Here is a 60,948-nt window from a genome sequence, read left to right as displayed (position 1 = left end):
GAGCTCTCGCTGCCTGCGCTCAAGCCAGCTCTGACCCGAATTGTGTGGCCTGGGACCAGGCTGCTGAGACCCTTGCCCTTGCCGGAGCCGTGCCGGTGCCCGGCCACGTCCCTGCCGATCCGGAACCCAGTCCGCTGACTCGGCAGCCCGGCTTGACCACAGCCCTGCCTCATCGCTGCGACTCGCCGGGCGAACCACGGCACTGCTGGCAGAGCCTGGCTGCTGCCACCGGCCCAGCTCTGCGCCCCTGCCCAGGCAGCGCGGGGCCACCGCCCGGCCACCGCCCTGCCCGTTTTGCTGCGGGAAGGAAGACCACAAGACGTCGCCATCCTGCTAGGGTACTAGCCTGATATTTAGAGAGCTCGGAGCAACTCCAGAGTCTCACCGATCTAACAGATCAATCCCACTGCTTCCCGCTCTCCCAGTCCCAGCCACCAAAGAAGAAAGGTTGAGGAAATCGAAGCTCAGGATCTGCGCAGAAAGGGACATCGGTTAAATGAGACCAGAAAAGGGATACGTTACCATCCATGTGTAGCTCCCAGGATTACTTCAGCGTGGCAGGTTTATATTTAGAATGATTTCAGGCATCAAGGGAATCAACTGAGGACAAAGACTGATCAACTGAGCCCTCCAGTCTTTAAATAAACTTTCATAGAGCATTTTTCAAATCTGAAATAGATGATTCCTCTCAGAAAAATATATATATATATTTTTAATGTAACACTTGTCTGAATATATGGTCTGTATGCTTTTGTTCTCTACACTTCCTCCCAGTTCATGGGATTTTTATATTTACAAGTCACTAGATTCAGGGAACGGAATAGAGATAATTTATACAATCCACGTTCACAAATATATTCAGACACCCTGCAGGAAAGGCACCAAACTTTATCAATCCAGATGAACAATTAAAGAAAAAAAAAAATAGTTGTGTAGAACACAAAAGTTTGTAATAATAATTTGTTCATTTATTTAGAATAACATTTTAATTCTTATGAAATACAAGAGCTATGCCTACAATTCAGCATTATCTAATAAAGCATATTTTTGATTTATGAATAATAATCTGTAAAAGTGAAAAGAATGACATTTAGCTGGGCACTTTTGCTTACAAGTAATTCCAAGTAACAGGTTTGCATTTACTGCATTACAGCAGAACCTCGACAGCCTGCTCCGTGATTGTGTTTTGTGGGACCGGGTGCTAACGCACAGTGCTGGGAGAAGAAAGCCCCTGACTGACAAACATGATGACCGGATAAATTGGCAGGGAAGTGGAAGGGGAGGGGTAACGTAATAAGCATGTTGTTATATTAATTACTAGTGATAAATTGGCAACTCCTCTCCCCTTGTTTTAAGAGGTATAGATGATTTTAGAATGACAAGTCCAGATATACATTTAAGCTTCAATCCTGCAACTGTCTGTATGCAAGTGCCAAGAGGTCTTCGCCTACAGTAAGCTGCAGGACCAGAAGCTCAACTAACGCTATGCTCGTATTTTCTTGCTTCACAGTGCAGAATATGTTAATACAAATACCATTTTAGAAGACATAACAAGGGTTCTTAACGTCGGTCCTTTAAAAACACAACCCACGTGCGTTAGTATATGAAAAACACAATGCACAGAGAGCAGTGCCTTTTCCACTTTTGTGTAGCACATTTAGGCAGTTGCATTTTCAGGCTTCTCAATCACGCATCTTCAAGTGACTTGATGCAGACTTATGGCTTAAGAGGCTTTTCCATCATCTGCAGCCCAAGCCGTCCAACCATCAGTAAACTGTTGAACACAATAGTAGTTATAAAAAAAAAAGGGGAGGGAGGAGAGGCAAAAATGCCATAAAGAACAAGACGGAAGAAAACACTGACATGATTTCACTCGGCTGAACTCCACTGTAAGATTTCATTTTTCACAGAACTTACCACATAACATTTGTAAAACAGTATAATCTGCAAATAAGTTAAATAAAATGCCTATTCAAAAATACAGACAAGAACAAAAGAGAGGTGACTACCTGGCACCAGCAATTATCCCAGGCATTGCCTTTCTGGAGTTGTAAAATCTCATTCCCATAACAGCAGACAGGGTTCCAGACGCCACTGTTGAAAAGAAGCCCGGTCAGATCTATTTGAAACAGAAACACCGGCGCAGCACCGCAAGGCTTGGACATTTCGCAGTGCCAACCAAACAGGCCCGTGTCGACAGACGGGAACGCCTCCCTCCTCTCCGCAAGGAAGCTTATGCAAACATTTTATTTTTTGTTAAACAGCAGAGCTGTTGCAAGCTTCTCTGCAGCTTTGGTAAGCGTGCTCCACTGCGCAGTAGAAGTGAGCAGATCTCATTAGGGTTGAGACCACTGTCTAATCATCCACAGCCTCCAATGCTCTGGGCAGATCACTAACTCTCCCTCAGTTTCTCCTTACTTGCAGAATTACTATTATTTCCTTGAATACAGATAGGCTCAAAACTGCCAGAAAGCCGAAACGGTGACAAAGTTCACTATGTGGGAGGCAAATATTATTACAGTTCCCGTTTCTCTGTGACATTCTGCACTGGAAGGTGGCACTAAATACTACAACTAGAAATAAAACAACCCCACCTGAAAATATGAATTAGCAAACGGAAAGCAATCTAAGGGATCAAACTGAAAGAGCGACTAACATTTTAAACATTACTCCAAATTATTTAAGTCCGGAAAAAAAAATCCCACCAATATTCACGTAAAAGTTATGGGGCTGTTGTTTCTTCGAAGAAGAAAGGCAGGCGCAGGTGGTGTATACCTTTCTCCAAGGCTTCAAGTTTGTTTGCATCAGACAGGGCAAAAGGTATTCTGAAGATACTCTGTCAAGGCTCTTTTTCCAGCTTTCTACCCTCGACGTACTGTGACCAACCTAAAGCTCAGCGGGAGCCACAACTGCACATCGCAGCAGGGCTGAGGAGGAACGGATGAATGAAGAGTTGTACTAGACTGGGACGCAACACCGCTTTCAGGAGGTCCACCTGAAAGCACTACATGCACCACATCAGGATATAAGGAAGCTGCTCATTTTTCTGTCACTACACTGCCTAGAAACTCGTGCTGGAGATGCATAGCGGCTCCCACGGCACGCCAGAGCGGAAGAGAAAGTTCACAAGTGGAAACTTTGCTTCTTATTGAGCTGTGGTTTACATTTCATTCCTTACTGACGTGGCAGTTTGGTCCTCTGCAGTATCTACCAGGGGCTTCATAAAGCCTTTCAGCACATTACGTGACCAAGTCCTGTTGGTTTTAAGTAATCTTATATCACTGTAATGCTATAGTATCCTAACAGTAATAATCCTATGGTGTAGCTAGAAGGAACTAGAAGGAACCTCAAGAGGTCATCTAGGCTAACCTAGTGCCCAAAGGCAAGATCAATCCCTGTCAGATACTGGTCGAACCACTTATTTATAAGTCCTGCAGTGATGGAAGTCCCTGAGGTTCACCGGATCTCTTCCAGTGCCTCATAACACTTTCTGCTGTCTTTTTATCCTTCTCCTTCACCTGAAGGGTTAACTGCAAGCTAAGCCCACAACTTCTTGTCCCATCTACCATAAGCAAGGAGAACAGGTCATTCCCTCCTTTCTTTTATACACTTCAGACTGTTCCTTCCACAGCATACGATGCATTAAAACATACACTGCTCTTCTTCGGAGATGCCTGTGCAAACCAATACTCCATAAAGCCATATACTGCTTGTCACAGTGCTTTCACTATTGCTCAAATGCCTATTCCGTGACCATAGACTAAAAACACTGCTTCACAACCAAACACTTTTCATGTACGTTTCCTGTGCCGACGCTGGTTTAACAGGGTATCTATCTCGTCTGGCGGAGGAGACAGGTATTTCTCACCAACTCTGGCTTCCAGAAGGGCAACCGAGGTCTTAGAACCAGGTACCGTGCTGTTGCACAAATACCTCCTGGCTACGGGCAGGAGGCCCTGCCACCGCTTACAACATTTGTATAAATAAAAGGGCGCAGATAGGCTGAAACGCGCTAGAAAAAAGGTTACTATTCCCACTGCTACCGGTAATGCTTAGTACTTGGGTGCTGAGCAAACTTACCGAGGGAAAGCCACACATTCTTTGGATCTTTGGACTGCTGGTAGGCACCCAGCCCTGCTAAGCCACCGAAGAGAAGACCGGCTGCTAGAGAAGGGACGCTGCCTTGAGTAAAATGAAAGGAAAAGCAGTTAGTGAGAGAACACACAGAAAGCAAGCCTGGAAACCAAACAAAAGCGCTTGCAAGTTCACATTCACCACCCAAAAAAAACAAAAAACAAACAAAAAAAAAACCGCAAACCCAGTCCAAACCAAGGAGACGATACTGGAGTGGCGGTTTTTTATCAGAGAGACACTTGCAGTCCTCAGCCGAGCACGGTCTCCCTGCAACAGGGATTTCGCCGGCCGTGGCGGGGCGGCTGCCCGCCGCGGAGCGGGCCCTTGCGCCCGAGCTCCCCGCCGCGCCGGCTGAGGCGGCGGCTCCCCGCCAGCGCCCGGGCCGGGCCGCGCCGCAGCCCCGAGGCCGGCCCGGCAGCGGCACAGCGCTCCCTCCCGCAGCGCTCCGACTCCCGCCGCCGCCCCGGGGCCGGGGCCGGGGCCGGGGCCGGGCGGAGCGGAGGGCTGCCTGCCTGCCTGCCTGCCTGCGGGCAGGACCGGGACACCCCCGCCGCCGCCGGCACCTACCTGCCTTGGCGTAGCCGACGACGCCGCCCGCCGCCACCAGCGCGGCGTAGCCGAAGCCCAGCCAGTCGTACTCCATCTGCGGGCAGCGCAGGCCGCGGGCAGCCCCCGGCCTGGCCTCGCCCCGCCGCCCCCCGCTCCGACCTTGGGCCGCCCTCCCCGCGGCGGCACCGCCTCTCCCGCAGGCCCCGCCCGCCCGCCCGCCGTGACGGGCACCCGGGGGGCGGCCGCTCGCCGCCGGCCGGGGCCGGGGCCGGGGCCGGGGCCGGGTGGGAGGCCTGCGGCGCGGCCCGACCTGCGGTTGCGCGGGAGTAAAGAGCGCTCACCCGTTACCCGGCTTCGGGACATTAATTTAATTTACTGCCAATTAATAACGGAGGAGGAAAGTGAGAAATAAACCAAAAGCACCTCCTCCCCTTCTTCCCAGGCTGAGCATCACTCGGGCTCCCCGGGGCAGGGGGAATGGGGGCAGCGGTCAGGCCGTAACGCCTCGCCTCGGCGGCTCCTTCCTCCTCACGCTCGTCCCCTGCTCCAGCCTGGGTCCCTCCCACGGGGCGCAGGCCTTCATGGACAGGCTGCTCCAGCCTGGGTCCCCCGCGGGGCCACAGGTCCTGCCAGCAAACCTGCTCCAGCCTGGGCTCCTCTCTCCACGGGCTGCATGTCCACCTGCTCCAGCATGAGGTCCTCCGTGGGCTGCAGGTGGAGATCTGCTCCCCCGTGCTCCCCCGTGGGCTGCAGGGGGACAACCTGCTTCACCATGGTCTTCTCCAGGGGCTGCAGGGGAATCTCTGCCCCAGTGCCTGGAGCACCTCCTCCCCTTCTGCTCTGACCTGGGTGTCTGCAGGGCCGTTTCTCTCACATTTGCTCACTCCTCTCTCACAGCTGCTGCTGCACTGCGTTTTTTTCCTTTCTTAAATATGTTATGCCAGGGGCACCACCACCATCGCTGATGGGCTCAGCTTTGGCCAGCAGCGGGTCCGTCTTGGAGCTGGCTGGAGCTGGCTCTGCCCAACATGAGGGCAGCTCCTGGTGTCTTCTCACAGAAGCCCCCCGCTGCCACAACCTTGCCCCGTAAGCCCAATACGGATGTCAAAAGAAGGCATCTGGATTCCCCGGAAACTCTGCTGATGACAGCGTGCACGTGCTCAGCGACGGCAGTGACGTGCTACAGGGCACCATCTCCGGCACCACGTGAGCAGCCACCCCGGCACTGCGGTGGGCACAGTCCCAGCTCCCAAGGGAGGGTGCAGCTCTCCCGGTCTGGGGCTGCAGAGGTGCCTGGGACTGGTCGGCTGGAAAGCAGCTTTGCAGGAAAGGGCTTGGGCATCCCAGGGTGTCACAAGAAGTCGCCCATGAGGCAACAACATGCCCTTGCAGGAAAAAGGTAGTCGGCACCCTGGGCTGCATTAGACAGGCCGACGGAGGTGATCCTTCGCCTCTGCTCTGTGGTGAGGCACAGCTGGGTGCTGGGTCCGGTTCTAGGCTCCCCGGTGCAAGGCAGACATGGACATACTGAAGCAGGTCCAGCAAAGGGCTATGACGATGATTAAGGGCTTGGAGCATCTTTCATACAAAAAGTGGCTGAGAGAGCTGGGACTGTTTAGCCTGGAGGAGAGGAGGCTCGAGGCATCTTATCAATGCATGTAAATATCTGATGGGGAAGAATAAAGCAGATGGAGCCAGTGTTCCAGTGATACCCAGTGACAGGACAAGGAGCAATGGGCCTAAGTTGAAATACAGGAAATTTCATTTAAACATAAGTAAAATAATTTTCATTATGGAGGTGGCCAAACACTGGAAGAGGCACTCAGGCAGGCTGCAAATTCTCCATCCGTGGAGATATTCAACACCCAACTGAACACAGACCTGAGCAAGTTGACCGTGCTTTGAGAAAGCGGGGTTGGACTCGGTGGTCTCCAGAGGTCCCTTCCAACCTCAGCAGGTCCGTGATTCTGCATGACACAAACTCCATGAGATTGGTGCAAGTTTCCCAGCTGATCTCTGCCTCCTTCCTTCCCAGCTGTGCTTTGAGAACTGAGCACTGAGGTTTGTGCTCGTGATGAGATCTTTTATGTATTTTACAGAAAGGAAATATCATGAGGCCCACTTGACACAAGAAGCAAATTACCTTCTGACCCCCGGCAGAGCTTGTTCATTAATGTGTACCCAAAGGTCTACCAAACTTGGCAAGTTTCAAGGCCTGCCTGTAGGACAACACAAAGGACCTGTCGATCATGCTTTCTGCTTTGTGGTTTGTTTTTTTTTTTTTCCCCAACTGCACTACTGATGGTAGCTATGCTTGGGCCTGGATATCTTTGCAAGGAAAAAAAAACGGAAGATCTGAAGCTTGCACGCTGCACACTATGGTCAGACCAATTCCTTCACAAGGCAATGAACTTTCCTCCACACTTGCTTCCATAAAAGACCCCGAAGAAGATGCGTGCAGGCTGCACCTTTGTTCTGTTGTATATGAATGGTTAAGGGACTAGCACAAACATATTTCAACCAAAAGAAAGTTAATACAGTCGTCAGGCTTTCACTACACAAACAAAACAAAATTAAAAAGGGCCACCTATTGCAGTTTTATGAGCTCTATGGCAAACCAGCAGTTTGCCCCAGGTTATCTGAAAAAGAAGGCTGACGCTGAATGAATGACACCAAAACAGTATTTTTATCTCTTATGTCTTTATATCTGCCACGTATTATTATTTTTAGCTCTTCACATTCTCAGGTCATTCTCTTATGTGCTGTGTTTTCCTTTTCCTATCAGATCAGATAGTAAGGTTTACCTATTAACTTACTTGATGCCATTGTTTTGCCTTGGGTGCCTATTTCCAGGCCTGTTTCTGGTGCCTATTTCCAGCCTTTTCAGGTGCCCCTCCCAAAAATGACATTCACACACCAGCCAGTTGTTTGTCATTCCGACCAGTGAGTCTTCATGCTCGCATAGCAAACCACCATGGTGCCACCTTACAATTTCTGCTGGCAGTCACCAGCCATGAGCCAGCAGGATGGGCTAGGCAAAGAGCTTTTCTTGGATGGTCCTCTGTTAGCAGAAGTCTAAATCATCCCTGGCTCTAGCATGGGGGAGGAAGGAGATGGCAAGCAAAACTGTAGCTACAGGGTGGGTGGCACTGTGAATATGGAGCAATGAACATCCATTAAGAATGGATTTGCAAAGGGTCAGCGAAAGTGCCTCTCAGGTGCAGAGTAATGCCAGTAAAACTTTTTTTAAACCTTACATCAAGATGTTATGTTCCTTAGATATTGGTATGTTAACAGGCTGGTTCCTGGTGGAAGCTGGGGACATTATTGTATTCCTTCACATCACGGCATAACGCTGCGGCTTGACCTCTGAGTCTTTGTGCTAACAGGCAGATATTGGCACTGACCTCCGTGATGTTTGCAGCACCTGCAGCTTCTACTTAATGTGTTGTTTGGTGTTGCTGATGTCACTGCTGACTTCACAGCTCACAGAAGTCAGGTCTACCAGAGTCTGTGATGCTTTAACTGCATTAGAAGCCAGCAACTGACTCCGAAGCCAGTGAGAAGACAGTCCTACCGGCTACTTGAGTTTTATGCCTCCTGTGGCTATGCGATGATTTATTCATGTGCACCAAAGCTTCGGTCTTGCAGTTGTGGGTGCCAAAATGATGGGTTTGTGGTAGCTGTGGTGCCCACAAATTAAGTGAGACAAGGCTTGCAGGACAAGGCAGTGTACGGTAATGGAAGAGTGGAATATTGCAAGGGAGCAAACCAAACCAGACCACAAGCCCATTAAAGTGTGCTTGGCTTTTGCGCTGTTCTGTAACTTCAGTGTCACCTCTCCTTCCCTTTATACCATTTCTGTTAGGCATTGGGGGGGGGGGGGGGGATGGGGGGGGGGTGGGGATGTCCAATATTGGACCCATATTAATTGGCTACTATATGACCTCTAAGGTGATGCCTAATAGTGGTGGTAAAACTGAAAACACGAATACATCCACATTACTTTCTTGCCTTATGTGAAGTTAAAAGGATACCTTGGTAAACCTCTCTTTTTTTCTATTTCCCTTTGTTTTTTCTTTTTTTCTTTTTTGTCACTAGGCTCAACTTGAGCAGCTGCCTGGCTCCTAGTCCTGGGATCATCTCTGCCACCCCTTCTTTTGGGCTGGCATAAGTACTGCTTGGCCTCTTGGTTGAGGCCTGGGGAATTGATACAGCTGGGACACGGACAAACCTAGCAGGAGAGGGAACAGGAGGGCTGGGAGCCTGCTGGTTTAGGCTGGCTTTTGCAGCACTGCTGCCAGACATCAAGCCACGAGCTAAGCCTAAGATTTGCCCTCCCTTCACTTCAAAAAATCCTGCTCATGGACCTGCTGCCAGGGAATTTAGTTCAGGCTTCTAGACCTGCAGCATTTGCTCAGGTGCTCGGTTTGCAATAGCAGGCTCAAGCCCAGCTGGGAACACGGTGAAGCACAGCACTGCATCTTGCTGTTCTTGGACCTGCGCTCGCAACTGTGCTCCCGGGGACTCTTTCACAATTCCTGCAGCCTGGCATGGGCTGCTGGACATTTTTGGCTGCTGTGCACACCTCTGATGTTGCAGGCGCAGACAGAACATACGTATTCCTTCTGGTGGGGGATTTTCGGAGGTATTTGGGTGTGTTCACCTGAAAGGGAAATAGCATGAAACCTGCAAGTTATTCACAATGGGGAACAGCAGACCTGTGGCCACGCACGTTGTGTAAGCCTGAAACTGCAGCTCCTGCTGATGTCGGCTGGCTCTGGGGAATGCATGGTGACAGGGTCTCCGTCTGCAGCAGCTCTGCTCATCACCCCACGCTGAGCGCTGGCTGCACCGGCTCAGCCTGTTCTGCAGCCCTTTCTGCTGACTTGGGTCAGGGCCTGGGAGCTAACTAGTGTCTCAGCTCACGTATTAACCTCACGGTGCTGCTCTGTGGGGTGGAAAACGAGCACCTGACGATGCCTGCTGGACCTGAAGAAATAGCGTGTCTTAGGAAGAGGAAAGCTTGGAAAGAAACTCTCAACTCCCACATCCAACGGATACTTTAAAACCCTGTTCCACTTAATTTGAGACTTAGCAAGCACCAGCCCTGTCAGTTCATACGTCCTGTTGCAAGCCCAACTACTACGCTGTAGAGCCGCATAGCAGAGTACTCCATGTCTTGCATGAGTACATACTTGCATTAATAGACCAGTTAAACAAACCCCGACAATGAGTCCAAGATTTGTCCTAGGCTAAGACAACAGCAAACAAGGGGTGAAGCAACGTGACCTCTCTTCCCTACTACTGACAGAAGGTGCAATGCTAGCTCCTCCAAATGTCCTCTGCTCCCTACCTCACGTATGGAGTAACAACAGAGGAATGCATGCTGCTCCTCTCGCTCATTTTTAGTGTATTGATGAACATCTGAGATGCTAGGGAATGAAGGAAAAATGTTGCAGTATCTAGAACAGGCACAGAAGTTTGCAGGGTCTTGTAGCTGCTCGTACAGCATCGTATCATATGTAAAAAAGTCCTTAATGTTAGGAAGGAGGAAAAGGGTCTGGTGATTTTCATTCATAGGCATAAATCCTAACCTGTGATCCCGAAGTGATGACAGCCTGTGCAGATGTACGTGTCGTGACCTCAGAGCTTTGTCCAGTGGGGTCCTGAGCCCCTCCAAGGATGGAGACTGCACAGCCTCTCTGTGCAGCCTGTTCCCGTGCTCCTTCCACTGTCCCCAGAGTGAAAAGTCTGCAGTTGCACACACCTTAAATCTTACAGTGATATTTTGGCTCCTTGGGCAAGGCGTATAACAGTCTTTGGGAGCTCAATAAGAGGAAAGGCATCCCGTGGGTTGTCTAAGCAAGTCAAACTGACTTCAGTGGAAAGCCTGACCTGCCTGGAAATCCCGTTAGAGAGAGTAAGTTCTTTACCTGCCCCGTCCCGGTCAGCTTCTGAGCGAGCGACTGAACAGAACTGAAAACTTCGCTCCGCTGTTCATACTGATTCAGAAAAGCAGCTACAAGCTGCACTGGGAAAGAGTTTACTTTTTTTCCCTCCCTTGCCATAATTGTAGAAAACAAGGAGGTACAGACATGGGTTACTCAGAGAGCCAGCTCCCTCTACAGAGGTGCACGGCAGTTGCTGCACTGTTGTTACTGTTGTGCACAGGAGTCTAACCTTCCTGAACATCCTTCCTACCAGCCACCTCCTCCAGTTTTGCAGCTCCCCATGTCTTTTACTGCTATTCCAAAGTACTGCTAACACTGTTAGGTCACATATTGGTTCAGATGCGTTTCTTGAGCTTGGCCACCAGAAGTTGTTCTGTTCCGTCTTTTCTTTCCACGTCACCTCGCAAACGGTGATTAACTGTAATGTTCTTTCTTTAAAAAAAAAGAAGAGGCGGCTGATGAGGCAGGTGTTGTGCCCCAGAATCAGGCACACAATGAAAACAAATTAATTGACTTCCAGAAAAACGTAACATGGAGTAGCATTCATGAAAAAAAACAACCTTCTAAATCATGACTGGACAGAAAACTAAGTCTCTCAACAGACTAACCAGCTGTGATGTTTTTTCTGGGTTCTTACTTAAACGTGTAATATCACCCAGTCTTAAAATACCTATATTTGTTCAGGCTCAGAGTACAATACCCTTTTATACACATAGTTTCAAACTGCCAAGCTTACTGCTTCTACTGCTGGTATTTTGCCATTTGCCTGCAGAGTCTGAACAATGAAAAGTAATCTTATTTGTACTCTGTACTACTTTAAATAGTCACATAAAATGGTGAGAATGCCTTTATTTTATTTGGGACCTTTCAATCTGGGGAACATTCAGCTTGGTAAAACAAAGAGGGGACTGGTTCCAGGCATCTCAAGTTGTACACCCTAAAACTCCCTCTTTAAAAGAATGAGTCTCTCTGAAATACTTCTCTCTGCAGCTGCCACCATGGCAGCAAGTTTGCAAAGCCCTCTTCTTCTCCCCTCCCCAAAAATCTGAACAAGATTTCCATCAAAATTCTGCTCTGGAGGTAAATTCTTGGCGCCTTTCTGCAGGGATCTGCGTTATTAGGTGTTGGCAGCTCTAAATGCAGAATAAGCTGACTGAGGCAGATCCTGCCTGTTCAGAACCTTCCCTGGGGGTTACCAGCCGTGCTTCAGGACATCTAAATATGATGTGTTGTCATTCCTGAACTGCTGCAGTTTGCAATCCAGTTTTTTAAACGACCCTGAAATTAGCGATGGTTTAATAAAGTTGGTGGTAAATTGCTGTTATTCAAAAGGAACTCTTTGAGCCACCGTTGCTTGTTCAGAAAAGAGACAGAAAAGCAGCACAGACTCTCCTTAGATTCAGGCATCCTGATTTATACCGCCTACGTGCTGCTGACTAGGTCCCCTCAACAGCGCTGCTAAAATGCAACGTAAATACAACCGTCACAGCCACAGCAAGAAGCATTCATAGTTTCTCTTCCTTGCTTTGTTTTTTAGGACACGATGAGCAATACCCGTAACTTTTACCTTCTGTTGCCCATACTGAAATATTCCCGAGCACTGATTTTTTTCTCTGCGGCATGCCTAGTCTATTGAGATTTTGTGTGCGTTAAAGGGTTATGTAGACTTGGAAGGGAAAATCTACTCAGATATTTGATGGCCTCCCTCTAGTGGCTGTTACTGGGGAATAAAAATAGGGTTGTGATGAAGTGAGCCGCAAGGTTATGTGCATTAACCATTACGTGAAGATGAAAGGAAGTAAACTTGGGAAGAAGGCTTATGCCATATCAAAATATGACACAGAATTACTGAGTTATTCCCAAAGCTCAGTTACTGCCCTTTCAATCCTGAAAATAGTTATCTTGCTACTTCCTTTCCCGCTTTCCATCTCTCCCTCTGTATCCTTACACATGATGATCTAAGAACACTGGTGGGCCAAAATCTGCATGTAGAGAGGGTTTTTTTTATTTTTTCCAGTTCTGTTAGTTGGCCAAGTAAGACAAACATGCAAGCCCTCAGTTTTCAGACATGGAGAAGGGCTCCTGTGCCTGAAAGCCTATCTGATTTTTCTAACCACACCCACTGAGCAAGTAAAGGATGCTGTTTTCTCTTACAAACCTTACCCCAACAGATATGTAAAGAACAGGTAAGATCTGGGAAGTGAAGCATCTTTATTCCATTTCCAGTACTTTTCCATCGGCAATAAATGTCAGTATCTTTGACAAAAAAGTATCTGTATGTGTAGCCAGCAGTTGTGTTCCTGCTTTTAAGATCTTGCTGGCTGTGACTCATTGCCTTTTTGCTCACCAAATGTGCACACTTGTCTTTTACACACCAGAAGTGCCAGGGATGCATGACTGTTTATATTTCTGTACAAAAGATAGCAATGACAGTGTAGCAAGACAAAAGTTAGAGCTGGAAAATAGCCCAATAAAAATGGCAAAAGTGCAAAGCTCCTCCAGCTGCAAGAGGAGCTTTGCCCTGGTGTCTCTTTTCGGATCTCTCGTGCTTTGGCTTCTGTGTGTTAAGTGGAAGGTGAGATTTGCAGGCAGTGGGAGACAAGCCGACCCGAGCTGCATCTACAGAACATCCTAAAGAAACCCGTCTCATGAGTTTATGCTTCTGGCACAGCAGAAATTAAGATTGCTGCTGCTGCTATTCTCTTGACCGCTTTTATTGATGTTGTAGCCTGGGGTTTTGCTAGCTAAAAATACCAGTTGGGTTCAACCTGAACCTCACTCTGGGACAGGGTTCTCTGCCGATGTCTCAGCTCCAGGCACTCCACGGTCAGGGGGTATGTTTTAAGCTCAAACTTATTTGCAAACATACAGGTGGAGTTATAAAGCCACTTGAGGTCACCTGTTCCATATACACAAATGCCTCTCACATAATGGCCTGCCAAAAGAAAAAAGACAACGTCAGAATCAAGGATCCAACTAATTCTTTTTGAGAAGTTCTATCTGCAAAGCCACTATAAATAATCACCTACACAACAAACATGCTAAAAGGCATACTGGACATGCAATGGGAATAAGTATGAACAATGGGATGAAATGAAGAAAGTTACTTCAGAATAAATAATGAGCAAAATAAGGAGATGATAGCTCAGAAAAGACGTGTTACTACTTGAGACTCTTTCTGAGACAAGGCTGAAACACAGCAAAGGGGAATTTCCTTCCGTCAGTGAAGAGAAACCGATACTTTTACTCATACTAGATTTTCCACTAACTAATTCTGGGTGATAATGGTGTGATTTCACCGATTTCAATGTAGTTATGCCGATGTGAAACTGCTGTAATTGAAGCTGACTGAAGTTTTCAACATTTTTCTCCTCGACACAAACAACTATGATGTTATGGATTAAGAATTCTTGAAATAAAATTTGTATCATTAGCGTTTTGGCATTCCCTTTCTCATCCCACTTGGATATGTTGGAAGTAGTAGCCATACGCAATGTACAAACCAGTGACTGAAAAATTAAGTGTGCCACACAGAAGATTACCTACTGCTAATGTCATGTCATACAGTAACATGACACAGGAGAACTCAAAGCTCAACCATCATCGTCAGCCCGCAGCTCCTTAGGTTCCTCCATCAGCTGGGACTCTGGCAGGCGTCGGTGCCCAGCGGAGAGCTGGGATTTGTCCACGTTCACACAGGACACCTGCCCCACACACCGCTGCTGGCTCTAGCGCATCTGCGTCCCAGCGTGGGGCATACCCGGGGGCTCTTCCCACCTACCTGCGAGAAAATTCCCCCAAGGCCTTCAAGAAAATAGTCAGCTAACTCATGTGAGCCCTAAGCGCTGACAAATATCACCCTTCCCAGGGCTGATATATTCTACAGAATTCCTGATGAAGAAGCAACTGTGCCAGCTTTCTCCCTGTTTATGTGGCTACTGTCATTCACATATGGACTATGAAGGAGATGACTCCTTTTTAATGTCTTCTCTCTGATGAAGGGCTGTCTAAAGACTGTCCCATGTTATGATTAGAGGCTGTAGGACTAGAGGAGCAACAGTTGAGTATTTTTCACTATATGAACAGGAAGAAGAAATAAGAGAAAAATGTACACATTACCATGACAGCCTCCATGGCTCTCTTCCATATCAATCCACTTCACTGCTTTCAGGTCACCTTCCCATGATGCATTGGGCATGGAGCCTGGGACACCTGCAATTAGGTAACAGAAAATCAAATAATTAGTCCTTTTAACAGCTATATGTTCAGGTTTACGTCCACTCTCTGGGACCTTTCTCCACAGGACTGGGATGAAATACTTAGGAATATGCATCAACAGATGCCTGGCTGCTAACCTTGTTGTCAGGTTTCTTCATTGAAAGCAGCTTTCATGAGATAAACAAGGTGTCAGCCCAAGAGACCTAAACATTTCACTTGAGAAATAAAATCCCTCTTTTGCAGCAGCCTCAGTATGATACTGCATGCACGTACAATCACTCATGTCGCCTCCCAACCAGCACTGCCCTCCAAGGGCTATTTGAACACTGGGCTGCCGACACATAATACCTTCACATTAATTTAGTGGTAAATACTGTCTTTTTTTTTTTTTTTTTTTTTTTAAAGAAAAGAGACCGACAGAACAAATTCAAGCATGGTATAACTGGATGGAGCTGTTGAAACTCAATCATAGCCTATAATGTTATATAATAATATATATAAGTCTAGGCAGATTGCAGGGCCTATGTAGGAGATAGATAAACTGGTAAGAGGCCCTCTCTTCGTCAGTAAATGATCAAGTCCTGCTATAACCTGGCAAACATCCATTTTAAGTAATTAAGGGGGAAATGCTGAGCATTCAGTGGTTGGTATTTGCTGAAGAGTAAACAGGCAACATGTATGCAACGTGTAGGCAACTGCTGTGAGGCAAGGGAATTTCAGTATCATCAGCGCAAGGCAGTAACTATAACAGACCATCACCATGGGATGAAGTCTTTGCCTTTGAAAGCAAGAGCTGATCAGGTAGGAACAGCTAGGGAAACCTGCGTGCCTGATCTGTACTGCAGTATCATATTCAATTCAGTGAAAGAAGTTTATTGAAGTATTTCCTAAAACTGTCTTCAGAATACAGGGGGGGAAAAAAAAAGCAAAGGTATAAAATAATAAAAGCTTTCTATGAACTCATCCCTTACAGCAAATTTTATCTTTCTTATTGGCTTAATCAGTTTTTGAAGAACAAAACAGTGATACGGACTGTGTAACTGCCACCCGATGTACAAACCGCTTTGCTAAGAAAAGCTGGGAAAGCCCCAGTTTCTCACTGTGGCGCAAATACTTGTATATAACTTATTTGTCTGCTTGGAAAAAACTAACCATCTTTTATTCTTTCCTGCCCAGCAAGCAATGACCAATGCTGTACCTGAGCTATCAAAAGGCAGAACAGGCAGCGCATGGGGAGCCAACGTGCACGCCAGCAGGTACAAAAATGCAGACGTTTATTCTGCTTTCTCCTAACGAAGCTGAAAGCAAAGGAAAAGACTGACTTGCTCAAATGCAAAGAATTACTGCAGTGTTACTGCTGAGGAGTATCTGGGACTCAAGCTTTTTAACAAATGCGGCAGAAGCACCAGCACTGACTGGTGGCAGCGACCAGGGAGGAGAGGATTTGTACCAACCCAGCCGCTCCCTGCGCACCCCGATGCAGCGGGAGGCGGGAGCCGAGGGCGAGCTGGGGCATCGCTGCTCCGTGCTGCTCCCGCACCCCTGAAGCTCAGCCCCTACCCCAGAGCCCCCCGTGGTGGATAGCCCTCCTCACTAGCAAAACTCTGCGATTTTTGTCAGTCATCTCTGTTGTACACATAGGGGGTGCGGAGTCCGATAGTGATAACAGTGTTTAGTATTATTACTATTAATAAATGCTAATAATCCCTGGTAATAGCCTAATCATAGCTGATGCAAAAGTTAAGCTGTTTTAACAGCTAAACATGTTCAAGTGGTTTTCTTCCAGATTTTTAATAGGGATATCTAAAGCCTGTTATTCCTACTTCCTCCTGTTTTCCTTTTAAAGGAAACACTTGTATGAGTGGCAGGGAAGGAACCATGCACTTTTTATGAAAACATCTTCATAACATTTGTATTATTATCTATCATTTGTACTAACTCTGTATACTGAAAAGACAGAGATTTTCCTCGATTTACAATGCAATGAGAACAAAGCCTTTTAGAGCTTGTATGAAATGCGTAATAGCACTGGTTTGGAGTTGTGGGACCTGTGCAAAGACAGGGAACCTAAGCCCTTCAAATGTGATCTTAGCTAAAATAAAATTGACATTTTAATCTCCAGTTCTGACCTCTCTCTTTCTTTACGGCTAATTATCCCATCTTCCTGATTTTCATAACTTAATTTAAAATGTGTATTAGTATAGGCTGTTTATTTTGCTGGTTAACCACAATCCTAAACAGGGTGATTTGCCAGCAGTTCTATAAAGCACAATTTCAGCTGGTGACTGCAGCACACGCAAGAAGCCCTCGGTGCTGAAACAGCAGCTGAATGTGTCATCATCCTAAGCCTGGCATTTTCTAAAAAATAAAGGTGAAAGTAAAGTAAGATTTTGGTACTATTTTCTTTTTTTCTGTTCCTTTCCTAGATGGCAACAAGTACAGTACCTCTACAGTTACCATAACCCAACAACTATTTTGCTTGTGAGCTTGAAGAGGAGCGCAATGAAGGACAAATGAGACCCTAAAGGCACTGTATAATGTCAGGGAGGTTTGGGTTTGGGGTGGAGTTTTTTTGAGAAATTGAAAAGGAGGTTAAACATCAGGGTTTGTTTGTTTGCTTTGCTCTGTGTTTTTAAGGATAGCTTGTTGCTGGTAAGTAAGGATGGTTGGTTGCAAATACTGAGTCATGACTTTTAGATCAGATGCAAAAAGACCGTATGATCCAACAGCAGAACCACCATAGCACTTTGCCATAAACAGAGATATGTGGCAGCTATAACCAGAACTTCATGGCTTTATTTCTCCCCCTCTGTATATTGGGCCGTTATCAAATAAGATAACGTGCCAAAAAGTGTGAGTTTGTCCTGGGGAAAATTCAGAAAATGTTACTCTTCTGGAGAAAGCATTAAGCTAAAGATAACACTTTATAAAAGACAAAAAGAGGCAGTGATGGCAGGAGATAAACACTTTAAATGGCCTGGGACGTGCATTATCATCCCAAATTAAAAACCTGTTCGTAACAGATGGCAGTAAATGTGGTGTGCGGAAAAACTTGGAAAATGCTGACACAGTGGGAAAGCAGAAAGATGACTGACAAAACAGGAATGACTCCGGGACATCCACAAAAACACTGGAAGGCACTGCCTTCCAGGAATACAGAACTACTGACTTCACATTATTCACCATCTCCCAAATTGAGTAAACCAGGCACTTTTGTAAGTTAATTAAAGAGTGGGGGGAAGTGTAGCTCAGCACTGGGAAAAAAAGTGGATTTACCAGATTTTCCTTCAAATACTTGTTTGAGCAACTGATTTCAGATTTGGAAGCTGTTCTGGGGTCTTGTTCTGGGGTCCTGGACAGCAGTACTGAGCACTACCCTGGAAACGAGTTTGCCACTACCAGGTCTTAGAAACAGCCACCAGGAGAACTGCACTGCTCGGGTGTGAAGGGTGTGAACACAGCCACAAGGGACTAGAAAGACAGGCCAGTCACTCCGATGCCTTTAATTTCATGTCTTCCCTTGGTGGTGGAGGTTTGGAGGCAGGAAAAACACTGCTTCAGAGCCTGGACCTCATTCACAGGACAAAGGCAACACAACCTGCTTCTCCGCTAAGCTCTTCCTGGTTTTCTGCCATTGCAATTCCAGTGGGAGCTGATCTGCATGCGTTGGCTCCAAGAGGCAGCTCGCTCCCTTTCCTCTTTGCATCGCTACCATGTATTATGAAGACAAATATAGGCAGCTTACACAAACAAGCCACTGCGTTAGCATTCCTGTAACACACACATAAACCGACGTGGGCTGGAAATCTTGCGGCATAAAAGGCTGCCTGATTTGCCTCGACCTTCCAAGTCCTGTACCTGTGATTCCGGGATCAAACCAATGCATCGGTTAAATCCTAGCTGCCAACGGGCTGATCTCCACCAGTGCCGTGAAGCAGCCTCTTCATCCTCATCGGCATCTCTCTCTAGGGAAGGGGACAACTTCTTTACACTTCCGTGCCACCAACTCATCCAAGCTTTTCTCCTGCGCTTTATAAGCTGGTGCGCAGGAATTTGTACTTCAGAAATTTTCCTGAAATGGTGTACACATCACCCTTGGGAATATTACTCTGCAAGACCTGATTGAAATCAACCATAAATTTTGCTGGACTTTGGAGCCATGTATTTATGTTTGGGAAACATGCAGAGCTTGAAGTGGGCCACGTATAGGTTGGCAAGCACATTCTCTCTCCCCTATGAGTGAAAGCATGCAGCCCACCAGTGTGTGAGAGGGACCTGGAAACCCCCTTTGGTGGCTTTTGGAGAAGCAAGATGGTACAAGGAGATACACGTGAGACAGTACGGCCAAAGAGGGTGGAAGCCAAGTGGATGCCAAGTTGTGTCCCTGGGTCTTCATGGGGCAGGGCAGCTGCTGCTAAGCAGGAAGGCGTGTGGCGCCCCTGAATCCATCACACTGCAAAGCCCACCATGCCTGGGACCTCCCTTACCCAGTCATGGATGCTGTTCCGCCCAGAAGACAGCTCAGCCAAGTGGATAAATGTCCAGGACATCTAACTCAAGGAGTCTCAATACACCTTCCTTGCTTGCCACTAGTGCTGCCAACATGGGCTGTCACCTGCCTGGTTGTTTCTCCATGTGAAACAACAGGAGTGGCGGCAACCTGCTGGTGGGTACCACCGAGAGCCACAGCTGGAAACACCTCCATGAAGAGGTGAGCCGTGGTGGCCACCACAGAGAGCTGGTGGCTCTTTGGCTGGCACCACGCAATGGCCAAGTGGTGGCAGGTGCCGGGGCAGCAGGTGCTGGGGTGGGGACCCTCATGCCCTCCTTGGACCTGATGTCCTACCTGGGATCCTGTTGAGTGTCACCCAGAAGTGCTCATCGGGGCTGTAGGTGTCCTCGGACCATGCCAGCAGATCGATGGCGCGCTGGTCCCGCAGCACGAACTCCACAAAGGGCCGAGTGACGGCCACGTACGCGGAGCCAAAGTAGATGGTGATGTTGTGGGGCGGGGGCGCCTTGCGCAGCCGGGGCGTGACCAGCCCCGAGGCCTTGTGCCCGGCCACCTCCCTGTGCACGTATTTGGTGCGAGCAGTGACGTGGGGGGGCGGTAGCACCCCGGGGGTGATGTTCTTCCCCCCGAAGCCCTTCAGCAGCCGGACGATCTCCCGGTTGGTCTTCAAGGGGAAGTCCTGGCCGCAGGTGTTGAGCAGGTAGCGCCAGGGCACGGCCGAGGCCAGCAGCTCTCTCATGCAGTGGAGGTCAGCGCGCAGGCGGGAGATGCCGCCGTAGACCACCCGCTCCGCCCGGGAGGCGAGGAAGGCGTTGGGGAAGCAGCCCACCAGGCGCCGCACCGCCTGCCGGAAGGGGGCCGGCGCCTTGGCATCCACGTGGACGCAGTAGACGTTTTGGGGCATGTACACTGCCCTGAAGAGCCGCTCGAAGGTCTCGAACTCCTTGTGCAGGGTCATGACATAGGCGATGGGGAAGGCAGCCTCCTCAGCCGAGAGGGCGCGGGTGATGTAGCGGCTGCGGGACACGTACATGCTGCAGGGGGCTGCCCCCGGTGCTGGCCGCAGCCAGCTGCCCTTCAGGCAGGGGTCCCGCCCGGCCAGCAGCGTGCTGCACGCCCGGTCCAGTGCCGTGGCCTCCGGGGAGCTGCCACTGCTCTCCACCCACTGCCTGCCATGCCTCAGCAACATGGCAGCGCCCAGCAGCACCATGGCAGCCACCAGTAGCCGCACTGACCGCTGCCACCGCATGGCCCACACTGCCAGCCTCGGCCCACCCCTGGCCTGGCCGGCACCTCCTGGGCAGTCCCACGCCGAGAGGACACAAATGTGAGGCTGACCCGTGAAATGCACTGCTGCAAGCCACCTCCCACGCTTGGGAAGGGCTGTCTCACCACCGCCCACAGCCAGCCCAGCACCCCAGGGTGCTCCCTGCCCCTGCCGCCTTCGTGGCGCGTTTCCAGACAGAGCCCCCGGGCTGGTGCTGGCAGTGCTGGGGGCAAGGGGACGCGCGCCCTGCAAGCCAGCCCTGCCTTCTGGTGGTGGCCACCGCGCTTGCAACCCTCCTAGCTGCGTGAGAAGTTCCACTCGTGGACACAGGGCTTCACTCCCAGGTTCATCCAATCTATTGTAGTCCCTTCCAGGTTCTCCAACAGTAAATTAGGTTTGTTTGGGGTTTTTTTTTTCCATTTTTGTCATCTTACAGAACTGCAATAGGGAGAAATCAAGGAGTTAAGCTATCAGTAGAAGGATGGAGAGAAGCTGATGAGCAAATGCGGGTAAGATGGAAATGGTCACCTCTTAACCCTGCACAGCAACAAGAATTTGTCTGACCGAGCTCATAAGACAGCATGCAAGAATGATTTGCTCTGAAATCCTGGTTTGTCTGTTTTCTTGTTTGTCCTGTGAGACAAGTTCTCCCAGCTGTCCATGGGAGGCAGGTGGCCGGTAAAGATATGGGAGAGTCCTCAGAAGAAGAGATTTTCTTTCAAGATGAGATTGAAACAATGGAGAAAAAACCCCACCACACCCTCCTTAAAAATGTACAAAGGCTCAATTTTGTGTTTTACCACCATAGATTTTCATTTCAGTGCGGTATGTGAATTCAAACCTGCGTGTGTAGAGGAGTGAGGGGTTAACTAAAATAAAGTCAAGATTGTCAAGCTTTAAAGCAGACCTCAGAACCTGGAGAGAAGGAAATAAAACTCAGGGGAAAAAAGAAGCTTATTTAAAACTACTTATTTCAAGACAGCGGTCTGAATTAAGGCAATGCACGTCATTTCCTTGAGCCATCAGGCTGCTGACAGTCATAAGAGAGCTAAACTGCACCTCCTGTGTTGAATCATCTGACGGATAATAAGGAGAGGGTCTCAGTTCTAGTAGCTTCATTTGATGATACATTTTGAAGGAGGTTTTTCTGAGCTGTTATTGACTCATAAACTAACTCTAATGTCTTTGGCAGGGTTGCAGTCCTGCATCAGAGGAGCTGAACTCTACAGGATTGTTCAGGAAACACCCAGTTCCCAGAGTGGGAGTGAGCTGGACCTGTGGGGACACGCTGGGCACTGAGGACAGCCAAGGGGAGAGACGCTCTGCAGGAACCACTGGTGCCCACCCCGGCACCCGTTCAGGCATCGTTCTTCCAGCTTGCACCCCGGCTGCCCAGGCAGGGTGCTGGCATCAGGGTTCATCTCTCAACACGCGTAATGCAGCTTTAGGTGTGGTCAGAAGAATGTGCTCGTAGGTGAAATGAGGGGACAGGTTCAAGTGACCTGACTGGAGTTCCCCCCCAACAAAAACAAGGGCTGTTGGCAGCTCAGCATCTGGGAACGTCAAGAAACATCTCTGTTACTGCAGCTGGACTGAAGTTTGGTTGGTTACATGCATGAGTTGTGACAGACATTACCCGATGCCAGAAGTCACAAAGAAAAACATTCTTCCTTAAATTACTCTCATCTGATTCTGTTCTGCAAGGAGTTGTGCTGTTTGAAGCCTATCATCACATCAATGTCTGATAGTTGTGAAGATACAGGAGAATGAAGCAAAGGAGTGCAAGTCCATTTGTTAGCTGTGGCTTTTCAAAAAGACCTCTTGAAGACATACCCTTCCTTGTCCCGTCATCACTAAGTAGTGTTTTAGTAAGAAGCAAACAATTGGTTGTGAAGCAAAGTACTGCTCCTATTGAAAGCAGTACTTAAATTCCAATGACTGCGGATTGCACAGAGACCAAACCCTATTTTAAGTTATTTCTCAGATGAACTATCATATCTGAATAGTAGATAGAGGACAAGAGTAATTTTACAGGAAATTCTGCCGTAAAGAAGATGTATTCGTGATTGCCCTTCGGCTGGGGCTGCACGGCTAGAAGGCGCGTCCCCTGGGTGGTGGATAGGGGATCCCTCTCTGGAGGGTGCACCGGATAAAATTGAAGAAGGTGCCGCGAACCAACGCAGCCTAAGGGAAGGCCACCCTGACAGAAAAGCCACTGGCCCTCCAAGTCATGGGGGTTGGGCAGGAGGCCAACTACCTCCTCCCGGAAAAAAAAAATAAAAAGTTGCAGAAACGACGAGCATCAACTCGGAGATGGAGAAAATCAGTAATGAAGTGAGGAGGAGGAGATGGAGCTGGATCAGTCATGTCTTGAGGAAAAAACCAACAGAAGACTGCGCTGTGGCCCTTGGGACTCCAGAGCACGCAGCCGCAGACCGATCGAAGTGGAAGAACGATGTTCGCGCCTTGTGTGCCTCCTGGCACTGAGAGAATTCAGATTCAGATTCGTGATTGCTGTAACTGTGTTGCCACACCTTCCCTTAAGCAGGTTTTTGCAAAAAGAAGTTTTGATGATGAGATTACAACAGCTTTGTGGGCATGAGACTCAATAACAGTCACAGGAAAATCCCTATTTTTTTTTTTATAGCTTATTCCTATGAGAAGTTCTCGCTTAATCAGGAAGTCTCATCAAAATAATGGAGAATAGGAACAAGAGGACATGGATTAGTTATATGAGTAATAATGGAGGCATAGGTACAAAATACTTTTTTTTCTAGAACAAAGGAAAGGAACAATTTTAGCAGGCAGAACAAAAATGTAGCGGTGCATATTAATATAATGTGTGTGTTGCAGAGAAGGTTGTTCCAAGAGCATGTCTACAAACAACAGTAGGATGGAGAGTTACCAAAGTAGTTATGAAGGATTAAGTTACTGTTATGAAGGATTAAGTTACTGTAACGAGAAGTTCAGTGCAGGCTAAAACATCTGGGGAAAAAAAAATGGGTCTCTTTGTACAAGCAAATAGCCATATAAAAACTTAAAAATAAGGAATTGTCTAATGTGATTGATTAATGTGCTAGCAATGCTACTCAGAATTTTCTGGTATTCCTCTTGTATCTCACACCCACATCCAAGGCATGTGAATGAGATGTTCCTTGAGAGCCACCAGCTCTTGTTTGGATGTGAAGATACTGCTTCAGATAAACTGCAGTGAAATTTTCACAAGGAGAACTCCTATCTTGAAAGCGTACTAGCTTCACTCACAGTATTACCCGCCACATGCCTGCTGTTACCTGAGACATACTGTGTGCCAGCTGTCGTCCTTACTTTTCTGTCTACCATTCAGCTCCCAGCCAAGGAATTACCATCAGGATGGAGCAGATATACTTTCAGAGTCTGGGGGTGGTTTAACGCTCTGCTTACAAACAAAACTATCCATCATTTTCATTCCCTCCCGACCATTGACAAAATGAACGAATATGTTAGCAACCTTCATCCAGCTCAGAGAGAGATGAGGGGATTCTGAGTCTTCACACTTAGACACAATACGCAACTGTGTCAAAAACACTTAAAATTGTGGTAGGCACACAGCTGGGTGAATCCTTGGAAAAGCAGGTGCAAGCTAGAATGCAAAATCATCTTCCATGGATGGGTTCCCAATTTCCATGTCAGATTAGCAACCACAGGAGAAAGAACCTCACTCAAAGAGGGTGAGGTTGCTGATGTCCCCAGGTGCCTGTGCTCAGTGGGAAGCTGCTGGAGGCCCAGTAGTTCTGTAATCTGTCCGTTCAGTTCAGACTGGTCAGGGTTTCCAGGCTCACACATGACACTGTGGGCCACAGCTTCTGGTAATCAACAACTACCTCACGTTTATGCAAAAGTTTGTCTAGTTTTGCAGTAGGCGGTGATGGCATGCTGTGTACCCAATGTCCCTTTCAGGCTGGCACAAGAGCAAAAGTGACATGGTGCACCTTTCCACTACTCCCCAGTCTGGGACACATGATCCACAGCTGGTCCCCATTCTGCAGGCTTCTTGCAGAAGCCAGGAATAAAAGTGGTTCTGCCTTGGCACTTTTCCCTGCAAACCCCCAGCTTCCCTTACACCAAGTGAATGCCAAGCACCACTCATAGAATCATAGAATCATCAAGGTTGGAAAAGACCCTTAAGATCATCGAGTCCAGCCATTAACCTATCACTGCCAAGTCCATCTATACCATGTCCTTGAGCACCACATCTACCCGTTCTTTAAATACCTCCAGGGATGGAGACTCAACCACTTCCCTGGGCAGCCTGTGCCAGTGCCTGACCACCCTCTCGGTGAAGAAGTTTTTCCTAATATCGGATCTAAACCTCCCCTGGCGCAGCTTGAGGCCATTTCCTCTCGTCCTATCGCTTGTTACTAGGGAGAAGAGACCGACCCCCACCTCGCTACAACCTCCTTTCAGGTAGTTGTAGACAGCAATAAGGTCTCCTCTCAGCCTCCTCTTCTCCAGGCTAAACAACCCCAGCTCCCTCAGCCGCTCCCCATAAGACTTGTGCTCCAGGCCCTTCACCAACTTCGTTGCCCTTCTCTGGACACGCTCCAGCACCTCGATGTCCTTCTTGTAGTGAGGGGCCCAAAACTGAACACAGCACTCGAGGTGCAGCCTCACCAGTGCCGAGTACAGGGGCACTGTCACCTCCCTGGTCATGATCTCTGTGGAGGGCTGTGCATGAGCAAGGCACATCCCAGAGGCAGGACCGTACTGCCTGCGGGTACCCAGGTGAATTTTGTGCTGGCCAGAATGAGAGCAGGGAAGAGAGATGCATTGCTGTGGCTAACAGCTGGCATGGCTGCTAACCACCTTGTACTCTGTGTAAGGGCAAACCACCCCAGACTTGCTGCTGTTGCACTCTGCAGTGACAGGAACCGAAGAACTGCTGAGCATGGCACCATTGCTACAGCGCCAGCATTTTGGGGGAGAGAAAGGAACCACGTGTTAGAGTCTTTTCATGGAAGCTTAGAAGGGCTGCTCGAGCATGGCAGGATGCATCTGCAGCCTTGCTCAGTTGCCAGAACGTAACTGGGCACTCGTACAGGGCAGGGAATGTGTGGGTGATTTCTGTAATAGCCGGTTGCTACATGCAAACTTTCTCTTGCAGCTCATAGCCTGGGGGGATTGCTAAGGATTTAACAGCTCTTATCATGAGACTGGCAGTACTCATTGCATCTGTGCAAAACTGAGACCGATACCCTGGCCAAGTGATCCCCCAGCAGCCTAGCGTGTCCCCACACTCCCCAGCCATACATGCATCTGAGTTGGCGACATTGGTACAGGAGCTGAGATGAGATAGAAAAAGCAGTGTGCCTGGATATGAGTGTTCTCTTGCAGGGTTTTTTTGTGATATCCAGAAACAAGGATCCAGTGAGTGCCAGAACCTGAAATCTCCTGCACTTACCATGAAATAAGGAAAGCAACAGGAAAGGGGAACATTGAAGAACAAATGAGAGCTGAACAAAGAAGTTCAGCATGGGAGAAATGGCAAAAGATGGAGAGCAAGGGAAGAATATTGAGGCAGAAGAAATATTGTAGAGATAAGGAAGGACCAACCAGACTGGCGTGATGGTGGGAGACAGCAACTGTGGAGGAGCAGGCATCACCTAGCTACGTATGCAACATGAGCCCTTGGCGTTTCGGAGTCTTCTACTAGCACATACTTGCCAGCGTGTGCTTTAGGACCAGCATTGTGCTTGGCAGTGGCGCAGGCTGTTCCCCGATTCGGATCCTCGTGTCTCCCTTAGCTGCTGCAGTGCACTAGATGTCCTGCTAATACACATCTTCTGGTTTGGTTCCATCGGAGGAGGAGCCAGCCCTTGCACACTAAGATCGTTATCTGAGTAATAAAACTAGTGTGCAGTAGGAGGGAACAGTTGGAGGGAAAGCACTCCAGAAGCACACTTCTACTCCCAACTAAAACGTTAATTGTGTATCCACAATCAGCAAAGCAAACTTGTCCATGCAAAGCCTGTGTCCAGCGCACTATGCTCTGTCTGTGCAGCAATGCGATGCCTTTTGGAGGCATGGGGGCTAGTTGTGTGGTGGTGATTCCTCAGCTGTTTCCCTCAGGGACAATGCCAGATGAAGCACATTCCTGAAGTTCTTACTCCTTGTGTTCATGGCTCTGCACAGGCCTCTTGGTTGTGCTGATGCAATTTCCATGGAGTCACACAGTGAACCCTGGGGGCACAGCACCCTGCTAGGAATAATCCTTCCTCAAAAGCATCAGAGTGCAGGTGCAAAACCCAGTTTCTCCTGGTGATAGAAGGGTAGAAGAGAGAGCGCCTCGGGTCTGTTTCCCCGGCTGCAGTAACAGTTCTACTCTCTTTGTAACAGGGCAGAGAGGACAGAGGCCAACTTGCCAAGAGGCTGTCGAGAGGGACTGCAGGAAAAGCCTCACGTAGTAACAGCAGCGTGATGAGCCCTCTGATCTGGATAAAATAGGACCTTCTTGGCATGCCCGAATTTGGGAGAAATTCCCTAACATGAAACCTGAACAAAAAACTTGGAAAACAGGTGCAGGGAAGTAGGAAAGAGAATTGTTTTGTAAGTGCACAAGTGCATTCAGTCACAGTGTTGAGAGAAGGAATAAGGATGGTGGTTAAAGTGCTCTGGGTGCCTCTTACCTAAATACATGCTGCTGGCCTCCGGAGATTTATTCCCTGTCCCTGAAACACCTTGGCTGTTCATTCCCATAACCACCAAGCCCCTTCAGTCCTGCCAGTGCAGCCGTTTATAGGACTATGTAGTGATCCAGGGCAAGGACTGATTGCAAATAAAAACTCTTTCACATTTTCCAGACTGGTGTTAACCCAGATCATTTAAGACAGAAGAATCATCTGTATAGATGAACCTGATGCCAGCAGCACCTAGCAGAAAGGTCAAAGTAGAAAAGAGAAGCTATTTTTACAGGGTGTTGCAGTAAACTCTCTGTGGCACACAGACGACATTTGTTCTTCAGACTTCAGGCTAGCCCTTTTAACATATTTATTTTGCTGTTGAGGATGCACTCTTGAATATTTCCTTATAGCTAACTTGTCAGTTGGAGGGTGTGCATAGTACAATCTTGAAGATTAAAGCAGACAAAGCTATGACTTGCTTTGTTGTTATCAATGTCAGAGAACTTCCTATAGGTAAAAGCTTTAGCAAAAAGACACGAACATGTGAGTTTTAGACAGGCGGTTGGTAAGTGTGATATAACCCATGGGACTTTAAAGTTTGTATCTCCGTATCGTCATTTCCTAGAAATGTGTCTTAAATGCAATAACAAAAATACATCCAACTAGCAGTGTGGGATTCCCCAAATACATCTCTTGTCTGTATTGGGATGAAAACTGTACAGAAACTGTTGATACTGATAAAACATGGGTAATGCCTTTAAATATTTCTGCCCTACGCTTCCAAGCTCAGATGTTAAAAAAATGCCTGTATGCAGGTGGCGTTGTAGAAGGTGGCTTGAGTCAGGCTCATGGCTCACCATCACTGAAAGGGGAAGGTCTGGCTCCTGTTCCTCCTCTCCTTCCCATTTTCCTCTCCTTTTTGTTCACATCTGCATGTTCACCCCCAGCTTTAATTTGTGCTGACTTCAGTGCTGGTCAGATTCCTCGCCAAGTCAATTAAATTCACAGACTCAGAAAAAAAAGTAGATTGTTTTTCTTCAGATCTAGTGAGTTGAACTGGCAAAGCTCCTGGCACAGGACTGGTGGGCAGAAGGGAGCGGGAAGGGATGAGCAGGAGAAAATTTCCTATTTTGGCAACAATGAGCTTTTAGCGCTCAGCCATCTTGTGCACCCTCACCCTTAGTAAAGAAACAGGGCTGGTGCAGAAGCGACAGTGCAACCACGCTCTGTCATTCTGCAGGTGAGCCAATTCTGAAAAAGCAGTTTAACCCAGTGCATTAGACTGGGAGTCAGGTGTCAGTGCTCCAGTGCTGTCTTTGCCTATGGTCTGGTTTAAAACACTGGGAATATCATTTTGCCCCTTTCTGCCCGCTTCTGTGAATGCGAAATAATAGCACTAATCTCCCTTGTAAAGCGTGTTGGTGTCTCTGAATGAGAAGTGCTGCTATTACTTCTCCTGACCTTTATTTTCCCACTTGAACTACGTGTAAGTTACTAGTGGACCAACATGTGTGTATGTCAATGTACATATCGGTGTGTACCCTGAGGGTACCTGTGGCTGCCTGTATCCCAAGTCATGCATATGCTGTGACCCTATTGCATGAAAGTGAGGACAGGATTTTGGCTTGGAAGAGGATTCAGTAAGGCTGCCCTGAAGGACTCAGTAGCATGGACTGTGGATGCACACCTCTCCCACGGTGACTAGAACCTGCTTTCTGCTCTACGTGAGCAGAGCGGGGAAAGGTGGCCCAGAGGTTACGCTGCTGGCCTGGGACGTGGCTGCTAACCTGCACTAGGGTGGTGTTTCCTTCTTGTGTGACCCAGGGGAAGTGGTTTAGGGCCAGTCGTTTCAAGCCTACATACTTTGCAAATACTTTCCCTTGATTTCCCCATGCTTCTCTTCCTTATCTGAAAAGCGACTTTCAAGAATTTTCTGTCAGACAGGAGTCATGTGGGAGATACGTGGCCTGAGATAAATACCAAAGGTAAGTTAAGACTGTTACCTGAAAGCCAGCTGAATGGGAATTGAAATTCCCTAGCCTTTAGGGGGCTAAAAAAAAAAATACCTCTTGGTCTGCATTGCATGGCTCTGAGTAATAAGCATGCTATTTTAAGATTTGGGGACCGAACAGTCATTTTTATCTTTTATCTGAACTGAGATTATCACAGCTGTCTGAAACTACAAATATCTGTTTGGTTTAGTTCTTTCATTATATGGTGTACATCCAAACTGGTCTTTAAATGATCTTTCCGCTTGCTTGGAGGCCTCTTAACTATTTGCTCTAACAGTTGGACCACTGCTTGACACTATTATCTCCCTTTGTATGCATGAAAACCTGAAAGGCAGTGGCTTGGCCAAACTTGAACAAGAGGTTTTTGTTAGAGCCAGGAACCAAGTCCCAGGCTAACACCCCATTCACTGAGAGGGACTTCTCACCCCAGAGTTGCTCAGAGCTCTGCATCTGACTCAGATATGTTCAGATGAGACACTCCATGCTATGCTTACAAGTTTGGATTCAAAATCCTGGACAACAGCAGCCCTGAGTACATCTGTCAGAGCTGCGTGGCCACTTTTGTTCACCCTAAAGTGATGGCAGGGAATAAAGGAATAGGAAGGACACATATCTGCTGTGGAAATGTTTCATCTTTTTTGGATTCCTCTTTTGAATGCAAAGAGAACAAGCACAAAAAATGTTACGCCAATGTGCACCACTGGAAAGCATACAGCGATGATCATGCAAATAAACAAGGAAATACACAGCCTACGTAAGCTACACAGTGCAGCACAACAAATGGCAACCACCTAAAGCTTTCTGATTGTGGAGAACATATCTCATCCCAGGTTTATTGCTTCTGGGGCAACGAGCTGCAATAAGATCACAGCAACCAGCTTCCTGGAAAAGTCAACTATCTATAAAGAATATTTGCTGATGGTTATGCCATAAATATCTTGATCAGTAATCATTTGTGCGTCTTGTGCATGCCAGTTGTAAAATATAGTTATTGGAAGAGCAAGCCCTATTCTCAGAGAGAGTTATGTGATAATTTGAAAGCAGACTGGCCTTGCAAAATGGACCCACAGCCTGCTGCTTAGGTTAAAGTAGACATGCTCTGCCTCTCTGTTACTGCTCCTTGTTTTCGTTTCCCACAAGTTACAGTAGGGGGAGGGTGGAAAGAAAAAAAAAAAGACAGGAGAAGAAATTTATCCTTGGTTCCATTCCTTATATACCCTGCTTTGGGGTGTGTGGATCCCTAGGGAGTCAGGAGCAGTAAAGTCCTACCAGGTGCTTCTAAAAGCAATGTGCATGGGGGAGAAGTCCTGTGCATCTTCTGACCCTTTCCCAGTCATATGAACAAGGTAAAACTAGTTGTAAATACATAAGGTAAAGATGAAAATACTGGCTCTGATTCTGTTTCTCTGAACAAATCCTTGACCTTGTACAGTGGAATGTAGGCAGCAGTTATGAGTATAGGGGGTTTTTTGCAGGTGTTACAGGAGAGCTGGTGTGTGCATGTGTGTCTGTGCCCCCAGAAAAGCACGTGAAGACTAGAAACAGATTCAAGCCTGAACTCAGACTTTCTGGCTCTGGAGTAATAGATAGAGAGGGAGGAATTGATTCTATTTGTGGAAAAATAAAATTGCCCCCAGCAAAATGAGCATCTTGTAGAAAACACCTTCACTACAATGAAGTGTACACTACATACCTCACATATTTTAATCTTATTTCCTTCTCTTTTCTTCATCTCAATTTTTACAGGTAAAAGCCTTAAATCAGATGAAACGTCCAAGGATTTCAATTTGAACTTAGATCTCCTGGGCTTCTTCCTGCTCAGATGCAGAATGGCAATGCACATCCTGCACAGCACAGTCATCTCTCTCTTGGTGGTCAGAAAGGGCAAGTAAGCTTATTTGATAGATCAGCCTTCTATATAAATTATGATCTGATTAAATTTTTCATCTAGGCTTCGTCAAAATCAGCCTCAGGTATATGTCCTTGCGTGTGTGCATGCATGTGCACACCTGTGCATGCATGTACGCATCTACAGAGAAGACAAGTGAAGGTGTACTCACCCGGGATCCTGTTGAGCGTCACCCAGAAGTGCTCATCGGGGCTGTAGGTGTCCTCGGACCATGCCAGCAGATCGATGGCGCGCTGGTCCCGCAGCACGAACTCCACAAAGGGCCGAGTGACGGCCACGTACGCGGAGCCAAAGTAGATGGTGATGTTGTGGGGCGGGGGCACCTTGCGCACAAATGTCCATAGCATAAAAGAAAAGAAAGAGTATAATTGCTCCCTGTGCACATATTTGGTGCGAGCAGTGACATGGGGGGGCGGTAGCACCCCGGGGGTGATGTTCTTCCCCCCGAAGCCCTTCAGCAGCCGGACGATCTCCCGGTTGGTCTTCAAGGGGAAGTCCTGGCCGCAGGTGTTGAGCAGGTAGCGCCAGGGCACAGCCGAGGCCAGCAGGTCTCTCATGCAGTGGAGGTCAGCCCGCAGGCGGGAGATGCCACCGTAGACCACCCGCTCCGCCTGGGAGGCGAGGAAGGCGTTGGGGAAGCAGCCCACCAGGCGCCGCACCGCCTGCCGGAAGGGGGCCGGCGCCTTGGCATCCACGTGGATGCAGTAGACGTTTTGGGGCATGTACACTGCCCTGAAGAGCCGCTCGAAGGTCTCGAACTCCTTGTGCAGGGTCATGACATAGGCGATGGGGAAGGCAGCCTCCTCAGCCGAGAGGGTGCGGGTGATGTAGTGGTTCTGCGTGATGTACTCCGTGCAACTGGATTCTCCGAATGATGTTTTTAAAGTGTTTTCCTTCAGAAAGGGCGCCTTGTCTTCAATTAGTGCTTTACAGGCTTCTGCTAAAGTTGAACTCACTGAGAAGTTCAGCCTCCTGAGAGGTTTTTGTGCATGCAAGTTAACAGCGTAGAAAACAAATGGAAGTGATATACTGAGAATCAGGACAGCGAAGAAGCAATATCTGAGCGTATCCATTGCTGCTCAGAGAAAGAGTCTCACTTGAAATATTGCAAAAATGTCAGATCAGACACCACGAACAGCTTGTTTTGCTGGCTGCGCTTGCTGCTGGAGAACGCATGCACCCATCTGATGTATAGTATGCAGCTGCTGTACTTACCTTCAATATTAATAGTTCTGTAGTCATCGTTGACGTGGAAGGAGCATAAGTAGTGAACAACTTGCAGATGGAAGCTGCTCCACAGCACCCTGAAGATTAAACAGACACATTGCATAATTACTAGCTTGGCAATGAACAGCCGGCACTATGTATTTCACAATGTCCCTGAATTCAGTTTAGGAGTATGTTCTTAGCTGCTCCCTCCCCACTCTCCCTGCGTGTATCATGTCACTGTAAAACTTACTGTGTGTGCACCCTGTGACAGGAAAACCTCATTTACCTCTTGTATCATTCTGTTTTTTTACTTATAGGAACTTCTTTTTTGAGTTACTCAAGTGTATCAGTCATCGCTGCTTCAGAATTATGAAAGGTTTGTTCAGCACACCATGTTACCATGTAAGGCCACCAACACTCACATATAAGAAACAGGAGAGTCTTTTTTTCCTCTGTGTAGAGTTATATCAGAGCCATCAGGTTTTTTGCAGCTATGTTTGCTTCATTTGTAAATTTGAAATCTGCCAAATAGTTTCTGCTAAGTGTCATGGATGAGTTGTGATGAGCTCCAGGCTTACATCCATCACAAGGAACTGGATTAGTGAAACCTGCTATTTAAACTACTTAAGCTAACCTTAGGCTTTCTGAGGAGACATTCTTGTTTCTAAGAGACGTGCATGCATTTGGTGTAACAATGTGTTTATGCAATGAGAGCTTCTGGCATGGGTCTGACTAAAGTGAAATACTTGGTAATTCTCCCTCATCCAACTTGGAGTCTATTCATGTGGATCTGCTGCCATGAGACAGCACATTTGGAGCATATAAACTTTTTCCAACATCATGTCATTTTGCTCCAACATGAAGTAATGCTGAGGCAGTATCAGATGATCTGAGATTACACCAGCAAATGTTTTTACTGGGCAGTCCAGCATGCTACACAAGCAGAAATACCATCACCTACCTTCCAGCTCATGCAGACAAGCCACCTCAGGTGCTGTCAGGTCCCTCCCAGAAGCTGCACTTTCCTCCCGTCCTGGCTGCAAACACTCTCTGGGAGTCTCTATTCACAGATTGAAGGCTGCAAGCGGTGGCTTCAACCCATCAGGTACAGTCACAAGCTGTGAAGAGAAGAGCAGTGGAGAAACTTTGTGAGGACTTGTGGCTAGACTGTCCCCCAAGAGGGGCACCAGTGCAGGGCAGACCTGGCAGTCAAGCTTACCCGGTGATGGCAAGCAGCAGAGCAGCTTCTCACCACGGTGTCAGCAGGGACAGATGAGGACAGCTGTGGTCACACTGCAGATCCAGTGCAGCCTTCTTCATGGACACCAGTGCCTTCGGACGGAGGACGACTCCGGTGGAGCCAAGGGGCTGGAACAGAGGTGTGCGAAGTCCCAGGGAGTAACAAAGACTCGCCTGACGCTGCTGAGAAGTCATCTGGAAAATGCTGCCACGACCCAAAGGTACAGCTTGTTAAAAGGGGATTCAGAGAGATGAGCAGATGCTGAGCTGAGACCACTGTCCAAGTCCAGCAAAGAAATACACAGCAAACACCACCGTGAAGCGAAAACATGTCCCAGCTCCGTGACTGGTGAATGCTGTCCTGAGGTGCACAGACCTGCCCGGAGTGCTTCAAACCACTGCTCCTTCCTAATTTGATTGTTATAGCAAATTATGTCCAGGAGTGAACAACACTCAACCGCCTGACACCTCAGTAATGCAAACTGCCATCACCACAGATGATGATAAAGCCAGCAGCTTCTTGCTCTCCTCTGTGCACTCCATAGACCATTTTGTTCAACATCTTCCCACTTGCTCACTGGGCCAGCTGGCTGCAAGACCATTTCTTCCCCTGTGCCATGGTCTCAACATGAGACCTCTACCCAGCTGGAGTTAGGAAAATGTGGAAGGAGGAAAACTGGGGGCAGGTGCCAGCATTCCTGCAGGAGCCTGTATTTCCTTGGGGAAGTCTCAGTTGGGGGCAGAGAGCACAGGTAGCTTTTCCAAAGTATCAAAGGCTGAGATCCTCCAAGGCATTTAGATGCCTTTGAAACTGTCTGCCCCGATGCCTTTAAAACTCTGTGTTAGGTACTGCATAACCTACTACACAGCTATGAAGACTTTTTAGAACTTAAAATACATATATTTATACGTGTGTGTGCGTATACAGAGACTGTCTTCTCTTAGGTGTTGAAGTTCGCATTACTATTATGGTCCGTAACAAACAAGTAAGCTACATGCAGAAAACAAGAGAGAGGCCTGCTCATCACAGGAGCGAAATGCAAGCTTTAGCTTTCCCTTGGTGTGTTGTGAAACAAACCGTTTTTTTTCTTGCACAGACATTGCAGCACAGACACACTTGCAGCAATCCAGACTAATTGTGGTCTTTCAGTACTACTAGCCTTCGGGGAAAGAAGTCTGCATGCTTGGTGCTACTTCTTAATCCTAGTGCCTTGATTCTCTGGCACAGTTAGTATTAAAAACCTGAAAACATGCATGCAAATGATTGCTGTGGAAAACCGAGCTCTCAAAACCTTTGGGTTTGGGGGGTTTTTTTTGGTAGTTCTACTTCGTGCTGATCTTTGTGAAATGAGATCCATGCCTTGGATTATAGGCAGAAATAAAAAAAAAAAAAAAAAAAAAAAAGAAGGGAAACAAAGAAGTAGAGTGTACAAATCATGTGAGCCACCTCAAAAGAAAAACTGTTTCTCAGGTATTGGTGAGTTGTAGATTTTACAGACTCATCTGAAGTTCAGATGCAGGGAGAAGCCAAATCTAGATGTAAACCTGAACCGTATTATGGCAAATGTCAGTGAAAAAACAGCAAGGTGGCAGGAGACCTCACGATGCCCGTGGCTTCTCCTGTCGTGGTTTGTACTGGACCTCAGCATATTTTGGGTGCAAAACCAGAGTTACTGGACAAAAGCTAAGAGAAGATCAAATTTACCACGCTATTCGATATAGGCTGCGTAAGAGGGGTTTGCGCTGGTAGAACTAAAACTGCTGCTGACTGAGGCTTGCAGGGCAGCTCTTTTTTCTTGTTGCCTGGACCTGCATTGTAGCAATTCTCATTTTAGTATGAGAGGAGCTTTTGGTGTGGCTCCTGTAGTGGAAACACATTCCCCAGTAGGATTAGCAATTGGAATGGCTTCCCTGTGGATGAATGGGAACAGACCTTTCCAGACAACAAGGGTGTTATCTTAGGCATATAGTTAGTACTCAGTAAACTGCTCCTGGCCTTAATCAATATAGGTAATTGGTTTCAGCTAATTTGTCAGCTAATTAAAAAGCAAGATGCACAGGCTGTGCACATTGGTTTTGAGTTCCTGTTTGGCCTCGGCCAGTAGTGACAAACATTACGCATTTCATGTCTGTCTGGAGTCACTTCGCATTTTCTATGCTATTGTTAGGACAAAACCATGTGTATCATGACATTCCTTTTCATGACCCTCGCCTGCAAAGCTGTCAGTTTGAATTGGCACCATTGTTAAAATCACAGCAAGGCCATTGCGAGCAAACTATTTCTCCTCAGTATGTTTTTTCTGGTTAGGAAATGCAGGTAGCCACAGTCCACTGTTTTGTGCCCAAGTAAAGGGTCTCCTCCTCCCTCACACCTTCTTGCACTAAGATGAATCTGCCTTGGTCTTGTGCTGCTCTGAGTTGCCATGCAATGTGCACAGTCTCCCCAAAACTCACCTCGTGGAGCAGCCCTGCTTGGAAGCAGTCTTCTCTAACGCATCTTGTCACATGCCTTGCCTGAGCTGGAAGGTACATACATACTGTGTAACGCAGGGAAAAAGAAAACAGTCTTAGCACAAGAGCAGTTAAAGTTTATTCCTCTCTCTTCTCTTCTGCCCTCCCTTTTTTTCCCGTTCAGAGCAGCCCCTGGCATTTCTGCACTTCCCAGCCAGCCATAATCTGGCTGTTCAAAGAGAAGAAGATACAAGCCTACCTGAAACAGGAGCTCCCAGGCAGACGCACTGACACCGGACAGTCACAACGCAGCAGCACTCGCAGCAAGTGGGAGGAGAGATGAAATGACACATCAAGGCAAACGCTAGCTCAGCTCACATGCTCCAGTAGAGTCATCGAGTAATCTAATCGTACGCAGTCAGTGAGCACATCTGTCTGCACAAACAGCGGGGGGCAGACCATACACCACCCCATCCGCTTTTGTCTTGCCATGCTCTCAAGCTCCAGACGCAGAGCCTCTTACACTGTGGGTACTTCACTGCTTGTCTGAATTTGCAGTAGATTTTAGATAGAAAGGTTTCAGGCATAGGTAAGATGCCTAGTCTCTAGCAGAGCGCATTTTGCAAGTCAGACTTGCTACTGGTCGAAAGCAGAGCACTCTACTACTCCCTTCTCCAATTAATTTCCAACAGGGACATGTACTCACCTCTGTGCAAACTACTCCTCCTCAGCTGCTCAGAAGCAACAGCACAGCATTCTCTTCCCTGCTCATTTATCCTCCTGCGCAGAGAAAGCAAGACGTAATTAAACATGTCCTAATAGAAGACAGGCAGGCTGTGGTGGTGAAGTTGGTTTTCTTCTGTTAAATATGACTGGATTTTATAGGTGATACTGGTATAGCCAAGGCATGGAGAGAGATGTGTTTTCCTACTGCAGATTAATGCATGCATTAGTGTACAGTAAAGTACAAATGTACATGTGCAGCTGTTATTCGCACCTCAGGAGTGTCCAAAGGTAGCTTACCCTGGATTTTGCAAATGTTTGGGCACTTGCTAACTTTATGAACATGAACCCAAGGTGTTCCCCTCAGCGGGTGAAGTGGGGCAGCTGGTGTCAGACCCTTAGGGAGATGCTAGGTCAGGGCAGTGCCCCTGCAGCCCCATCTTTGCATGGCCAAGGGCCCGTTCCCAGCTACGAGTGCCTTAGCAGCTAGAGGAGTAAAGCAACTCCATCTCCAGGTTGGGAGTGACCTGCTCTGCTCAGCAAGGCTAACCACAGCCTTGCCTGCTGGTACAGGGGTCTGGCTATGCCAGAGAGAGAGCAGCTATGTGGATCACTCCTTTTATTTCTAATGGCTCCACTAAACGTTTGGCATTATCATGCTCTTTATTCTGGCAATATAATTTGTTGCCAAGTATGAAATGAGCAGAGAGTCCATAGGGATCTAGAAACCGTCACCTGTCAGGGATGACTGAAAAATATATATGATTACTTTGTCATTGAAAAAAAAAAGAAATAGGCAGAAAGTCTTCAAATATGCAAAAAAGGAAAACCAGAAGCAAGTCCTGATGCAAATAGGAAGGGAGTAGCTCATTCTCTGTGTTCTCTGTGCATAGGACAAGAACTAATCATCTTAGATAGCATCAGGAGAGGTGAAGATCAGACATCAGGGAAGCTTTGTAGTGATAAACAGTTAAATGTGGATTAGGTTGTCTGGAAAGGCTGGAATTTTCCCGCTGATGGTTTTCCGGAGCAGGTTAGGCGTAGCTTTTTCAGCAGTTTTGCAGGTCATACTGGTCCGGACCTGGTAATTTTCTAGGTCTTTTCCAGCTCTCTTTCCTATGATTGTCTGTATTACAGTATCTCTCAGCTTGGCTGTAGCTGGGCTGGGGATCCTATTACATCTAGGAACTGTTAACAAAAGGACTTTGTCATCACTTAGAAATATGCTCGTCATCGCTGCTACTTACCATTAACGTTGCAATTTTGGTAAGCCCAGGATAGTCCTGAACCACTCTAGAAGGAAAAGCATTTGTATGATACTTTTGTGATTCATCCTAAGCATAAAGAAAAATCATTTAATAAATGATAAATCTGTAACTGTTTACCTGTTGACAGGTATTTCGCCTCTCATGTCTCTTCTCATCAGAACACAAATTATCTTGATACCTGTTCCATCTCTCTGTTTAGTTTTCTTTCAGTGGATTATCAGGATCCTCTGTCAGAGGGCTGTGGTAGGTATCTGTTGTCCTTAAAGTCTTCCTGGCTGGGACAGACTTTTTATTAGGTTTAGGTAGAACCAAGCCAGGACTTGCCTTGAAAAAGTCTCTTTCCCACCCCACCAGGCTGTGAGCAGTGGTGAGGTGCCACCTGCTTTGTAGGGCTCCGGAGTCTGCCAAAGGGCTTTAGGATTGAAAGGGTCCCCATCACGCTGCACTCTAGGTCTGCTCAGGAGATAATTTTAGACGTCCATGATCATTAGAGCCTGCCAGGTTCTTAGTGAGTAATGACAAGCCACTGGCAGAAGTAACTTGTGACTAGTGACAAACGCTGGCTGTCAAACTGGGGAAGAAGTTGGCCAGTGCCATGCAGCCACAGTTTTCTTCCCACTAGCAGAAATGCTGCCTATTGCAGCCCAAAGAACACAGTTTTTCTTAAGGTTTAGCCTAAGATTAGCTTCCATTGCCTCATTTTCCCTCTGGAGGCTTTGCTGTATGCCAAGGTCTTCTCTATGTATAACCAACAGTCTGGGCAAAGCAATCTGTGTTGGTGATCCACCTGCCTCACACTGAGTAAGACCCGCTGCCCTGCTGTGAAGACAGTCTTTTTCCCCTATCCTTGCCATCTACACCAATTAACCCTTTTCAGAACCAGCCCTGCTTCAGGCTCTATTAAGTTTTCACATCCATCTCCATGTCTTTTTCCTGATTATCTTCTAGAGCTGCTGATATATGCACACCTAAAACAGCACTCAGCAAAAGCCCTGAACTCCACTCCCGGGTGTTTCAAATTGCCAAGCACCTTCCTATTTGCTTTTGGTTTGGATGGAGGCTCATGCTTATGTTTTGGCCCCTTGTTCTACAGCTTACGCAAAACTTTTTATGGCTCTCTTACGGGAAGGGCAGTGGCTGCAATCACCAGTCGCCATGAGATCGAAGACAGACCCTGATGGCATTACCAAAGCTGGGACAATCTAGTCTCCCCATATTGGGTTGCTGGAAGGTTGTAAAGAGGCTAGAAAACTACTGGATATCTCCTGCCTTGCACAACACTGCATTTCTCAGCTCCTGCAGCCAGCCTCATCTTGTCTGGTCCCTTCCTGCTAAACTGCGTCTCCCAGGCCAGGATTTTCTTATTGAGTTCCCCAGTTACCATACATAGCTGGCAGCTGGTACCCTGGCGTGGGTTTTCTGTCCCCTGACAGGATATTTCATGGTGCTTTCTGGGACCTTCCTTTTGCAGCGTGCCTCGATCCTGCCTTAAATTGCAATTCCGCTCTGCAGTCTCAAAATTCTACAAGTGTCTGTTTCTTTTCTTCCAGATTGGCTCAATTTCTCTGTTTGGGAACTACTTACAGCTTCTTGCCTGTTGCTTACACTGATAATGCTCCTTGGTCTGAATCCTAAGCCTATATTTAAGTTAGTTTTTGCTATACTCCTTTTTATTTGCAAAGAATGTGCACAAAGGCCTCTTTTCCCCCTACCTGCAGCAAGCAGAAGAAAACAGGCTGCTTTACTCCTAAATCTCTGCTTGCTGCATCTCTCTGCGGTCTGTGTTCAAGAAGTGGCTGGATAAGTTCATGAGAGAGAGGACCATTCTTGGATACACAGCAGCCACGTCCATCTTGGGAAGACCTTGGTCTGCAAATGGTTGGAGGCTTGGAACGGTGTCAGGAGAAGTGCCACCTTTGCTTGCCTTGCTCCTTTGCTCTTCCATAGGCCTCAGCTTCTGGCACCTGCTGGGGACACAGTACTGGGCTGGGATGTTATGACCCTCCTAAATTCCTGCTCCCTCTCAGAGGTGCACAGACAGTTGCTTTTCTCACTCTCAGATCTTTTTCATATACATGCATATAGCTCAAGACAGCCGCCAACGCTGCCCTGCTCCAGGCTGTTGGTTGTCAGTGGATACTGAGGTTTCTCCAAGTCAGGTCTTGCTTAGGACATTACATGCAGTCAGTGTCTTGGACAGTGGCTTCTGTTGTTTCGGTGGTGACTAACCAGTATGGGAGTTCCAGTTGCTCCTGGTGGTTAGCCTGAACAGACCACAGAGAGGCACATTGCATCCCTCAGCAGGCTCTGAGGTTTCTTACATACCCAGCTTGCTGCGTCCAGCATGAGGCCACCATGTCCTCTAATCAACGCAGCAGTTCTTGAGTGACTTGGCTTCTCTGTCAGAAAATAGTGGCTGAATTCATGTGCCTGTATTCAGACAGTCCCATCTCAAAAATTTCAGCTGAGCCATCTCATAGTGGAAGTAAGACTTTTTCCAGGGGCATTAGCTGTGGGATCTCCAGAGTTATAGCCACATTAATCATGAATTCCCCAAGAAACTGCCCTACCCCATTAAATACACTGGCATATTTTTTAATAAGGTCACCTGCCTTGTGTCGGCTGAGATGGAGTAATTCCCACTTTCATTACCAGTTTGATCAATTTAATATCCAGCCTGCTCGGGGACTGAGCTCTAGTGATGCCGCTGTGTGTACAGCATGAAATTTGTGGTGTTTTACATGCTATTCGACTGGGTATAAAAGCACACCATGTCTGTCAGCGTCCCCCTGCCTTACCTTTCTCTTGCAAAGGTGGGTTCTTGCTCTCTCTTCCTTCAGCCAGTCCTGCTGTTGCCACACCAACATCTTTCAGAGGAAAACTATGTGGCCAGTTGGGCTGAAGCCACTGCAGGTTCTCACTTTCTGCTGGGAGCTGACTGCTTCCACGGGGACACCAGGAGGGTGATCCTCTTCCTTTTGGCTGCCTAGTCTTAAGTATCACGTATTCCATCCTGGTTTCAGTTGCATAGGCTGGGGTCCCATATCAGCTCTTTGTGGCAAAACTGTTGCAGGCCACCATATTGTCCCCAAGCAGTCTGTCCTTGGCATTTGCCAGCCAGCACCTTCTGTCCTGTGGTGGTGATCTCTGCTGTGGCAGCAGGACCCGCTTCACGATGTGGGGCCAGCAGCTGTTGGGGCTTGCAGAGTAACCTCTGTGCTGTCCCGTTTACCCAGCTTTTGCAAAAATAAAAGTCCTTCTGACTCTTCTTATGCAACTACTTAAACCCAAGCAGTTGGGGTTTTGTGTTTTTTTCATCCAACGAGTGGTAAATGACTGTCATTGGCTCCCTTGGGTTGGGCTTTGGTCCTTTGCAACCCAGCTGATTCAGAGGATTTCCCTCTGGGCAACAAGAAATGGCAGCATGGCCAAGCCTTGAAGAGCGGGTGAGTGACAGCTATGTTCCAAAACCCAGACCAGATCAATGTAAATATTGCAAGTTTTCTTGGGAAAAGAATGACCCTATATTTTTGCAGATTATTCTTCCCAGTAGTTTTCTGCACTGGTTACTTAATGCTTGAGGTTTTGGGGAGCATCCTGGCTAGCAGAAAAAAATTCTGTGGCCAGGTGAGTACATTAGAGAGACCATTTGTAATTTACTCAGTTCTGCCATCTTTAAAGCAATAATAAAGCAAACTTCTGCCTACTAAAGCACCAAAAACCTACACCAGAAAGAAAGAAAAAAAAAAAAACCAACAACAAAAAACCCCCCACAAAACTCCAATTACAAGCAGGATTTACATCCAAGCAGGATTTACATCAGCCATTCTCTGAAACGGGCCGGGTACCCTTCAGCGCGCACACCCTCCCCTGGTTACGTTAAATGTTCACCCTCTTCTCCACAACATCCCGGTTAACAGCAAGCTGGGGCTAAACAGTGGTGTTGCAAGCTATTAATAAACGACGTGTTCTACCCAGCCATTAGGCTGCTGCCCAAGTTTGGGCCAACCTGTCGAGCCTCATCATCACCGGGTACAGCGACGGAACGAAGGATGAAGGTCCCCCCCTCCTACCCGCACGCCTCTCCGCTGTCATTTGTCCCCGGTGCCGCTGGATGGCAATGCTGGCTAAAGTATCGCCGAGGTTTCGCGGCCCGTAGCGGCGACCGGGAGGAGGAAGAGGAGGAGGAGGAGGAGGAGGAGGAGGAAGAGGAGGAAGAGGAGGAAGAGGAGGAGGAGGAAGAGGAGGAGGAGGAGGAGGAGGAGGAGGAGGAGGGTTGGCAGGGCCGGCAGCCGGGCAGGGGCAAGGCAGGAGCGGGCAGCGTCGTGCCGAGCCCGTGGGAAACGCGTCCCGCTGGGACATGGCACCCTTCGCTGTTACTGCCAACCTGACAGGAGGTGCACGACTGACGGCGGGGGGTGATTTCTCAGGACCTCCGTATTTGGAGGACTTGAGTCATGGAAAACTAACATTTGGTGTCGAGGCTTTAAGCGTAGGAAGGGGTTGCCGGCAGGAGTGACTAAGAGTCACATATTGGCACGGCTTGCTAGAAATTGCCCAATTTTTATACTTAAAAACTGTACTTACACTCTGTAAAAACGACTTTGCAAGCACGGCATTGCTGGGCTCAATGACTATTCAGTGAACTCATTTGAATGTGCATAGACAGGGCTTGCTTGAACTGCTGCATCAAAGAGAAATGCTGAAATGAGTCATTTGTGAATCACGGCTTATTTTCTGTTGTTAGCTCATCTGGAATCCCATGGTGATCAAACAGCCTTTTACAATGTGTTAATACATCGCTACTCCATGTGTTTAGCAACAGCTCAGTTCCAATAAATTGTAGGTAGTCACCCATTATAAAGAGGTAGTGTTTTCTGCTGTGTGTAAACCGGCTGGGACAAACTTGGAGATGAAAACGCATGCCAAATTGCATGCTGTTCCAAACACTCTTTTCCACCGCTGCTTCCACTCTGATTTTATACGTGCTTTTCTGCCTCCTTTCTCGCAGGGCACTCTCCAGCCAGAAGAGATTGCCTGCAAGGGCGAGTGCTCCTGTCCCCCAGGAGGGCTGCGGGCAGCCTCTCCAGCAGGAGCCAAGCCGCTTTCCAGGGACAGAAATGGAAGGGAAGCAGGAGAAAAAACACCTCAGCAGCAGCTCAAGGTAAGGCCCTGGTTTCCAAATCGGTGTCTGTCCTCAGCATCACTGGCCTACACCTTCAGCTCCATGGGCTGGAGAGCTTGGGCCAGACTATAATCAGGAACGGATCTGCTTATATTTGGAGGAAAGGGTAATCCCCCCCTCCCCCCTTTTTTCTTTCTTTAATGAACCGAATCAGTCCAGCAGGTCTGCAAAGAGTTGACAGGAGGCTGAGGAAGAGGGTGTGAACCCCTTAAGGCTGCTATTGTCATTGAACTCTCCGAGGTGTGAAACCACAGCCTGAGGTGCTGAGCTTCTCCCCGGAGCAACTGAGGCTCAGGAACCAATTCCCTTCTGCCAGCTCTTTTATTGGAGTGAGCGGCTGGAGATGGAAACGTCTTCAACCAGCACAGCAAGCTTCACCACAACCCGTCTGTCAGTGCCCTAAGCCCTGTCTGCTTGTATACGAGTTACATGGCTGTAAAGGCCAAATACTCTCTGCCATCAGCTACTTAGGCTTCTTCTGTCACACATAATTGTAGCTCAAAGGTCCTGAATAATTGCATTCATATTGGGCCTGATCCAGCCCCCAATAATAATCTTAATAATGCTGCTCTTAACCAGCCACATGAATCCCTTTCAATCCCCAACGCAGGCTCAGTCATGCTGTAATTCAGTAGAGAAGGCCATTCACTATGGGGCTAATTTAGTTTAAAATGGAGACAGCCTATTTATGGGACAATTTTTTTGTTCCTGCTCTAAATTCCTATGCTCAATCAACAGCCTGTAAACCGGGTCAAGCCAATGCACGACCCATTAGTGTAGGCAGTTGGGGCTTACAGCCCTTAGGAGCTATATTTGTGCCGTGCTCCCTTGCAAGTGGGATAGATCCCCTATTTAGCTAATGGGCCCTGCTGTAAGGCAAAAAGATAGAAACCCGTTTCCTTCAATTTCATACGATTGCAGGGTCGAGTTTGACCCCACGCCCACCCGCTCCATTAGCCACCAGCTTTTGTAATCAGGACTGGCCTTCCCAAAATGAAGAAGCACCACTTTCCCCCTGTGCAGGAAGAGCACAAAACCGAGGTGAGCAGAAGAGCTTCACCCTGTTGAGATGAAGACCATTCTCCCACCGTCGGTGCTGCCGGGAGCAGGATTCCCAAGAACACAGGGAAAGGTTTTCCTCCTGGGGAGCCTCCACACGAACACAGGGCTATTAACGGAGCTCAGGTTCCTTAATAGGTTTAAAAGAAGATTAAGTAGTAGCTTATTCACAAGTTTTGAAATTCAACGTGTAGCAAGTTGCGAGACTGGGCAGGGGTTAAGACATGCCCGTACCCAGCAGGGAGGTGGGCAGCAAGGCAGATATCGCCTTACCCAGGGCGAGTCCCCCGATTTAAGCACACACACCCCCCTTCTCTCTCTAAGGTTATTTTAAGCTGGCTGGCTGACTGACTTCATCAGGGCACCTTACCAAGAGCTTTGGTGGGGCAACCCAATACTGCATAGGGGAAGGGTGGAAACAGAACACAAAATGGGGGGGAGGGAGGCGAGAGATGCCTTTTGGGACAGCTTCCCCTGGCGTGAGGAGCTGTGGCCTTAGGGGCCAGATTTACCTATGACAAGGGAGGCTATCATGGAAGAGCTGGTGAAAGGAGTAATAAGCACTCCAGGTGGGAAACAAAGGTAGGCCAACCACCCACCCATAAATATAGGCAGGGCAGGCCTACGTCTACATCGCCTACAGCTGGGGCCATCTGTCTAAAGGCAGGGAAGGGTGTCAGGAGAGGAGGGCCTGTTCCAGGTTAACGAGGTTAAGTGCAAAGCAGGTGATGCTGACTCTGGGGCAAGTGATAGCCTGTCTGCGTTTGCATGCCATATTTTTCCAGTGACACTTTGCAGAGCGTGTGTTTTCTGAATAGCCCCAAACAAACACCGCACCCCTCAGACATGCACATCTCCTACATATTTTGAAATAGGTACCGACAGCTGGAAGACAGGAAAGGGAGCAAAGACTTAGGAGACTCACTTCTTCTGCAGAGCCCATTTATACCAGGACCTCCGACAGAGAAAATCTCGCCAGAACTCTTGGCTGGCTGCGTTTCCTTCCTCTTTCTCCAGCCGTTTCACCACATCCCTCTACCCTTAGGCAACTCACTTCGTGCCTTTGTGTCCTGGTTATCTTGAAGATATGGGACAAATAATGCCACCTACCTCACAGAAAAATATTTAGAGTTCCTCTTAGGATTTTCCTAAGTTTTTATGCTGAATTTCCTCTGCTTCTGCCTTCACTTTTGAAGAACACAGGGGTTTATATTGCAATGCCGATGCACAGGTATAGACGTGTATTTCCTACGAGTACCGTATTGCCTGTCCGGTTTGTAAATCTGACCCCTTGAGAGCCTAAGATACTTCAAATGCTTTATTTTTATTTCTTGTCTTTAAGGCACTTTCCAGTCTACACTTCATGCATACTGGGAGATACCGGCATGTAGAAAAGATGATGATAAATGTCATGAGTCCAGGAAGTGGTGCTTTAAAAACATTAGTCACTTTGGATAAAGTTGACAAAGAGGACAGCTCCGGAGGATTTGGAGGATAGGTAAAGAGGGGAACTTGGTAGAGCTCAAACTAGGGCCAGGCTGTTGGGTAGCGTTGTCCAGGCTGCCCTTGCAGAGCTCTCCCATGTCCAAGCGCGGTGTTCCTGGTGCTAGATTAAGGGAAAAGTCTGGGGTTGTTCTGCCACTGAATTTCCCAAAAAGGAGACACACAGGGGCGCCAAAGACTTAGGAAAAGAAACCAAAGCCTGAGCCTTTTTCTGCGTAGCTCCTCTCTGGGCAGGCTCCTCACCCCGAGCAGTCGGGCAGCGGGAAGCGCTCGGCTCCGGAGCGGGTAGTGTTAAGGGAGCAGCTTATCAGCCCGGGCCTGATTTCATTTGCAAAAGCACTGGGGCTTCGCAATCGCTTAAACTTGGCTGGTGTAAACAGGCTAGGTGGCTGCTGGCTGCTAATAACCCTGAGCCGCTCCCAAGGGGAGCCCTAAGGAGCTGCTGGCGAAGGAGGGGTGGTGCGCGCTGAGGGGTGGGGGTCCGACCCCCGTGGGAGGCCGAGGCACCGCTTCGTCCTTCTCGCGCGGCACTCGCAAGCACGGCCCCCAAACTTGCTCTGAACAAATTTCCCAGCTGAATCGGGAAACGCTCCATCGGATCAGTATGGTAATACCACCCTTTGGAAAATAAAAAGTTTGGGGTTCGGTGTCTGAGTAATTGTTTGCTTTCCCGGGTGTGATGATGATGGTCTGAATCTCTGTCCGGTCCGTTTGTCCTTACGAGCTGAATCTGGTGTGGTGGTGTCTGCAGCTGCTGTAATGGACACCAAGGTGAAAATCCCCAGGACGGCTGTAACGTGGGTGCATGTCAGCCGTAACCTCCGTCTTCCAACCGCACCCTCGTTTCCCTTTGACATAGGGAGGAGGCTGGCGTAAGAGCGATTACATCAGCTCTTGACTGCCATTAGATTATACGTATAGCGGGTTGGTATTCCTTCAGTGGCTATATGGAACAATTATACAGGATTATCCAGCGCATGGCCTGCTCTTTCACTCACTTCCAGAGGTTTTACTCCATAGCTGTCAGGGAGGCAGGCAGGACATGTTGGTCTAAAACACCACATAAACACAACTGAGCCAAGCAAACTAGACCCATAGTATAGGCTGCCATGGAAAAAAAACCCACGCTGTTCACTGCTTTGGTTTGTTTTGCTCTCCACCAAGTGATACATCTTAGTGACAAGTTGCTCTAGCCATACAGCATTGCTTTTAATACCATAAAGTGTCGTGGGGTGTAGGCATGTGCTAGGACAATGGCTAGAGCTGATGTTAAAGGCTAAATGTATTGCAGCTGCATGCAAGCTGGGCTAGATTAAAGACTACAGCTTTGGAAGTTTCTTGTTAAAAAAAAAAAATCACTTAGAGTTTTCTTCTGCAGATTAATATTGTTTTGGACATCCGAGCCTCCAACCGTCATTTTCCAGTAATACGGCTTTTTGTAATTATTCGACACTTTAAAATACATGCCTTGCAGACAGCAGCTCTAATGTTAGCATAGACATATCAAAGTAGATTTTATTTAAACTCTGCTGTGGGTAATACCAGGCTTTGTTTTTTAAACCTGTCTTGGAATTATTAGGGTGTTTTATTCGATGTACTAGAGAATGAAATTCCACTTCCAATATATCATATCATGGTGGGATGGATGCAACACCAAAGTGTCGTTAGAGAAGCTGAGAGTTTCAAACGTGGGTGCCCAAGTTTAGCTATCAAAGATCACAATTAGGCACCTGACTGGGAATGACCTGTTTTATAGAGATCCTGATCCCCTGCTGCTCCTCTGAATATCGCTTTCCTGGCTGTGGGACACGTTGTCACCAGCAGCAGGAGGAGCGGGTACTGGTCTGGTGGTCAGTTCAGTCCCAGTTCTTGGTTTCCTTTCCTTCCCTTCCCTTTCCTTCCCTTGATCTCCAGCAAACCAGCTGCAAGACCTTGGGGGAATTCCTTATCTTCCCCTTGCATCACTTTACTTATCTGTAAAGCAGATAAACTAATAACACTGCACCTCTCGAGGGTTTGTTGAAGCTTATTATACAGTAGCGAGTGCTTTGAGAGGGAAGTCATTATAAAAACGACAGTGTTAATATGACATGAAGGTAACATGAAGGAGCCCCATTCTGCTCCATGCAAGTCAGTGGAGCTCTGTTATTTGCTTTAGCAGAAGTGGGGATTTGGCCTACACTTAAATGACTTGCATTTGTTTTTCTTCTCAAACGCTAATATATAGTTAAGAGATAGCATTACAAGGAAAGCTCATTCCTGCCTATGTGTAAATATTTAGCAGCTGAATAGGCGTTATTCAGCAGGGCACAGTTTCTGCTTCTCCACAGTTCCTAAGGATGTTAGTACAGACTCATTCTAAGCTGCTACAGATCAGAAGATACACCGAAATTACCAGATGAAAATCCTTCCCATATAAGTGTACACATACAGAACTTATTTTACTGGGCAATTAAATGTGTAAGATAAATATCCCTGGGGGAGGAGGGTTGTTTGAGGTTTTATGGCATATCTTCTTATGGGCTCAGTTTCGAAATCTTAATCCAAGCAAAACTCCCCGTGTACAGACTTAGCGCTAGAGCGTAACTTCGTGTTTCGTATTCGGGCTATGCGCAGCTGGGTGGGTATGTGCAGTTGCATCAGTGGATTTTAGGGCAGGGGGGAGTGAAGTCGGTGAAGCTTCGCCTGAAGAAAAGCAGCCCTTCCTAAAACATTTATATTAGCAATAACACTTCGGTCAGGCAGGTCATGTTGAAGGACCTCAGGCAGCATACTGTTTTCTAGGTTTCATCTAACAATTTCATTGATGAAAAGTTAAAAAGAAATGGCAAATAAAACTTATTTGTAATTATTTTGGGGTGGCATGGTCAGTAAAACTGCAATCTACTGCAGCTATGAAATTGTTGGCAAAATAGTTGCCTGTGTTTCAAATGCAAAAGCTTTTTTGGAGGACATGTGAGCAGTCAGGATTGCCCAGAAAATACTCCAATTTTGTGCCCGAGCTGCAAATGCAACTCTTTTCTTAAAACTGGGTGGGTTTTTTCTGTTTAGGAAATGAAATGTACAACAGAAAAAGTGGCCAGGTTGGAGTAAACAATCAGATCTTGACATGCTTATAGTGGATAGATTTCTTTTCCTAATGACAAAAGTGCTTGGTGGCTTTAGCGTGGATTTATTGTGCTTTACAAAAAAAAAGACAAATTCCTCACAAACGTTTATATTTGAGAGCGTACAGCTGCTCCCTGAGTAATCCAAAAAAGCTGAAGCACAGAGTTTTACCCCACCGATGCTTTTATTCATGGGGATGATCTTTTTATGAGCTCGTTTTCTGGAGATGGCAATGACAGTACCTAGCCCTAAAGGGCCTAGGTTGAGAAAGAGGTACCTGGTGAAGCCGAATGTACCTGTTACATTTCCCCGGGACGTCTCCAGCATGGGAATTTGAGCCATGTGGCTGCTCATGCAAACACCGACTAGTCCTCAGTAGCTGGGTTGCGTTGGTACCGCAGGTTTAGCTCTCAATTACTTCCCGGTTTTGCTTGTTTAGTTGCTTTAGTGGAGTTAGTTTAGCGAATAAATATTAAAGGAGCAGGCGAGACCCACGTGGTCCTTGGAAAAACTTTGCTTTTTCTCCCCGTCCCTCCCTCAAAAGTTTTCGTCTTGCTTCCAGAAAGTTTCACTCAGACACCCCTCCTGCCCCTGCATTTGGCATTGAAAAAAAATAGCTATTTATATGCAGAGCTGTCTTCCAAACTGATCAGTCCCCTGACAACGCTCTGGGGCTTCAAAGCGCCGGGCCGGGGGCCCCAGGTCTCTGGGCGGGGGGGGCAGCAGGGGACGCGCGGAGAGGTACCCGGGGCACAGCACCCTCTTCTTCATCCTCATCTTCCTCCTCCCGCAGGCGGGATGCCCCGCACCCCCCTCCAAAGCCGGAGCAAAGCCGCGATGGGGGGGGAGCGGGAGGGGGGAGGAGAGGGAGGGGGCATTGGTTTCTTAAGGTCCCGGGAGCGGCTGGAAGCGACCTGGTGCGCTGGGTGAGCTTCTCTCCCGTGGGAAACGGGCATGAAGGGGGGGGGAACAACAACAACAAAAAAAACACAACCAAAAGACAACCCCAAAAAACCCAACACAGCTCTGCTAAAATGAGTAGCCGGGAGACAGACTGGCAGGCCCGTCGCAGGTGGAGGCGGGCGGATTTCTTCTCTTACCCTTTCCCTCCTCCCCTGCCCACCAGCCCAGGTCGCCCACAGAAAGGACTTCCCCGGGTCCGCCGGGGAGAGGGTCGGGGCTGCTCTACCCCGGGAGCCGGCTCCCCCGCAGCAGGACATGGAAACAAGACACAAACCCCCAAATCAACCGAGGAAAAACCTCTCCGCTAACACCCGAGACGGAGCACCCCCCCCCTTCTCCGGCACCGGCCTCCCAAAACTCATTGAATCACTTTGGACCGCAAAGTGCGAGGCGAGGACGGGCGGGGGGTGTCTATTTTCTTCTTTTTTTTTTTTTTTTTCCTTTTTGTCTTTGTTTTGTAGGGTTTGGGATGTTGGGGTTTTTTAGTGTCCTGCCGGTTTTTGCCTCTTTCCTTCTGCTCCCCGCTCTGCCCAAAGGTGCGCCCGGCAAGACGCGCCTCATCCCGGAGCCAGCCGCCGCCCCGCTTCCCCCCACCCCCGTAAAGCCGAGGTAGACCCACACCAACCTGAACCTCTCCTTTCTCCCTCCGAAAACACCGCCGCCAGGAGTTCAGCCTGGGCAGAGGGCGGGGGGGGCTCCCTCCCGACCCCGCCGGGGAGCAAGCCCACCCCGCGTCCCCCGCCGAGCCACCGCCCCGGGACGGCGCGGAGCTGCGCCTCTGCCGGCCCTGGCGCTGGCTGGGCTGCAAGCGGCCCCACGGGCGCAGGCTGGCCACTGCCAAAAATGAATTTAAAAAAAAAAAAAAAAAAAAAAGCTATTTATGTGGCAGCGAGCCGGTGGAAAGCAGCCGCGCCGAGCTTCTCCCCAGCCGGGCGGCACTGGGAAGAGAAAAGCAACAGTGCGAGGAATAACCAAGCCTAAGCTCCCCGCAGAGGATCGGGTTTATCCCACCGCTCTCGCGGGCTCGCAGCGCAGGCAGGAGGGAGAAGGAGGGGTCTGGGCGGCAGCTGGGGGCCGGGCAGGCGGGGATGCTCCCGGCTCAGGGGTGCAAGGACGCGCCGGGAACTCAGCCCGGCTGGGGAAACTCGACGCCGGGCAGGGGAAAGCCCCCCAAGAGCATCGCCTCCCCCCTTGCTGGCTGGGAAGAGATGCGTGGCGGGGCTCAGGCAAAAGGGTGCTGCCGGCGGAGGGGAAGGGGAGCGGGCAGGGCTTTGCCCCCTCTGCTGCCCGCGTGTGACACACGGGGAGGGACCCGGCGCGGCCGTCAGAAATCAATCCGAGGGGATGGAGCTCGGCGGTGACTCTCTCCGATCCACCTGCCAAAATCACTGCCGAGCTGTGAACCAGCCGGTAGGACAAAGGGGGAGCGAGGGGAAGGCTGCATGTGTCTTTGCTTTAAAAGAGACTGTTTTGTCTGGGGAGAAAAGTTTCCTCAGCCTCATCTTCCCTTCGGACGGGGAGGAGGCGGGCGGCAGGGCAGGCAGGACCAGGAACACCCAGAGCTGGCACCTCAGGGATGACAGTAGCCCAGGGTGCGGTGGCTTCAGCCCCCTACACCTTTACCTGCCGGATCTACCCTCAAGGCTGCGAGGGGAAGGAGTCCTCTAAACGCCCGGGCCAGGGAAGCCGAATTAACCCCCGAAGTGCAGTCACCAAACGCCCCAGGGAGGGGAAAAGGAGCGCCCCACAACCCCGGGCCCTGCAGCACGCCCAGCCCATGCCCTCCTCCCCTGGGCTAAAAAAAAAGCGCAGGGATGAGCCCGATACGAGCCAGGGCTGCCTCGTAGCCCCAAAAGCCCGGCTCCCGCCCCGCAGGCGGGCTGTGCTGGGGCCGCCTCTCTGCCGGGGACGGCGGGCAGAGCCGGGCTACGGGAGCCGGGGCCCGGCCGGGGGGATTAACCCTGAGCGGGGAGCGACGGAGGCAGGGAGAAGGGAAGATCCCAGCGGGAGGATAACAGAAACGTGGCACCCAAGTTTACCGGGAACATTTTGCCGAAGGCCAACTTCAACTCGGATTAATTCCCCACCCCTCCCCGCAAAATAATAATAATAATAAAAAGTAGCAGTTTAAATAATCGTTTCGGGGCCAAAATTGCCGTCTCCCGGAGAGGGCTCGGAGGGGCAGGGCGGCGGGGAAAGGAGAGGCGGCAGAGTCCCAGAGCCACGAAAATCTTGGCGCGTCTTCCCCATCCCTCTCCCATTTTGCACGGGGCCGTCTTTGCTCCGCGTCTTCCCCCAGCAGGAGCCGACCCGGGACCGGGGCGGGGGGGGCTGGAAAGGGGCAGGGCTGGGTAATTAAATTCCGGTGCCCGGCTAATTGCTGTAATTTGACGCTAACTGCAGACGGCGGGCAGGCGCTGGGAGCGGCGGTGCGAAGCGCGCCCCGCACGGCCCATTGACCGCCCCGCGCCCCGCCCCGCCGGAGCCGCCGGTCCCCGCCGACCCCGGCTCGCTGGGACGAGGGCTGGGAAGCGGAGCCCCGCAGGAGCCGAGGCTTCAACTGCCGGCGGCCCCGGCCGTTCCCCCGGGGCCGGATGGCCGCGGGTGCTGGCTCTCACCTCCCCCTTCCCACCTGCCTGGAGACAGGGCCTGACTTCCCTTCTGCAAGGTCCTTGTCCCCAGGCTCTGCGGATGGGGCGTGGGGGTGCGTTCCCCTTCCCTCTACTGGAGGCCGAGAGCAGCCCGGGACCCCAGGACCCGACCCCGCACAGCCTCATGGGTGGGGGGCAATGCGCCCTAGCTTTTAGGAGGCCTAAAAGCGACCCACACCTGGGACACGATGCCACGGTCCCCTGTCTCTGAAATGCAAAGGGCTTGCTGTGCAACTGCAAAGTGGAAATTAATTGCATCCCTCCCTAAAATCCTGTAGCTGGGGTACTGCTTCCCCCCACTGCCCCCGTGCCCAGCCCCTGGAGATGGGACAGGGGACAGGGGCCGTGCTCCCTCTCTTTCGGGGCATGAAATCAGAGCTGCGCTACATCCTGGCAACTTCCCAGGGCACTTCGGCACTTGAATCCCCGAGGGAAAAAAACACGGGCGGGGACAAGGGGTGCGGACACCGAGAGGTCCAGGGGCCACAGGCTGTGGCAGGCGGCTTCCCCCGGGGGACCGCAGCATCCCGCGGGCCAGACGCCGGCCCGCCGGGAGCTGCCGCCCCGGCTGCCGCATCCCCCCGGCCCGCGCACCATGGGCTGGGAAAAGCACTTGGGGGGCTCTTTGTTCCCCCCCCGGCCACTTGCAGCGCCTCCGTTACCCACTTGGGCTAGTTCAGCCCCCCAGGTGCTTTGTCTTTTTGGGCTGCTACTGTTATTATTGTTATTATTGCTGGGAGCACGCACTCGCTGGCAGCTTGCCCCCGACGAAACCTACCGGCCCCCCCGGGGGGAGGCGAGGACGGGGGGCTCGCCCGCCGCCACCCCGCCCGCAGGCACCCGGGCGGGCAGAGCTGCCCCCCGCTCGGGGCTGGTGTTGGGGGAGCAGCCGGGCCGCGAAGCGGGCAGCTGCCCGGCGGCTGCGGCGTGCCCGGGAGGCTCCCCGGGGGCTGGCGGCCGTGCACCCCCGGGGGGCCGTGGGGCCGGGCCGGGCGCCGTGGGAGCGCGGTGGCGGGGGGCAGCGCGCAGGCAGCGCGGAGGCAGCGCGCAGGCGCAGGCAGGGAGCACCCAGCTCTTTATGGCCAGGTGAGAGAGTCCCGGCGCAGGTAAGGGGAGGATTTACCCACAGGCATCCCGGGCGGGTCGCTTGCCCTCGCAGTCCATGACCGGCAGGGACCTGGGAATCCGGAGCCCGCAGCCAGGATGTCTATCCTTGCCAAAATGGGGGACTGGCAGGTAAGGCGACCCTCCTGCCCTGGGGGGGATGTTTATTGTTATTTTGGGGCTGGAGTGGGAAAGGTGACGGGTCGGGAGGGAGCAGGGGGTAAACCTGGCACCGGGGCTGGCGACTTCGCGGCTCCCCGTGCTGGGAGCTGTCCTCGGCCACCGGCAACAGGTAGGCAGCGGCGGGCTGGGGCCGGGCGGGGAGAGGGCTGCTCCGCCGCCGGGGCCGTCCCGGCCCGGGGGTGAGCTGCCCGGCAGCGTGGGCCGGCGAAGGGCGGCCTGCGCTCGCCCGCCGTCCTTCTTGCCCGGGGCTGGCGGCCGCCGTCCCGCCGCGGAGACCCTGGGGCTGCCCCCGGAGCGGGCCGGGCCCCCACGCGTGGCAGCGCCGGGCGGCGTGGCCCGTGGCCGGGCGGCGTGGGCCCGCCGCGCTTCGGAAACGGGCCGCGGGGGCCGAAGCGTCGCTGTGAGCTTCCCACCCGAGCCCGTCCCGTGGAAAAATAACGCTGCCGGGTGCCACTCGGCAGTAGAGGCGCCGGGAGCGCCCGTGGAAAGTGTTCCCGCGGGGATGAGCTGAAGGGAAAAGCGGCACCCACCAGCGAAAGCGGCCAGGCGGGGAAAGCGCGGCCCGCCGGGGCCTCGCCCAGCCCCGCGGACCCGGGGGGACCCACCCGCACCACGGGCGAGCCGACACGTGTGGAGCTGCGGCGGCTCCCGAAGCGGGAGGCGCTTGGAAATCCCTCCAGCCTCCCCACGTCCCGCCGCTCGGGCCGCATCCCCGCCGGCTGCCGGCTCATACGAGGGAAGACGAACTGTCCTGTTCAAACACCCGGGCTTTTATTACCGAGAACGACTTTTTTTTTTTTTTTTTTTTTTTTTCTTCTTCTTCTTCCCAAGGACAGTCCGGTTCGAGATGGGAGCCTAGCTGCTTTTTCTGCTCCCAACTTTTCAAATCTCTGGGCTAAGTCTTTCTCCAGACTGCCTTATTTAATTTTTTTTTTTTTTAGGGTACCAATAAGTGGCCTGAAAAAAAGAGGGAAAAAAAAAAGAGAAAATGCAGTAAACGAAAATATCTTTTTAATTATTTTTACAGTTAGACCTGGCGTCTTTCTATCAGGTCGTTGCGGAGAAGCGATCGAAAGAGGATTTTTAATTCTTTTTTCTTTTTGCAAAGGAGTCAGCGTTTATGCAATGGCACTTACGGGCTATCTGCCTCGAAATCTATTCCCGACTTTTCCTTACACTCCGGCCCTCCTTGCTCCCGCTCCCCGGCGCCGCGGGCTCCCCCTCGCCGTGCCCGGGCGGAGCCGCCTCCCGCAGCCCCGTGCGGGTCTCCTGGGGAAAGCCGCCTCCTACCCCCGCACCCCAGCCGGCCCGGGGCTGAGGGAGAGCAGGATAAGGGCCGGGCCTTTGGCCCACGGGAGTCCCGGGCGGCCGCGGGTGGGAGGCTGTCGCGGGTGGGAGGCTCTCCCGGCCGGCCTGGCTCCGCCAGGACGGCGCTAAGGGGCGATGGGCCCCTTCGTTACCCGCCTCCCCTCCTCTTGTTCTCATCATCACCCCCCACCCCCCCGGGGGCATTAACTGGGCTTAATCTGCCAGCTCCATTTGAACCTCAACGGGAGTAAAAACAACAATTTACTCTCCTGCCACTTGCAGACAAAAGCGCTGGTGAAAAAGAGCATCGGGGGGTGGAGGAGGGGGGAAGGGGAAAGAGGGGAAAAAAAAAAAATGCATTTTGGGGATGGAGCTGTGTGTGTGTGAAGGAGCAGGCCCGGGAGCCTGGAGGCTTCGCCGCCCTTCCCGGCGTGGGGACGCGTGTGCCGGCCCCCCGAGGGCCCGCTGCGGCTCCCCCGCGGAGCGGAGGGGCCCTTCGCTCCTGGAGGCAGGGAATTTTTTCCCCCCGGCGTCGGGGGGTGGCCCCGGGAGGCTCTCCCGGGCCGACAGGGCAGGGTTTGCCGTCGGCAGAGGGAAGTTTCGGGGAGCGGCGGGGCAGCCGGGTGCTCGCCCCCCCACGCGGGGATGCCCGGCCCCGGGGGACGCCTGGGGGCCCGGCGGGCGTGGGGAGCCGCGCCAGGCCCGACACGCCGGCCCCACGGAGAGGAGGATGCCTCGCCGTTAGGAGCGGCGTGGGATCGGGGGGGGGGGGGGAGAAAAAAGAAGAAAATGGGGGGAAACGAAGCCTTTCGGTGGATGGAGGGAGGCTGGGCACCAGGGGAAATAAAAGAGGAGAGGGTGGAAAAGCAGCCCCACGGGAGGGCGGGCCGAGCGCTCGCTTAGCGGCACATTGTTAAGCAAACGAAGCGCTCCACCTAAGAAAGTACCAAAGTTTTATTACGGTCATTGTTTTGTCCCTTTGCTCAAGTGCTTGCAAAAGACTTTTTGGCTCCTGCTGCATTCACATTACCGCTCGCCCACTTCTATCTGGGAGGTTATGTTGGGTTTGTTTGGGTTTTCTTTTTTTTTTTTTGAAGACCAATAGCCACAGAGCCGAGGGGAACAAAATAGTTTACAAAAGAAAGCAGCTTTTCAAATATCCACCAAAAAGATCAAATCGAATCCAGAGGGCAACAGAAGCCTCCGCAGACAATAACCTCGTTACAGCAAGACCCGAGTCTCCTTTCTCCTCGCTTTGGTTTCTTTAAACCTCGTGGGGGGGAAAAAAAAAGGGGGGGGGGGGAAAAGGGGGGGTGGCTTCATGGCTAGCCCCAAACTCTCCGCAGATGAAGGGACGGTCGCCTTTTTTATTTCGCTGGCCACTTTCCTCCCCCGCTGGCGGGCAGAGGAGCGGGGGGAGCGGCGGCCGGCGAGCCCCGCTCCTCGCTCGCCCGCCCGCCCGCAGGCAGGGCCCGCTGCCCCCCCGCGCCGGGGCTCGGCGGGTTGGAGAAAGCCTTTTTATTTTATTTATTTTATTTATTTATTTATTTATTTTGCTCGTGGGTCCTTTCTACCTGTGTCCATCGCTGCAGGTTGTTGTGCTGGCGAGCAATTGGGCTGTTGTTGATATGCTAATGAGGCGATTAGGCTGTGGGTAAAGAGCTGGAAAAGGGAAAAGTTTCCACCATTAGAGGGAGATCTCCGAGCGCGGACGGGAGCGCTGCACAGCCTCCGCCAGCCGCGCTCCCCACGCCGCCCCGGCACCGCCACCGTAGGGAAAGGCAGGGGGAACCCAATCCTCTCTCTCTCTCTCTCTCTCTCTCTCACGCCAATCCATGAAAATGCTTTGGAAACTGACGGATAATATCAAGTATGAGGAATGTGAGGTAAGCGCTTCCCCCGGCCGGGGCAGAGCCCCCGGCCTCGCAGCTGCGAGCGGGAGCCTGCAGCATCCCTCCGGCTCTCAATTTCGTTTAGGAAAACTTCTGCTCCTTCGCCAGGCTTCCTCGCGGTCCTGCAGCTGGAGAGGGGCTGGGGTCCTTCCCCAGGAACTTCGGGGCTGCTGGAAACCCGGCTTTGTCGGAAGTGTACGAGGACAGGCAAAGAGGATCCAGCAGCAGGCTGGTCTATAGGTAGATCCTCCGTAGATAAGGCTCTGTAGGATGCTACACTCATCCATATGGATGGATGGATGGATGGATGGATGGCTGAGCGAACGGACGGATGAATGAGTGAATGAAAGGGCAAAGAGACAAAGGGAAGAGAATTATTCTTACACGCCAGGTACCCGAGGCATCCCAATAAATTGGCTCAGGACCGACGCTTAAATTCAGCCTTTTCGATGTAGCTGCGGGTTGATCATACCGAGCCGCACAAATTTGCAGGGGTCAGCTGCCGAACTGAAACCACGGCTTTGGGAGAGGTGTTCCCTCAGCCTCCTAATTTTCAGGGCCACACTCCCACGGCTTTGAGCAATATTGTAACCGCCTGGAAAAAATTAAAACCCACCTCATTTGGTTTTGGAGCCGTTCAGCACAGATTGCGTGCGCGCATCTCTCTGTGTGTCTCTCTGTGTGTGCCTCCATATTTTTAGAAAGAGGCGAGTGTCTTTTAATCTGACAAAAAGGAGAAGAGGAAACAGAAGAGCGGCGCCCAGGACCCGTGCCCGGTCTCAAACCAACGAATACCATTGTCACCCGTTTCGCAAAAGTTGCCTGGGCAGTGGGTTCAAACCGCGCAATAAAGGACTCCGCTTGGCAAATGAACGCAGTTATTTGGTGGTGACCCACGCGGGAAGGGAGCCCCAGCCCCGGCGGAGCCTTGCCGACGTGCACGTCTGGGGCGAAGGCGGGGGGCCGTGCTCCCGTCCGACCCCGCCGCTGCTTTCGGGCGATGCTGTAGCTTAGGAAAGGGAGCGAGGACTCGGCAGACTCACCGCCGGCTAAATGATGCGGGGGTTTAGTCCCGGATCGAGGAGTTTGGGATAAAGCTGTCTCCCGGGGTGGGAGCTGAGCCCTTAGATCCACTCGCTGGCGGATGCTTGATTTCTAGGAATGAGGTGTCGGGGTGGTGTTTTATATATATATATATATATTTTTTTTTTTTTTTAAGCCGGAAAAACATAACACATATATTCCTCAGCTGGATTTCGGGAGGAAAGCGTGTCTCTCCCCCTCCCTCCCCCCAGGATCGGTGTTCAAGCGTGCACACGTGCGAGCGTGTGGGTTTCATAGCCGATGGCTTTTGTCGCCTTGTGCTAACGGGACTTTGCGCCCAGGTGCTACCGAAGGCGGAGGGAGCGGCGGGGGCTCCCCCGGAGCCCGCCGGCTTTCGTGCCGGCGTGCGCGGCCGGCTCTCCGCCTTTTCCTCGGGAGCGGCTGCGAGGTGGCTTGCAGAGAGGATGGAACAGAGGGTGGCCGTACCCTGACAGGGATAGGACCTGCCTTTAAAAGAGAGGAACAGAAAAAGCGGAATACAAGCCCGGGCGGCCGCGCTCAGCGCCCGGGGCGGCCGGGAGGGAGCGGGCGGAGCGCGGGGCCGGGCGCCGGCGGCGCGGAGGCTGCGGCGGGGCAGCGGCGGGAGCGGAGCGGAGCGGTGCCTGTCTGAGGGAGTTGTTTGGGAGTTGCACAGCCAGTCCGACGGGTTGCGCCGGGGCCCCGGCTTGTCTGGGCCGGGAGAAGCGCTCGCCTTGCCTCTTTTCCCGGCTCTCTCTCCCCCCCCCCGCCCTCCTTCCCTCCCCGCCTCGCCGCCTCCTGCCTTTTCCCCCCGTCTTTTCCCGGATCCTCCCGAGAGGGGGGCCGCGGGGAGCCCGGCGGATGCTCCTTGGGCTCCCCAGCCCCCCCGCCCCGGGCGCCCGCCGGCCTCGGCGCTGGGTTCGAACCGGAGGAGGAGGAGGAGGAGGAGGAGGAAGGCTGACACCCAGAAGGGGAGACACCCAAAAAAAAACTTTCCCAGCCGGTTTCCGGGACGCGGGGCACGGAGGCGAGCCGGCTCGGCGGCGCGGGGCGGGGGCAGCGGCGAGGGGAGCCCCTCGGCGGGAGGCCGTCGGGGCATGGACGGGGCGGCGGCGGGCGGCCCCGCGGAGCCCACCCCGCGGAAAGGCGGCGGCGGCGGCGCGGCCGAGGGCGGCAAGAGCCAAGCGGGGAGCCAGCAGCCGCTCTTCTCCCTGGGCTTTGAGGCCGGCTACGCGCAGCAGCCGCAGCCCGAGGTGCGCCCGCGAAGGACCGCGGGGCTGGGGGCAGGGGGAGGCGGCGGGGAGCGGGGTGGGAGGGAGGGGAAGGGAAGCGAAGGGAAGGGGAGGAAGGGGGGATCCCGCGCCCCCTCCCCTCTCTCCTTCTGCCCGTCTCTCCCACCACCCCCACCCCCCCCGCACCCCCCTCCTGGCTCCCACCCTCTCCCTCTCTCCGGATCTCTTTCTCTTTCACTTTTGCATGCCCTGCAACCTTTTAAAATGTTGCCCCTTTCCTGTGATTCGTCAGACGCGGCAGCATGTCCCCCCTCTCTCTCTCCCGCTCCCTCTCTCTCCCTTTTTGTCTCTCTCTCTCTCTCCCTCTCCCCCATCTCTGATTAGATACACTGATTCTTCATTCAATGGACGTCATTTAGAACAGGCTCTGCCTTGAGTTGCCTTCTCGCTTCACGCTCGATTTCCAGCCATTCTTCCCTTATTAAGTATTCGTGTAATATTAATAGTCATGAATATCTGCTATTAGGAGTCTCCAGGAAGGCAGCAGATCTGTTATTAGGAGCTCAAGTGAAGCAGCAGCTAAGTCAAAGGAGAAAAAGAAAGAAAGAGACAGAGGAAAAAAAAAAAAAGGATTAAGAAACAAACACACACACGCTAAAAACAAAACCAAAAAAAGGCAAAAAACGCGCGCAAAACAAAACAAAAAAAAAGGCAAAAAAAAAAAAAAAAAGCAACCAACTTTGACTCCTCACACCACGCCAGGATAGAGAGCTCGCCTTGGCAACACCCGATGAAGGGCAGCAGAGACCGGTGCAAGTTCTGATGGATTATCGCGGCGCGGCCGCGGTGCAGGAGCAGCCCCGGCGCCCCGGTCCCGCCGCCCGCGCCTAGCGCCGGGCTCCGGCCGCGCTCCCTCCGCGCCCGCGCCGCCGCCGCGCCCGCGGGGCTCCGCCGGGGGCTGCGCGCTCCGCCGGGCCCTTTCCTCTGCCGTTTTTGGTTTTCTTTTTGTTGGTGTTTTTTTTTTCGTTTTTTTTTTTTCTACCTTGACTTGTAACCCCCCGACTCTTCGCAGATGTTAGTACACAGTTTTTCGGCTATGGTGAGTTGCTTCACGTTTCTCTCGGAGGGGGTTTGGTGCGTGCTGGGTGTTGCTATTGTTGTCGGCGGTGGCGGTGGTGGTCGGGGTTTCGCAGCCAGCTTTCCGGAGAGGGCTTTTTTCCCTTCATTTTTATAAATTCGGTGGGTTGGGGTTTTTTTTCTTTCTTTATTTCTTTCTTTCTCCCCCCCCTTTTTTTTTTTGTCTGCTTCGAGCAAACGGCAAAAGGCTTTACTTGGACCCTGCCGCTTCGATTTCTTCACCTTGCCACCTGCAAACGGGATATTTTCAGCTTTCTCGTTTCCCTTTTTCGGGATCGTGGCTCTTTCCCCTGAATCCTCCTCCTCCTCCTCCTCCGTGGAGGCCATGCCTTTCCCCCCGGTCATACCTGCGGGCTCTTCTGCAGAGCCCTGCCGAAACGCCCGGCCGCATTCGGGTGCCGCTCGCCCGTCGGTGCGGCGGCGGGGCTGGGGCCGGGGCCGGCGCTGCCCCCCCGC

At 50.4% G+C, this 60,948-nt stretch overlaps 3 protein-coding genes across 3 annotated transcripts in view; 1 reads left to right on the top strand and 2 right to left on the bottom strand.

Annotated features, from left to right (window-relative positions):
- Nucleotides 1–753: 753 nt before the first annotated feature.
- LOC309588170 (transmembrane protein 14C-like) lies at nucleotides 754–4,861 on the bottom strand. Its single transcript, XM_082307112.1, has 4 exons — nucleotides 4,702–4,861; nucleotides 4,081–4,182; nucleotides 2,010–2,094; nucleotides 754–1,774 (listed from the first exon to the last, which is right to left on the bottom strand). The coding sequence occupies exons 1-4, from the start codon at nucleotides 4,775–4,777 to the stop codon at nucleotides 1,717–1,719; spliced, it is 321 nt and encodes a 106-aa protein (XP_082163238.1). The 5' UTR covers nucleotides 4,778–4,861; the 3' UTR covers nucleotides 754–1,716.
- An 8,520-nt stretch (nucleotides 4,862–13,381) lies between these two features.
- Nucleotides 13,382–32,288, bottom strand: GCNT2 (glucosaminyl (N-acetyl) transferase 2 (I blood group); the record flags this gene model as incomplete). The annotated part of the gene is made up of 3 exons (XM_082308216.1): nucleotides 13,382–13,572; nucleotides 14,757–14,849; nucleotides 31,367–32,288. The coding sequence occupies 3 exons, from the start codon at nucleotides 32,286–32,288 to the stop codon at nucleotides 13,382–13,384; spliced, it is 1,206 nt and encodes a 401-aa protein (XP_082164342.1).
- A 24,713-nt stretch (nucleotides 32,289–57,001) lies between these two features.
- Nucleotides 57,002–60,948, top strand: part of TFAP2A (transcription factor AP-2 alpha) — a gene marked incomplete at its 3' end in the record, with an annotated part of 15,514 nt that continues 11,567 nt past the window's right edge. Inside the window, 2 exon segments of the mRNA XM_082326574.1 lie at nucleotides 57,002–57,055; nucleotides 60,428–60,454. Of these exon segments, the coding sequence (XP_082182700.1) occupies nucleotides 57,005–57,055; nucleotides 60,428–60,454 (78 nt within the window). The 5' untranslated portion in view covers nucleotides 57,002–57,004.

Source organism: Platalea leucorodia (genome assembly GCF_965183815.1).
Source record: "Platalea leucorodia genome assembly, chromosome: 1".
NCBI lineage: Eukaryota > Metazoa > Chordata > Aves > Pelecaniformes > Threskiornithidae > Platalea > Platalea leucorodia.
The sequence above is the reverse complement of the archived record's forward strand: the minus strand, read 5'-3'. Positions and strand labels throughout refer to the sequence as shown.

What these genes read in the sequence shown, in the direction of transcription:
- LOC309588170 (XM_082307112.1), bottom strand. Translation starts at nt 4,777, where the DNA reads ATGGAGTACGACTGGCTGGGCTTCGGCTACGCCGCGCTGGTGGCGGCG. An exon ending in CGTCGGCTACGCCAAGGCAG is followed by an intron (nt 4,183 to 4,701) that starts GTAGGTGCCGGC and finishes ATTTTACTCAAG; the next exon opens with GCAGCGTCCCTTCTCTAGCA. An exon ending in GAATGTGTGGCTTTCCCTCG is followed by an intron (nt 2,095 to 4,080) that starts GTAAGTTTGCTC and finishes TCTTTTCAACAG; the next exon opens with TGGCGTCTGGAACCCTGTCT.